General features: G+C 42.3%; 1 protein-coding gene across 3 annotated transcripts; it reads left to right on the forward strand.

Moving 5' to 3' along the window:
* Positions 1 to 9,421: 9,421 nt before the first annotated feature.
* Ezh2 (enhancer of zeste 2 polycomb repressive complex 2 subunit) lies at positions 9,422 to 60,610 on the forward strand. Of its 3 annotated transcripts, none has more exons than XM_021635095.2 (20): positions 9,422 to 9,560; positions 26,799 to 26,922; positions 27,794 to 27,922; positions 34,003 to 34,119; positions 37,998 to 38,118; positions 39,268 to 39,408; positions 41,004 to 41,106; positions 41,550 to 41,713; positions 46,367 to 46,458; positions 47,895 to 48,135; positions 49,214 to 49,383; positions 49,765 to 49,859; positions 50,857 to 50,897; positions 51,308 to 51,433; positions 52,383 to 52,561; positions 57,167 to 57,262; positions 57,991 to 58,072; positions 58,859 to 58,939; positions 59,107 to 59,191; positions 60,285 to 60,610. In XM_021635095.2, the coding sequence occupies exons 2-20, from the start codon at positions 26,806 to 26,808 to the stop codon at positions 60,343 to 60,345; spliced, it is 2,241 nt and encodes a 746-aa protein (XP_021490770.1). In that variant the 5' UTR covers positions 9,422 to 9,560; positions 26,799 to 26,805; the 3' UTR covers positions 60,346 to 60,610. The 3 variants fall into 3 exon arrangements, with proteins under 3 accessions (XP_021490770.1, XP_021490771.1, XP_060236073.1); XM_021635096.2 differs by having other exon boundaries at positions 27,794 to 27,895; XM_060380090.1 differs by lacking the exon at positions 9,422 to 9,560 and having other exon boundaries at positions 26,796 to 26,922; positions 27,794 to 27,895.
* The last annotated feature ends 338 nt before the right edge of the window (positions 60,611 to 60,948 follow it).

Consider the following 60,948-nt stretch of genomic DNA (forward strand, 5'->3'; position numbering starts at 1 on the left):
GAAGAAGGAAAGAATAAAGGAGCGTGCACCACGGGTTAGAGTAAATCAGAAGCATGTGGCTGGAAGAAGCTTTCTCTGAGGACTGGCCTGATGGAGAGGACTGGCCTGATGGAGAGGGCTGGCATGATAGAGAGAAGCAGCCCAAATGGAGAACATGTGCAAGTATTTATGGGGATTTTGACTGGGAAATAGACAAGATAGTTTAGGGAATTAAGATCTGCCCAGCCCCAATGTTTTAAGTTGTATCAAAAATTCTAACAAGTTTATCTTATTTTTATAATAGTGGATAAGAAATAACCACTGTATTAATAATCACAGGAATCACCATTAAACATTAATAATCATTCCACATATCCCAGTAGTGGGGCAACACGTATCTGTGCCACGATGCCCAGCTGCTCCTGCTGGTTCTGGGGATCCAAACTCAGGTTTGCATGCTTGTGCTGCAGGGATTTTACCTGTGGAACCATGTCCTCAGAATCGAGTCTTTCTTTCTTTCTTTCTTTCTTTCTTTCTTTCTTTCTTTCTTTCTTTCTTTCTTTCCTTGAGACAAGGTTTCTCTGTGTATCCTTGGCTGTCCTGGACTGGCTTTTAGACTGGACTTGAGGCTGGCCTTGAACTCCCAGCAATACTCCTGTGCAGCAGAATGCCACCTGTAGAGGTCTTTTAAAAAATCTCTCCTTTATTTGGACTGTTTAGACCTCTATATCCCTTGCATCAAACCCCCCTTCCCCCAACCTTAAGTAGGAGAGAGAAAAGGTTAGCAGGGAGAGGGGTCCCAGACCCCTTCATTTTTTTCCAGGTATTTAGCTGGTCAAGGGGTTCTTTTAGGGCTCTGTGCCAATCTCCATCAATCACAGACACAGCCCTCAGTCTCCTGCACGCTGCTGCGCCCAGAAGCATTTCTCTCTGCTGCTCCAAAGTACCACACCATCTCTGGTCTCTGCAAACTGCTACATGCCATACATCAATACCAACCACCTTCCCTTCTCTTCCTCTGTGCTCATGTTTATACTCTGAGTCCTACACCTACCCTCTCCCTGCTACCCAGGAAAGGGTGTTACCGGCTGGCAAAAGCCACACTCCATAGGAGACATTAACAAGTGTGGACAAACTATAGCCCAACTAAAATCCCACACTTGGGATTCAAACAAAAGCATATTTACATAACAAAGAAACCAAAACTTCTCTTACATTCCTGCGTCTGCCTACCAGAGCACAGGGATTAAAGGTGTCCTTCACCACGCCCAGCAAATCAATTATTTCTATGCAATGAAGATTGTCTGTGATTGTTCTCATCCTTCAGTGTGCAGAAACTGTATGCTTTAACAGTAGTGAAATGCTTTGGGGGGAGCATAATGGGAATGGAAATAGTCAAATACTGAAAGAGCGATGAAATTCTAAATTAAAGCAAAGACTACATAACATTTTTGTGTTCATGCGTGTCTTAGGTTCTAGTGCTGTGAGGAGACACCATGATTCTGACAGCTCTTATAAAAGAAAGCATTAAATTGGGGGCTTGCTTACAGTTTTAGAGGGTTAGTCCATGATCATCATTGCTAGTATTTATATAAAAACGCCATGCACATAACCAATCTTAAATCCAATGAGGTTTATTGGATAGAGAGGAGAGAGACATAGTGGGAGGAGGCGAACACCCCAACAGAGAAGGGAGATAGCAACAGAGAGGAAGAGAGCGCAAGAGAGCAAGAGGAAGGGGGAGTGGCCAACAGGTCACTATGTACCTGGCCCAGATGGCGCAGGTACTGACATGGGACATTGTCAGGACCCTGAAGGTCCCTAAGGGAAGGCCAGTTGAACTGCCTGCACAACATAGCAGTCATGATGAGAAGCATGTGGGCAATACATCCTGGACCTCAGGCAGCAGGCCAACAGAGAGAAGGGGGGAGGGGGCTGCCCTGGTTTGGATGTTTGAAGCTTCAAAGCCCGCCTCCAGTGACACACCTCCTCCGACAAGGCGCTCTAGCCAAACCATATCTACTCCAACAGCTCACACCTCCTAATCCTTCCCCAAAGTTCCTTCAACAGGAGGCCGAGAATTTAAACATGTAGCCCCACGGGGGCATTCTCATTGAAACCACAATGTGTATGAGTGTATGGGTTCATGCACATACCATGGCATGCATGTGGTCAGAGGACAACATGCACAAGTTGGTTTTTCCCCATCATGTGGTTTCCAAGGATCAAACTGCGGTGGTAAACTAGTTGCAGGTACTGCAGCCAGGCTGCAGGTCCAGCACCCATTTACTTATTTATATTTAAAATTCTACTGCTGAACTCTATCCCAGTCCCCTTTTCATGCTTTTTGAGACAGGGTTTCCCTAAGTCGCCCAGGTTGGCTTTGAACTCATATGGTCCAGGCCACCTTGAGCTTTCCATCCTCTTGCGTCAGCCTCCTGAGTATCTCAGATTTACAGGCCTGCACCACTAGACCTAGTTTCATTTTATTTTCATAACTCATAGGGGATCAACAGTGACCAGCTGGACTAGGTCCAATCTCTCAGAATGGAGAGTGGTCATAGGGGATCAACAGTGACCAGCTGGACTAGGTCCAATCTCTCAGAACAGAGAGTGGCCATAGTAACTTCCTAGGCTGCATTGCTGTCCCCTCAACCCTGAGTGAGCCTGTGGTTTTAGCTCCACCACCTGAGCTTTGGCTCCAACTTCTGTTAGGTGCTTTGCTAAAGAAAATCTACTGTCAAAGGCAATAGTCTGTCATTATGTAGGAGATTCAGTTGCTGAAAGCAATTTTAAAAGGCTTTCAAAGAGTTTCAGTGTTTAACAGTATGTTCGCCCCTTTAAGAACGCCCCTTGGTGTTGCTTGGCCTGTGGAGATTCTGGTCTGGTCTGTTATGACATACTTCCTGGTAGTTGGTGTGCTCAGTGCTAGCTCCCATGAGGTGACAATGTGTATGGGTGTATGGGCGCATGCACATACCACAGCATGCCGGCGGGCAGAGGACAGCCTGCTCAGTCACTTTAATGAAGTGGCAGGTCAGGTGATAAAGGGCTGACTTAGCTGTAGAGAGGAAAAGAAGTTACTGTTAGATTGGCGGCGCAGTAGTGGAGAAGTTTCACATTGTGACGGAAAAGAGACTAGGTTTAGAAAGAGCACTCAGATACCCCAGTTTGACAGCAGTGTGGAGGGAGAGCCAGTGCGGTTCAGATGGAGTCCCTAGAAAGAGCCAGTGGCCTATGCCATATTGTACGTGTCCCAACATGTCTCTGTGCTTCTTGAAATTTCCATATTATTTTTTCCATATCTGATTTGCAGATTAAAAGTTCTCTGAAAATGAAACCAAGTAACCTGGTGTGGTGGCAAACATCTGTAATCCCAGCACTCAAGAGACAGAGGCAGGTGGATCTCTGTGAGTTTGAGCCCAGCCTAGTCTACAGAGTGAGTCCAGGACAGCCAGGGCTAAACAGAGAAACCCTGTCTCAGGGGAAAACAAACAAACAAAAAAACACAAAAAACCAAGTAATGAGAACATGGAAAAGTGTTTTTTTCTGGGGTCTGTTGGGGGTATTTCCACCAGGATAAAGGGGGCTCTTTAAAGATTTTCTTCCCTAATTATACTTTCCTATATTATGTTTTAGAATAAATATGTAACAGTATTGTAAACCAGGCATGGTGACACAGTAATCCCAGCACTAGGGAGGTAGAGGTAGGAGGCTCAGGACTTTAGTATTATCCTCAGCTACATAGTGAATATGAGGTAAACTTTGGCTACAAGACCCATGTCCTATTTAGGATTTCTACTGCTGTGCTGAAAAACTGTGACCAAAAGTAACTTGGAAAGGAAAGGGTTTATTTTACTCACTCTCATATAACAGTTTATCATCAGATAGGAGCTGATGCAGAGACAATCAAGGTGCGCTGCTTAGGTCACTGGCTTGACCCTCCTGCTTGCTCAGTCTGCTTTCTTATAGCACCCCAAACCCTCAGCCCAGGACTCTAATTGAGTTGACATAAAACCCGAGCCAGTGCAACCCATCTCAGAGACTAACAACAAAAGATGGGTAAGTTGGAGAGATAACCCAGCAGCTAGAAATGCTTACATGCAAACCTGATAACCAGAGCTCAATCCCTGGGCCCCAAGTGAAAAGGAAGGAACCAGCTTTCATAGCTGTGGCATGAGCATGTGCGGGAGCACACAAGCACACACAGAGATGGGAAAATGGCATTAAAATATCACAGTAATAATTACATTACACAGTACAGAGCTACAGCTCCTCCATCCCACCTTTTTTCAAGACAGGGTTTCTCTATGTGGCCCTGGCTGTCCTGGGACGCACAGAGATCCACTTGCCTCTGCCTCCCAAGTGCTGGGACTAAGGGTGTGTGCCATGAGCACCCAGCAAATGTAGCTTCATTGTAAAGAAGTTAGGGTAAGCCAAAAGGCACAAGCTGAACCAGAGGCTCCTTCCTCATTGTCCCTTCTCCTTCCTTCCCCAGAGGGGATGTTGTTTTTCGTGCATACATTTTACTTCTCTTACATATAAGTTGGGGGAGTCCTGCCTCAGTAATGCAAGAAGACTAACCTTGGGATGTCGCACATGCTAGACAAATGCTTTAACAGTGTCATGCTCCCAGTCTCTTCACAGAGCTTTATAACCTATCTTTTCCATTTCACAGCACATCCTGTAGATCCTTTAATAGTACATATAAATTTACCTGAGGTTTAATTTAAAAGCCTAAAAAGCAGCTGAGTGTTGGTGGCACACACCTTTAATCCCAGCACTCAGGGAGGCGGAGGCAGTCAGATCTCTGTGAGTTTGCCACCAGCCTGGTCTTCAGAGTGAGTTCCAGGATAGCCAAGGCTATACAGAGAAACCCTGTCTCAAAAAAAAAAAAAAAAAAAAAAAAAAAAAAAAAAAAAACAGAAACAAGCAAAAACTTAAAAAAACCCTCATTTGGGGGCTGGAGAGATGGCTCAGAGGTTAAGAGCACTGGTTGCTCCTGAGTTCAATTCCCGGCAACCACATGGTGGCTCACAACCATCTACAATGAGATTTGGTACCCTCTTCTGGCTTGTACACATACATTCAGGCAGAATACTGTATACATAATAAATAAATAAATCTTTAAAAAAAAACCCTCATTTACTTAGTTATCACTTAGTATCTAATAATGACATAGTATAAAGTATATAAATATGTACTGTCATACTTCATATAACTACAGCCTGATGAAGCCATTTCCTACTTACTATAAAGCATCAGTTGCAAACTAATGACTATCCTTTTAATTATGTACAAGAACTTTTGTGAAAGGTTCCTAGAAATGGAGCCTCTCAGTCAGTGTAAACATGCTGGCAAATCCTGTCATGCTGTTTTCCTAAAACACCGTCATTTTAAAGTTTACAGATTGATTGAGTCCTGTTTCTTTAGAAAATAGACTGTAGTGTTTTTAAATAATTTGAAAAAAGAAAAAAAATAAGAATGCTAACTTATTGAAATTAAAACTTTCTGAAAAATTTCTGCCCACTCATGAACACCGCGTTTCTTTTGACTCTGAAAGCAGAGTCTCAGGTTACCAGGCTGTCCTTCAATTTATTAGGTATTAGAGGCTAACGTTACACTCCGGATTTTCTTGCCTCCATCTCCCAAGTGTGGAGATTATGGATGTGTGTCACTTCACCTGGCTTAATTTTTTACATTTATTTGGTACATATGTTCGCAGGCGCATTTATGTCACAGTGCACATGTAGCCAGAGGGCGATTTGCAGGAATTTTTTTTTCAGTCATTTATCATGGGAACTCATGACTTCAGGCTTGCCTGTAAGGACTTTTACCTGTGAGCTTTCTTGCTGGTCATACTTTATATCTTTTGAGGACAGGGTTCTCACTATATAGTCCTCCTGGTCTGCCTAGATTTCTGGAAGTCACTGTGTGGACAGGTTGGGTTCCATCTCATAGAAAGCCATTGCTTTTGCCTCCTGTGTGCTCGGATTAAAGACATACACCACCACTCCCAGTGAATTTATATTTCAATAAATAGTTTATTGACGTTGGGATAGGGTACATAAAGTTGGGAAGCAGAGACTGAAAAATTAGTTCAAGTACTGTTTAAGGCTAGCTTCCTCTACACAGCAAAATAGAGACATGGGCTGGGCTACCCAAAAGCTTCTAAAAAAATTGAATCATTTATCTCCCTCCCCCATACAGAGTTTCTCTGTATAACCATCATGGCTGTCCTCTCTTTGTAGACCAGGTTGGCATCAAACAGAAATCCACCTGTTTCTGCCAAATCTTTTTTTTTTTAAAGTATATTTATTTATTAGGTTTGCATGCTACCCCACAAGTATAGAGCTTGGGGAACAACTTCCAAGAGGCTGTTCTATCCTTTGACCATGGATGTCTGTTTGTTTTTGAGACAGGGTCTATTTAGTAGTGCTGGTTGTCCTGGAAATCCTAATGTGGACTAGGCTGGCCATGACCTGGAAGGCCTGCCTCTGGCTCCTAAGTGTTTCGATTAAAGGCACGAAGCACTACCCACCATGCTTGGGCCCATCATGTACATTCTGAGGCTTCAACTCGGGTTGTCAGGTCAGCCGCCAGCATCTTGCCAGCCTGGTAACTTAACATCATGCCAGGCTAATCCTTGTATGAGAACATTAAAAACGAAATTATGAGGTCAACTTACAGTGCAACATTCAAATTTCAGTAGCTGAAAGGGAGCCATGCTTGGATGACACAGCTAGCCCAGTAAAAGACTGAAAGACTTCAAAGCAGGAAATGGTGGTGCTAGAATGCTGGATGCTAAGGGGTAGAGGTGTTTTTGAAATCTATACATGAACATATCTTCTCTGTAGGTGATTTTCAAAGCAAATTTGTTATTGGTATCAAAAATTTCAATTCTCACTCTTGCCCTCTCCCTTTCTCTGTCAGGGTGCCCCCCTCCTTCTCTCATCATGTCTTGCTCTCTCCTCTTTCTCTCTTCATCTCTATCTAATAAAACTTCATATAAAAAAATTCAATTCTTAGCTGGTGAGACTTAACCAGATTCTGGGGTTGGGGCTCCTTTCCTGTCTCATGTCCTTTAATTTTTCCTGTCATTCTCTCTTGCATTATATCCACCTAGAACACAAAACATTTTCTAAGTTTTCTGTCACCTCCTTCCTGCTGACATTGCCTACAGTCTGTCATAAGCAAGCACTGGATCGGTTCATGAAGACTAGCCGGTATAACGTAGTAAACATCTCATCTTAAAAAAAAAAAGTTCAAGAGCCATCTTTCCAACGAGTCTTTCCCTGGTTTCTATGTATTATTATTTTTCCGTCTGAAGGCAAATCCCACTCATGGGTTGAAAGGGTGTTCTGTTCTACTAAAAGCTGTAACTTCACACCTTACTTTCTCCTGACTCCAGGAAACACAGAGGACTTTATAGGTGTCAGTGGAGCAGTAGCTTCAGAGCTCAATTCTTCTCTTTTTAATTTTAACCCTTAAACTTGATTGTAGATGTATATGCCTATTTCAAGCACTCTTGTGTCTCATGTATTCAAGGTCTTGTGTTTTTTCTGGAGTTGGCTAAAATGCCCTTTTCTAAAATAGTTTTAATATTTCCTGCTTCTAAATATGTAACAATTTTCACTACAAGTCTTGGATTTCTTTAGAAACTCCATCTATATACTGATGGCCCCTAACGGAATTTCCTTGATTCTTCTCTAAAAAAATGTTTATCAATACTTAATAGATTCTATGTATGCTTCTCAGCATTGTTTCAGTATACACGAGGAACTACATGCTGTGTTGGCTGTTGCTGGTTGTCAGCTTGACTATCTGGAATTAAAACTCAAGAGGCTGGGTACACCTTTGAGGGATTTTTTTAATTACATCATTTGACTTTTAATTTAGGTCTTTTTTGGGGGAGATATACCTGTTTTTCCTATTTGGCAAGCTCATTCCTTCACTGGCATTAAAGCCTACTTCTTCGGGTTTCTTCTATATGAGCTGAAGACATCCAGGCTTAGGGACTGAACAACTTCTGGATTCCTGGATTTTCTGCTGTTGGATAGCCATTGTTGGACTATGGATACACACATTGACTATATTAGAGTGGCTTATAGGCTATGTGCCAGCTGGTCCAACAATGGCTGTCTACCAGTGGAAAATCTGAGAACTCACTAGTTGTTCAGTTCACATATCTGAATGTCTTCAGCTGGAGAAAACCCACAGAAGTGGGCTCTAATGCCAGTGAAGGAATACACATATTCCATATATATATACATATATATGTATATATATAAAAATGTATACACTGAATATCTGTACATTTATTCAGTGAAGAAATGTATATATAACATATATATGTAACATATATATATGTTCATTCTATCTGTTCTAGAAAACCATGATTTATACAGATGCATAAGTCAATTTCCAGTGTGACAAATTCTCCGTCTGAACTCATTAATGAATCTGTTGTTTTCACCGGTCTGTAGGATTTTTGCCATATAGATGCATCTTATTAAAAGTAAATTTGAAATACCTTTGACTGCACTGCCAGATAACGAAACGGGGAGAGACCGGTATAAGCACATTTCCAATCCTCTGAGAGGAGACAGGTTGACTGCCAAGATGGTTTCTAACCACTGTCAAATGTTGCAATCATCCTTACACTTTGCTGAGACAACATGGAGTAAAGGATCTGAACTTAGTTGTTGTTAATAAACAACTTGAAGCCCTGAGGAGTGCCGAGGACCCTAAACACAGCTTGGAAGGCTTTTCGGAGAAACCTGACATCGCCGTCAGGTCGCTTTTTCTTCCGTTGCCAGGGCACTGGGCACCGGCCGGAGCCACCCGCACCCTCTGCCCGCCCGGCGCCGTGTCCCCCGCGGGGTCCGCCGCGCGCCTTCCTCTCCGCGGCACCGGCGGGAGCGCCGGACCCCAGGCCCAGGCTGTGCATGCCAGGAGAGGACGGCGGTTAAAACCGTTACCAAGACCAGTTTTGAACTACTTCAAACTCGGCTCCGGCGCCCGCCCGCCCCCTCCCCCTCCCGAGAACTCCCCGGCGTCCGTTCCCGCCAAGCGCCGGCCCGCCCTCCGGCCGCTTCCCGCCACCCCGGCCTCCCCGCCCCTGCCCACCGCGGGCTTCGGGTCCCGCCCCGCCCCGCCTGCCCGCCCGGCGGCTTTCCTGACAGGTACCCCCGGTTGGCAAAAGAACAAAGACCGCGACCGGGGCGCTTCCACCCGGCAAGCCGCGCTCCCCCGCGCGAGCCCTCGCCGCGCGCACGCGCCGCCGCCCGCGAGCCTCCCGCTCTCCGGCCGGGGGCTCGCGGGCGGGGCTCCCGGCCCGTCGCGCCCTCTGATTGGCCGGGCGCCCTCTCGCCTCCGCCAATCGGGGCGGCGCTTGATTGCGCTGGGGGGGCCAAATAAAAGCGATGGCGATTGGGCTGCTGCGTTTGGCGCTCGGTCCGGTCCCGTCCGACACCCAGGGGGACCTCGAAGGCAGTGGAGTCCCCGCGGCGGCGGCGGCGGCGGCGGCGGCGCGTGGGAGCGGCGCGCGGGAGAGGCGCGGGCTGGCGCGCGGGACGGAGGTAGCGCGCGGCCGGCGGCCGGCGGTCGGGGGATCCGGAACGCGCCCCGGGGCGGCGGCGGCGGCGGCGGCGGGACCTCCGCGCGGGCGCCCGGCCGGTCTCCGGCATTGCCCGAGCGGGGCTCAGCCGGGCGCCGCTCTGCGGGCGCGGAGGGCGGGCGGGGGGCGCCCCTTCCGAGGGCTGGCGGGTGCCGGCCGGTCCACGCGGCCGCGCCAGGGCGGGGGCCGGCGGCGGGGCCGGCGTCCGGGACCCCGACCCGCCGGGCCGCGCGGGGGGCGTTCCTGGGGCCGCTCGGGGCCGGCGGCCCGGAGCCTCCGAGTCTCCTTTGTGTGGCGGGGCGGCGCGAGCGCCCGGGTGGGACGGGACACGCGCCCAAGTTGGCGGGACCGAGCCGGCGGTCGGCGCTCAGACAAAGGACGGACGGAGTCTCGGGAGGGCGGGGAGGGCGGGGAGAGCGCGGCTCCCGGGGCTCCCGCCGCGCGGGCGGGGGCGTGGGGAGGCGCGACGCGAGCCGGGGGGGCGGGCCGGCCCCGCGCGCGGCGGGGACTCCCGGAGCCCGCAGCCTCCCACCGCCCCGGGCTGCCGCGGTCCTCGCCCGGCTTTGTGCCGAGTTCCCCGCGGGGCGAGCCCGGCTTCCTTCTCCCCCCGTCGTCCGCCCCCCGGCTCGCCCCCGACCACGCCGCAGGGCTACTTTGTGGAGAAGCCGGAATGGAGAGAGCACGGCTTTCCCGAAAACTTGGCGAACGTCCTTTGAGTTCCACTTTCCGAAGGATCGTAATCCTAAATTAAGAACACACGGGCTGTCCTGGCCAACTTGTGAGCCTCTGAGAATGGCGGCAGGTGCTAACGAAATCAACTGTCATCCTCTCGGCGATTACTCCCCACGTCTCTGGGGGTGGGTATGGGAGGGACGGTTGGAACCAGAGGATCGAAATGAAATGCCCTCGAGAAATGCGGGTTTAGTCGGTAGGGCTGACAGTTTCTTACTAGTGGGTCGCGTTTCCCGTGAACAATAGCTTTGGTGAGTCAGAAAAGACGTTTGTTGCCTAAGAAATTCGAATGTATTCTAGTCACAATTCAGAGAAACTTCCTTTGTTTGTTACATAGGATCTGTAGAATCTAAATTCATCTTAAGTGTAAAAAAAAAATCTGTCTTTGTTATTTAAAATGCTTGACAACAATGCTACAACGCTTTCTTAGTTTCAAGAAAGTCATTATAAGTTTAATTTTAGGGGCTTTAATGGCACATAAAACATTTGAAAAATGTTTTAAAATACCAGTGCTGTCACAGTTGAATGTTACATTTCTGGCGATTTTTAAAGTTTATTTCTATTACTTTTCACTAATGAACATTAGCAGTGAATTCACATTTCGAAATAAAATTTGAAACGGTATAATTCTAAATAATTTACTTGTAATTTTTTTTTTTTTTTTGCAAGAACGTGGAAGTATTCAGGTTATATTTAATTTCCTGTTCTCTCAAGTTGGAAAGGGACTGGATTCTGGTCTTAAACGACGAGAATCCGTTTTTTTTTTCTCGTTGGAGGTGTATTAGAGAATGAGATATTTTAATGTCTCAGAAACATTTAGGGAAATTGCATCCTAAATTCTTATTTTGATGAGTCTTGAATATATTAAAAAAATAAAAGGAAAGAACAGACTTCTAATTGCATTGTTTCATCTGATGAAGACCTAAAGTACATCTGCTAATTTAGAGCTTCATATGAGGAGACAAAGAAATGCAGTGTCAAATCTCTGTTGCTTCTGATTGGCAGAGTATAGTACCCAACATTCCAGGTGCAGCTCTAAATGTTGAGATTGTAAAGTAAGGTTTATGATATTAAAATAAGGTTATTATATTAAAATCCTGTTGATAATCTCTTTCTCTATGAGGTAAGCTAGTTGTGTAGAATTTTGGTAGAAGCTTGGGTGTTTAGAATTTAAAAATTCCAGTTTTGCCTGAACACGTGATTTGTTCTGTAGTTGACATTTGCTATTTTATACTTGCCACATATATTTCTTAATCGTTTTGAGAAATTGGTTGAAATTTTTGCCATAGGTTTTGGTAGAAGTAAGAATGTGTTTAGGCAGTCTAAATAGCAATAGAAAAGAAAGCCACTTGTTGACTTTGTGTAGTTAGGGGTGTTCTTTCTGGTAGTGATTTTCACTTGCATGGAATCGTATAAAGGATTATCTTTGGTTATTTAAAGGTTTTAGATTTCCCAAATCACACTGAAATTCTTTTGCTTTAGGATGTCCTTCATCCTTTGAGGTTGTATGCTCAAGAAGTTTAGATTTATTTCATTATTAACCTTTAAATAATAAAGAAGAAAGTTGATTTGCTTTTTTAAAATCAAGGAAAATTCTTCTCCTGATACAATGATTTGTGGGCTAATTAGAAATGCCTCATAGATTAGCTTTGAAGTCTTTATGTCACTATAGATGCTGAATTTTTCTGTAAGTTCGATAGAATTTATGGGTTGGTAAAATCTTTACAGTGGAGCATGGGAAAAAAAGATTCAACATTAAATTCAGAGAAAGGTTCATGAGATTGTGTGCTTTATGTTGGAGAGACTGTCCCAGAATTTCCAGGCACTCTGATGTTCCCACAGAATTTGCTTCGTGTTTTTATTATACTGTGTATCAAGTTGTTTGTGCTTCACACTGTATAAGTTTCTTGGGACAGTGGTTCTGTCTTATTTTTGATTGTATGCCTAACACCTAGGTTGGCAGTTTCCAGAGAATAGAGGTTTTAACGATCAAATGAATTAAGGAAATTAGGAAAGATACAGTGAAATAATTTGGCAGAAATTTGGAAAGCAGAGATAAAACTGAAGTAGAAATAAAACATAGATAAAACTATTTGCTATGTAACCCAAGTTTGATTCTAGAAACCCACAGTGGAAGGAAGAGAGGAGTGACTTCCCAAACACGCTGTCTTCTAATCTCTGTGTGTTCATGCATGGGCTCACATAGTCTCTCTCAATAATAAAGACATTTGCAAAGCAGACAGGATCGGACTTCCTCCCTAGGATCTTTCGATGTAGCTCAGATAGGTCTGGAATTTACTATGTAGCCCAGACTGCTTTTAAATTTGAGGCAGTCCTCCCTCATTTGACCTTTGAGTCACCATGCACGGGCTACCATGCACGGGCTACCATGCCTCTTCTTTTTTTGAGACCAGGTCTTGATTGATAGCTGTGATTGACCTGGAATTTGAGGCCCTCCTGTTTTAGCCTCTTGAGTGCTAGGTGTATAAATGTGTACTACCATGCTCAGCTTTTCCTTTCGTGAGATAAATCTTGCTGTGTTATTCCGGATAGCCTTAAACTATCGGTCTTTAATGATATTCCTACCTTAGCTTCTTGGGTAGCTAAGATTGTAGGAATGTGTCACTGTTTGGCTTGTAGGTGGCAGGTCTTTTACTTGAAAGATATCTTGTTGGAATTAATGATTTCCGTATTGTAATAATTTCAGGTAGGCTTTGAAGCTAAATCTGAAGCAGTGATAGTGTAATTATAATTATTAGTCACTTGTTGGGTTGTTCGTCATCATTCTTCTATGGTCCTATACGCTGCAGCTCTGTAACCTGCCCTTCATTCTTAATGGCAAAAGTAGAGATGAATCTAGAAGTATCTGAAAAGTTAAAGAAATCAGAGCTGATACATTCCTTTCCATTTAAAAAATTATTTATGGGAGGGAACCACAGGGGGGATCAAAGTGAATAAAGTGTAATTAATAAAGAATTAAAAAATGTTTAAACAAAAAAAAGTAAAAAAAATTTTTTTTTGGTTGGGCTGTCAGTATAGCTCGTGGTCAGAAGTGCTTGCTGCCTAGTCTGATGACCTGAGTTTGATTTGCCTTGGACCTTCATGGTGGAGAGAACTGTTTGACTCCCACAAGCTGTCCTGTGACCTCCGTACCACATATACACACACATAATAAAAATGTAAAAAATATACTTCTTTGCTTGTGTGTGAGTACATGTGCATGCATGTGTGTGCAGGAAGCCAGAATTGGATTCGCAATCCCTTTGGAGCTGGAGTTACAGGGATTTACAAGCTGTCTGGATGCTATCTGGTACTGATCAGAATGTAGGTCCTCCTGATTGTCTAGCAAGCACCCATAACTGATAAGCTGTCTGTTTAGCCCACAGAGCTGATAAATTTCCAAAATGGTCACATAGTTTCATACCTTGTGGATATGCCTCTGTGACACAAAAGCATGGCAGAAACAAAGTGAGGAAAGGAATTTCTGCACAGTGAACTCGAGCACCCTATAAAGAGGTGTTGGTCAGTGAAGCCATGACTATCACTATACACGGTAATATAAGGTTATTGCTGGAGAACACTGTAGCTATCTCAGTTTGCTAAGTGCTCTCCCGGTGTTACAAATGTATCCCTGTCACTGAGCAATTTATTGTTGTGATATTAAAGTATCTAATAGTTGCCGTATCTTTTTTCCATTGTGGTAACGTTACTTTATTTTTAATTCATTTCTGAGTAGATGAAGAAACAAAGCACAGTGAAAGCGTGTGTAAGATACTCTGACATAAAAGGAGTGAAATTCAGCTACACAACTTGTATGGACTTTGAGGACCTTGTGCTAAGTGAAATAAGCCAGAAACAACTTTTTATTTTTAAGGTGTATTTATTTTTATTTTGTATGTTTGCATGTATGTATGTGTACAGTGTTTCTGCCTGGAACCCACGGAGGCCAGAAGAGGGCCTTCCTTCAGATCCCTGGGAATTTGAGTTATAAATGGTTTTGTGAGCTGCCGTGTGGGAATGGAACTCATACTGTGTTCCACAGGGAATGGAACCCAGATCTCTGGAAAGAGCAGTAAGCTCTCTTAAAAGCTAAGCCATCTCTCTGGCTCATATTCATTCATTCATTTATTTAAAATATAATTACATCATTTTCTCCTTCCACTTTCCTCCCTCTAGCTCCTCCCATCAACCCTTCCTTGCTCATGGTCGCTTTTCTTTGTTATTGTTGTGTATTTATTTACCTAAATATATAAACAACCCACTTGGCCCACTTACTGTTACTTTTATGTACATGGTTTCAGGACTCCAGTTAGGGTGCTCATCCCTTGGGAAGACTATTTCTCCCACTCTCAACATTTTTTAACTGCCTGTAGTTTAGGAGTGGCCCAGTAAGATTATCCACTTCCATGTTAGTATGTTTATTGGTGTTCTTCAGGTCTTGTTTAGGCAGCTGCATTGTTGAGTTATCATGGGAGCAGCTTCCTTGTCACTTCTAGGCAACATAACCTCACAGCAGATTTCCTGGTCCTCTGGCTCCCTTTCTGCCCCTTTTCTGATACATTCCCTGAGCCTAGGTGCAGGAGTTGTGTTGTAGATGTATCAGTGGGGCTGGGCACAACATGATCACTGGTTCTCTGCATTTTTGGCCTAGTGTGGTTTTCTGTTAATGTTCTCCATCTATTGCAAAGAGAAATTTCTTTAATGGATGGTGAGAACTATCCTACTGGGCCCTGGTGTAATATGTGCAGGGCCTAGGTGGGCTGGGGGGGTTGAGTGTGTGCCTGGATGCAGCACAAGAAGGGTCTATTTATTGTTTGAGCCAGGACTTCACACTGTAGACCTTGCTGACCTGGAACTTGCTCTATCAACCAGGCTGGTTCCGAACTTTGGGTGATCTTAATTTTTCTGCCTATTGAATGCTAGGATTTACAAGCATGTACCACTACACCAGCCTTGAAACGACTTCCTATGTGTGGGTGTGTATCGTATTTGTGAATATGTGTAGAGGCCAGAGGATGACAGCAGACGTCTTTCTTGGTTATTTTTCCACCTTATTTTTGAGACAGCTTTTCACTTTCCCAAAAATTACATTATGTGGAGCTCTCTGATTGAGCTAGGTTAGCTGGCCAGCAAGTACCACGATCTTATCTTCCTTCCCTCTTCCTCTGGACTCTTTCCCAACAAGGTCCCCTCTTGCTTTTGTTCCCCCTCCCCTTTTAATAGCTTACTGAGCTTGACTAGGGTTGGTTGCCTGGACAAGTTAACCAGTATCTATCTACACAACTGAAGAAAAAGGACTCCCCTTCCCTATCAGCCGTTAATTGCCAATAGCGCCTCAGCTTAGGATGGAGTCTCATGAGCTCTCTTTATTTTTGAGACAGGGTCTCATTTAGCTCAGGCTAGCTAGCCTTGAACTCCTGATTCTTCTGCCTCTTCTCCCAAGTGCTGGGAGTAGAGGTTAGGTGCCAACTTGCCCGGTTACTTTATTTTATGTAGAAAAAAAATGACAGGTACTGGAGAGAGGAGCTAGCTAGTGGTAGAGAAAGGTGAATTTGGCATTTGGATATTGGGTTTTGGTTTTAACATTGATTGCCTTCCACTTCCTGTTTGCTTAGGGCAGCATAAGGAATCCAACTTAATACTACCAACTTAATACTGTGCCATTCCCCCAGCCTACACCCTACGAGTTGTTTTACAGAAGGTCTATAAAGTAAGAATATGAACTTTAAAACAAGTTGTAAACATGGCTACCTTCCCAAGAAAAAATTATGTAAGCGAGACTAAAAGACCTGAAAGACTTACCATGTAGCTCTTTTCAGGAAAAATTGTTGCCCTTATCATGTGCTGCCTTTGCAGAGTGGAATGGACAGTATTCCGGCTTATAAACGTGGCTCATTAGCCCTGCCCTCTGTTTCTTTTCTGATGGACTCCAGATGATGTGATCATCCTTGTTATAGATCTCTTGTCTTTATTATTATTTTTTAACTGTGTGCACTTGTGTTTGTGTCATGGTGTGTTTAGAGGTCAAAGAACAACTTCTAGTTAGTACTTTCCATCCACCTTAAGTGGTTTTGGTGACTGGACTCAGGCTGTCAGGCGTGTGCAGCAGGAGCTTTACTGGCTGAGCCACCTTGGCACTCTGCCTGCCTCCCAGGTGTCTTTTGAACATTTGTAGGATAACTTTTGTAAGGAGAGCTTCCTTTTCAAGGAGATGCACACCCCCAAGCTTTTAAGATCGTTGCATTGCTTTCCTAGGAAGGCATTCAGTTTTCCGTTAACAGTTCCACTTTGCTGAACTGTGGGTTATGTACAGTGCGTGGGTTTGAAAGGAATAGTTTGAGAAGTTTTGGCAAATGTATACCACCTGCACTACCACCTCATTCACAGTGTGGTATTACCAAATCGCCTATCTCATCATTATCCCTCAACTGCTGATCAGATTTCTCCTGCTCAGGAATTAACGTGGAAAGAATAGAATAGAATAGAATGGATTCTTTTGTGGCTGGCTTCTTTCATTCAGCATGTTTTTGATGTATGTTGATGGATAAATGGAACTGTTTTTAGTTTTTGGCTCTTAAGAAAGCTGTTACCATTTGTGTGGATCCTTTATACCTACATTTTAGTTTTTCTTGAATAACTTCCTCCAGCTGAATTGCTGTGTCTTGTAGTAAATATTGATTTCATAATGTGAAACTTTCTCAAAGTGGTTGTGCCATTTGTGTTGGCAGTTTTAGGTTCATCGGAGACTGCACAGGGGCTATAGTCTCCCCAGTCCACACTGACCTTGGTAGTGGTAGTCTTTAAATGATGGTTATCTTGGGGGGCTGGGTTAGAGAGATGGTTCTGCAGTTAAGAGCACTGGCTGTTCTTCCAGAAGACCTGTGTTCAATTCCCAGCACCCACATGGCAGCTAAGAGCTTACCTATCTTAAGTCCAGTCCCAATGCCCTCTGTGGTCTCTGAAGACATTTCACATGCATAGTACATGCAGGCAAAATGTGCCATATTTTTCTTTTTAAAGATGGCTATCTAATATGTTAATTATCTTCTGTGATATTTTTTTATTTTCTGAGGTAAGGTCTTATTCTGTGGCATAGGCTGGACTAGAACTTATTATGTAGCCCAGGTGACCTTCAACTTCACCCTTAAGTATTTGATTTTGATATACTATTTTCATTCTGTAAAATATAGTTTGTTCTTTTACAACACCTAATTTTGTCCCACAAAATTGTTAAGTTTTCTTTAAGAACTGTATTGCCCTTCCTTTTCCTTTTGTAATGGAGCTACATCTGTAGGTAATTATACCATTTCTGAGCTTAATTTTGCCATGACTACAGATTTCAAGTACAAAACTTATAAAACTCACATTCGATGTAATGTACAAAATAACCATTATTTATCTCCATCAGTCAATCAGTCATTCAGTCTATCAAGTCTTCTTACTTGTTTATAGGAAATATAGCTCCTATGAAGATACCTAAGGAATGAGAAGATTGTTATGAGATAATCAATTGCCCTTTTCCTGGAATATCTAACCATTTTTAACATGTCAAGGTGCTATTTAGCCCATGGTTCAAAACACCTCTTTCCCTATCCCTAGTTGAATTAGAAGGCTCTTCAGTGCAGAGGCATGTATTGATCAGTTTCTCTTAATTCTAGTCCCTTCACTTTACCCTCTTCTAAAAGAGTTCTTTATGGCAGAGCTTAGAGAGGGGGCTTTGTATACGGAGACTCTAATGAAAGATTTGACAGGTTTATATTGACCAGAGCCCTGAAAACCTGAGAGCTCTTTTCTAGGAGAAACTCAAATCATTATTTTATTTTCATTTTAAAAAATATTTAATCCACGGCCAATGTTTTTTAAAAATTGAGACACATGGTGCTTCACTGAAAAAAATATTTAGCCCCCTTGGCCCAGCACTACAGTGCATTGCAGCTAGAATAGTTCCTCTGTCTGGACCTGTACTCTCCTGTGGGCCACTGGGCATCTATGCTTAAAACCCAGAGCAGTGGGCTGGAGAGATGGCTCAGAGGTTAAGAACACTCATTGTTCTTCCAAAGGTCCTGAAAGCCATCTATAGTAAGATGTGGTGTGAATGCAGAATGTTGTATAAAAAAACAAAAACAACAACAAAAAACCCAGGGCAGTAGTCACTGGGGTAACACATCCATGAGTCGCAAAGGTCCCCGAATTCTCATTCTTCAGGAGCAACTATTTCCCATCGTCCTAATGGAGAGACTAGGGCCCATAGGGGTTAATATGCCTTTCTTGAAGGCCAGTCCATACTGGATTTGTTGGACTAGCCGTATCCACCTACCTTGGCTTCAGTCATCTCCAGCTGCCAGGCACACTAGATGACCTGCTAAGCCCACCCAGTGGAGGGGATGGTGGCATCCTGGCTTGTGCTGCTGACTGGCAAAGCTGCAGTAGTTGTTATGGCCCAGGACCCAACCTCACTTCTTTGCATTGTTTGTCATCTTTTTGGGTGTGTTGAAGAGGATCTGGGTAGCCTCAGCAAAAAGGATCAAATCATTATTTAAATAGTGTCCTTCTGAAGGGAGAGTCTGTAAGAGGGATCCAGCAAGTGAGTTTTATGTGCTAACTTATTACCTATTTCCTGTAAGTACTTACTAGACTGTTGATTAAAGCCAGAAAGTTTTAGAAATCCTAGTGATGCAAAAAAAGGAGGGGCCGTGGATAACTGTGGACAAGGAAACAAACTAACAATTTTATAAACTTACCTATACTTCTACAAGTTTACAAAGTAACCAAGTACATGCATAGAAAGCAAACATCTGCAAAGTGTTTCAAGTTAGCTTTAGTAAGTTAAACAAAAGTGTCAACCAAACATTTATCTGTTTTAGCTTTTTTTTTTTTTTTCCTATCACAAAGGCTGAGGAGGATTGGAAATAAAACAAAGGAAAAACCAAGTGAGACAGTGGATGTTCTTTAAGGAGTGGGAGAGTGGCCATCAACCATCATTGAAATCTTCTAGTTTTTGATGCCATAGTCTGAGGTGAAGTTGAAGGGTATTTTGTTCATAGACCTGAGTAGCGACCCTGTGCTTGTAAACAACAGAACTAATTCTTATTTGTTGAACCTCTACTGTGCCTAATGCACACAAAATCTCTTAGGTGAACCACTTTACTCACTATTGTGCTAAAAACAACACAGAATGCTGCTGGGGATACAGTTCAGTGATTAGTATACACAGTCTTGGGCTTAATGTACAGCGCCATAAACAAAAGCAAAACCATATTTATATTTTTGTTTTTTAGAAAAAAACATTTTAAAATATTTATATAATTTTATGTGCCTGTGTTGTTGTGTAAGAGCCCACAGAGGTCAGAAGAAGCATTGGGTCCTCTGGGACGGGAGTTACAGCTGATTGTGAGCTGTGATGTGGGTGCTGGGAACCGAACCCTGGACTTCTGCATAAATGAACCACCTCCAGCACACACACACCCTTTTTTTGGAGCAGGGTTTTACTGTGTAACCCTGGCTGGCTTGGAACTCACTGTGTAGGTTAGGTGGACTTAAACTGACTGATTTTCCTGCCTGTCTGTCTCCTGAGTGATGGGATTACAGACAGGTTTCCTGTGTAACAGCCAAGGCTGTCCTGGAAGTCACTTTGTAGAGCAAGCTGGCCTTGAACTCATAGAGATCCACCTGCCTCTTTTTCCAGGTGCTGGGACTAAAGGCATGTACCACCATGACCGGCTGTGTTTACTATTTTAAACTTATTTTAATTAGGTATTTGTGCATGTCCGTGTGGGGATATATAAATGCCTGGTGGTGTCTGCAGAGACATCATATCCCCCTGAAGTTTGTGTTCCAGTCAGTTGTGAGCCACCTGACATGTGTGCTGGAACTAAACTTAGGTCCTCTGCAAGAGGAGTAAGCACTCTTAGCAATTGAGCCATCTGTCTAGCCTACATTTTTACTATTTTAAAGTGTATGGTTCACAGTGATGTATAACAGCCTTTTACAACTTTTATCTACAACCTTTGGGAAGTATGTCTTTACTTTTGTTTCCATAGTTTTGACCCTTAAGTTGGCGTGAAAAGAATTGTGTTTTGGGCCGAATTTCAAATCATTACAACTAAACTCAAACACACTTATTAATAAGAATTAAGAACCATTATAATCAACACTTTTGCCTGCAAGATTTTTTTTGTTGAGACAAGTCCTAGCTATGTAAGACCAGGTGGCCTGAAACTCCGAGAGATCCCTTTGCCTCTGATTCCTGAGTGAGATTAAAGGTGTGCACCATGCCTGGAATAGAAATAAATTTTATTCTTTCTGTAGTGTGTTTAAAAAAAAAAATACAAAACTGTATTCCACAGCATGGTTTATAATGTATTAGTGATTGATCCTGAGTTGCCAATAATTCATTGATGTCTCATTAAGAAAAGAAATAAAAGCACTTCCTCTTGGAGTTGTTGAACCAAGAGAGTGGTTTTTCTACTTCATACTCCCTGTGTTTCCTTCTGTCCTCTGTCTATTGCTTGAGTATGAATCTACCTGCCTGAAGGGCTGTCCTGTGGATCTTTCCCTGTGTCTTTGTATGACTTTGTGTGTAACATTCTTTTGTGTGGTTGTGTGTCTGTTTTAGGAGCTGTATGTGTCTGTCCCTAACTGAGGCCTTGCTCCATGCTTACTGAAATGCACTGAAAACATCACATGGGGAAGGAATGGGATACTTTAAAGAAATCTTTAACAGAGTTTTACAAGGGATTAAGTCACTGGCTCCAACAAATCCCAACTGATCTAGATAACAAACATCCTCGTTTATCAAACAATAACCTCAAGTGGTTGCTTTCAACCTTTTGGAGATTTAGGAAGTTGTGTGACAGGTTTTGGTTTCTTTAAAAACTCAGGTATATTATGTAAATATGCTTTTGTTTTAATCCCAAATGTGGGCTATGGAACTGCCTTAGTTTGTCCACAGCTGTTAACTATAATTGTCTCATGGCGGGCATTGTCTCTGCCAGCTGATAACAGCCTCTTCCAGCTTGGAGAGGGTCATGATCTTTGTTAGCTGATAAATACTAGATCCCAGAGAGAGCCCAGGGTTAGAGGAGATGATGATGACAGAGAGATGGGCAGAGGAGGAAGAAGGGTGCCGTTTGCCATTGCTGGACTGACATATCCTGAGGACTGAAATTAGTATTGCCCCAAAAGAACCCTAACTGACTGCAATTAAGTTTATGTCCTCTTTCCCTTCTAGCTTCCTTTCTCTCATACCTAGGGTTGGGAGGTTGGAAAGGAGGTAGAAGCATAAGGAACCCCAAATAGAGTAGAGTTTAAAAACAGTGCCAACGAAGTTGCTTTCAACTTCTCTATTTGCTGTTCTTATGAAATTCTGAACATGCTTTACTCTAGGTCAGGGGCATGGAAGAAATCAACTTAAGATTTCAGCTATACATTAGCTTAGGTTGTAAAAGTTGATTACATAGATCTATGACAAGTAAGGTTGGTTGTTACATTGTTCTCTTAAAGGCAGGTAAACAGTTGGGTACACAGTAGGCTAGCAGTGACTTCAAGATGTATTATTACTCTGGGTGTGAGCAAAAGTTCCAGTTTCTTAGCTTGGAAGAGATTTTGAGAATGTTGCATTGCTCCACTCCATGATCTGACAAACTTTTGGAGAGTACCCTGCTGGCTGTGGAAGTGAGTTTGCTTCAAGAAGCTGCTGGCGTGCTTGCAGAGGTGGTAGCTGCTGAGTGAGAGGCGCACATGGTGGATGAGGCAAAAGTTCGTAGCCCAATTTATTCAGCTTTTCAAGTATTAGTCAGGTGTTGCTGTGGAGAAAAACTGGGCTCTTTGTGTTGGCCAGTTCTGGTTTGCAAGTGTTGCACTTTTCGGTATTTGTCAGTCATTGATTTGCTGAGCACACATCTCGGCTGTAAGGAATTTTTCCGGGATTCAGAAAGCTGTAGTGGATTGCACTGTGACCATAACCTTCTGGTGCAAGTTTGGCTTTGGGCATTACTTTGGAGCATCCAACCTTCGAGCTGGCCATTATGGTTGTTGTGTAGAATCCCCTTTCTTTGCGTGTCACAGTCAGGTGGAGAAATGGATCAGTGTTGCATAGAGTAAGAGAGCAGTTCAAAATGATAGTCTTGACTTTTCATCACCTTCCAGGTTGTCTCAAGTAGAGAATGGTGGCTGGATGGTTCACGTTGAGTTCTGTGGCAGTTTCTCATGTAGTTGTAAGAAGCGCTTCAGTAACTGTTCTCATTTGGCTTTGGCAGCCTCATGACCAGTCCCTCCATTCCATTCTTCAAGGCTTCATCTCCCTTACTTCCTACTACACTCTCCACAGTTACCAGCTTAAATGTGTGTTGCTTTTTCAAGCTGTCTTTGTTGCTTTATGACTCATTTTGAACTTGAATAAGAAAATCTCTTAAATTTACTTCTTGTCTAACATCATTTCAAGTAGCACAAAAACAAATCCAAAACAGCAAGGAGCAAGTCATAGGAAAAGACTTAAAGCGAGAAATACACATTAAAATGATGTAAAACAGAACCACATTTATTTAACAATGAGTTCCAAAAACAAAGGACATATTTCAACAATGTAAAAATCAACCTAATACTTTAGATACTTTGTCTGAGCGGAGCTAGAACTGTATCTGTCCCCCTGTGCTTGGCTTATTTTGCTTAGTATAATGGCCTTGAGGTTCATCTGTGTTGTACAGTTGTCACAATTTCATGTTTTTTGAAAACATGGTTTCATGTAGCTCAGGCTGGCCCGGAACTCCTTGTCCTGCTGCTTGCCTTGCAAGTGCTGGAGATCACAGGCATTGGCTGTTACTTCCCATCTGCTGTTAAATAACAATACTAGTCTCAAGGACAGTAGTTCTTAACATTTCTCAAGGGTCGTATAGCAGATAACCTGAATATCAGATATTTACTTTATGTTCATAACAGGATCAAAATTACAGTTATGAAGTAGCAATGAAATAATTTTATGTTTGGGGTCACCACAACTTAAAGAATCGTATAAAGGGTCACAGCACTAGAAAAGTTGAGAAGCAGTTCTTTAGGTGGTTCTGCTGAGAAACTGTTATTTTGTTGGTGTCTTTGTTTTTTCGTGCCATGTTTAAACATTCTGATTGATCAAAAGCAACAGGAGGAAGAAAGGGCTTACTTGACCTAAATTTCTTATCATAGTCTGTCACTTAGGGAAATCAGGCGGAAACTCGAGACAGGAACCTGGAGGCAGGAATTAAGTGGAGACCGTGGAGGAAGGCTGCTTGCCGCTCATAGCTTGCTCAGCCTGCTTTTATACCTCCACCCATCCCTCCACCGGATAGTGGGCTGAGCCCTCTCACATCAAGCAGTAATCAAGGAAATACCCCACAGACTTCCCTACAGGCAATCTGATGGAGGCAGTAGTTTAATTAAGGTTCCTTCATTGTCAGATCATCGGTAAACAGTGCTCCTCCCTGAGTATCTTGCTGGTACTTGAATTAGTGTTTTAAACATCAAAACCAGTGTTACGGTTGAATAGTAATGTACTTGCTTAGTGTACATGAGGCCTTGCTTTAATCTCTAGCACCATTAAAAAAATAAAACTAGGTATTATGGTTCATATCTGTAATCCAGCATTTTTGAGGACTGCAGTCAGTTGAGGTTAACCTGGGCTACGCGGCACAGTGAGATCTTATCTCAACATGCAAAACCTTAAATGAGTGAACAAATTTTAAAAATGTAAATTGGCTAGTTTGAGCTTACTGGTACTCCATTCTTAGGCAATTTATCATTGTAGTTAAAGAAATAGGGCTGGAGAGATGTTCAGAGGTTAAGAGCACTGGCTGTTCTTCCAAAGGTGCTCGGTTCAATTTCCAGCAAGCACATGGTGGCTCCCAACTATCTATAATGGTGCCCTCTTCTGGCGTGCAGGTGTACATGCATGCAGAGTACTGTATAAATAATAAATAAAATCTTTAAAAATTTAAGAGGGAAAAGTTAAAGAAATAAAAGTTGCATCAGGCATACTCTAGAAAAGAAAATTTCTTCAAATATTGGGTGCCCCACCCAGTCTTTATCCATTAGGACAGTTTGAAGGATGAAATACTTCTAGAAAGACATTCGATATGGGTAAGCACATTAACTTTTAAATTTAGAGAACTTAAAAAAAGTGTCTAGCCTTTTCTAACATCTGTGATTCTTAGAAAACCTAATCTAGTTTATGGTATGTGGTGTGTGTGTATGTTTGCATTTGTATGTTTTTTGTTTGTTTTTGTTTTTGCTCATATAACTGAGCAGTTACTGAAATTGATTTTGCTGTTTGCTTGATGGTAGAGCCAAAGTGTTCTGAGACAGCACAATCAGGATCCACAGTTTTCACTGTACTCCACACTCCTTGTAAATACTACCCAAAACAGGTTTTCCTCATTTGTAAGATCTCAGAGCCTGCCTCTGTCTGGTAAACAATGGACTTAAAAACAACACAGGTTTATTAGTAATTGAAGCTGAGAGTGAGTAACCTGAAGTATCAACACATCATTTGTAAGGTTTAGCTCTGTTAAAAGGAAGAAAAGGAAGGGTGGCCGTCCTGGACTATTTGCAGAAGCCAGAAAGAAAGGAAAAGGGAAAGAAGGAGAAAAAAAAAAAAAAAAGAAAGAAAGGAAAAAGGAAAAGGGAAGAGAAGGGAAGAAACGAAGAAGTATGTCCAATTCCCAAGAAACCAAGAGGAGAGGAGTATGAATCTCAGGGCACCCTGGATCCAGGCTGAGCTGTCTTAGAAACGTGGGCTCTACCAACAAGCAAATAGCAAAATTAATTTCAGTAATTGCTCAGTTATAGAGCAAAGAGACGGTATGATTCTAATACTTGTATAAGAAAATATTCTAGAAAAGAACACTGGTTTAGACTTCAGGTGAGGCTCTAGTGTGTGTTATGTCTGTAAACTATAGCCATTTCTCACCTTTATATGTAATTGGCTCATAGAGTCTGCAACTAAAGATAAGGTAGACATATTTACTTTGAATTTGCTGCATTTCTCTTTCCTCATGTTCACAAAACCTCACATGAATAATAGTGGCATATGAAGCAGAGACACCATCCCAGTATTTGAAGTGAGAATTGTGATCAGGTGTGTATATGTAGAGTGATTTATCCTTTATTATTTGTATGTTTATTTTATTTCTCTGTGTAGTCCTGGCTATCTTGGACCAGTCTGGCCTCAAACTCAGGGATCAGGGTGTCTCTGCCTCCGAAGCTGGGACTAACGGTGTGCCCCACTACCACCTGGTCCTGCTTTATCCTTATCCTACTATATGTTTTCTACTCTTAGTGCTGTGTAAATCGCACCTTTTCACTTGTACTGTTTGCAACTACAGTGGTCCCTTGATTTGAGGGGGTTGGCTGAAGCAGCCCCTTGGATTCAAACTCTGTGTAGCCCTTCTATAAAATGGCAGGTAGTTGACACACAACCTGTGCACATCTTCTGTGCACTTCAGACTCTGTGTTATAATAACTAATGCGACCTAGGTGCTATGTGAATAGCCACTGTGCTGTTTGCTGTATCGCCCTGTTTAAGGAAAATGACCAGAAGTCTGTACAGAATCACTAGAGAGGTGACTGTCTTAGGCTAAGAGTGAGAGTGAGATGTTGTGTAGAAAATGCTCCAAGGGTCGGGAATTGGCTGGGGAAATGTGGCGTGACTGGAGCTCTGGCAGTGTGTGCTAACCCTTCATTTATTGTGTTGAGCAAGCACAGTACTCGGTGGGTAACAATCTCAAGTTTTTCTTTTCTATTTTCCGGAAAATTTTTTCTCTGAATATTTTTGATCAGAGACTTGTTGAGCCATATGTGAAGCCTCCAGAAAGGGTAAAGTCAGCTGTATGTTGCTTCTATAACAGTTTTTTAAAAAATGTGTTTATTTTATTTTGTATATGTGGGTGTTTTGCATACGTGTTATGGCTGTGTACCACTTGAGTGCCTGATGCCTGCAGAGGGCAGAAGATGGTGTCAGATCCCCTAGAAATGGAGTTAAAGGGGAGTGTGAGCTGCTATGTGGGTGCTGGGAATTGGGTTGGGGCTCTGGGAGAGCAGCTATTACTCTTAGTTACGGAGCCATCTCTCTAGCCCCTAGAATAGCTTTTGAATAATTAAAAACATAAAGAGTATTTTACATTTTTTTTTCCTCTAAAAATGTGAGCCTTGTGGTGTAAAAACTAGCTTGTGGTATAGTATACGTAATTCCTGTAATGAGATCACCTGCTACTATTTGGGATTGTAGACTGTTTACAAATAAAAATATGCTTTAAAAGATGTCATTAAATAAAAACCAGTCAGTGACATGTTTCCAGGATTTAACTGTACAGAGCACATGGGCTTTTCTCTACAAATATCAACAGCCAAAATGTTTTGTTGTTATCAGTTTACTTGGGATTAAAAGATCATATTCAAGTTGGTTAGATAAGTGATTTTAATATGAAATCATTGCTTTTAGAATAATCATGGGCCAGACTGGGAAGAAATCTGAGAAGGGACCGGTTTGCTGGCGGAAGCGTGTAAAATCAGAGTACATGAGACTGAGACAGCTCAAGAGGTTCAGAAGAGCTGATGAAGTAAAGGTAATTTTATCTTTTATAAACATGCATATATAATTGAAGCTGGTTTCCTCCAACCCCCAACTTAAATAGTTTTACTTTGAAATGGTACAATTTTAGTCACGCTCATCTTTACAGTAAAATTGATGAAGACTTGAAAGCTATGGTCCTTATCTCTCTTAGTCAGAATTATATCATGGCTGCTCTGTGTTGTGTGTGCCTCTAATCCCGGTGCTTGGGAAGTAGAAGTTCAAGACTGGGCTGGTGAGATGGCTCATCAGGTTTTAAAAGCACTTGCAACTAAGCCTGATGACCTGATTTTGATCCTTGGGACCTTCATGGTTGAAGGAGAGAACCAATTCCCACAAGTCCTCTGACCGCCATAGAAGTGCTGTGACATGTAACACACAGGCACATGAATCAACAATGTAATAAAAATTAAAAAGTTCAAGATCTTGGGATACAATTGAATTTGAGGTCAGCATGGGATAGATGGACCCTTCCTCAAAAATGGAAAAAATTTATATCTTGTACATTAATGATAACAGAAATATTGTAATCTAAGGATTATTAAGCATGTTTGGAAATCAGTCTTTTCAGTATACTTTTGCACTGCTTGTATAGACTCAGGGCCCAAACACAAAAACATCTGTTTTATGGCTTTGTGTTTCTAAAGTCATTGTGATTTCTGAAATCGGAAGTTAAACAGAGAGGGTGGAAATAATTTCCTGTTCTCCCTCATTTGCAAGGAAATAGTGTGGGAAACTGCAGCGTGGCGTGTGAAATGTGCGCATTTGAGGCACGGTTGCGCTACTTTTGATGATTCACTAGATTTTTACCTGCTTCACACATGCTACGCATTGTAACAAGGAACAATTTCTCATTTGTTTTTAAGAGTATGTTTAGTTCCAATCGCCAGAAAATTTTGGAAAGAACTGAAACCCTAAACCAGGAATGGAAGCAGCGGCGGATCCAGCCCGTGCACATCCTGACTTCTGTGAGCTCATTGCGCGGGACCAGGGAGGTCGGTCAACAGAGTGTTGGAACAGCGATCAACACATTTGGCTTTCATTTATTCGAATGTTTATTGCTTATTGCAAAGAAGTCCCGAACTTGAGGATGTCTGCTTTGTTGCTGTTTGTTTCAGCGTCAGCAGTGGCAGCCTTAGCACACTGCTGGCGATTGCTCTAACAGCTCAGTGCTCAGGGCCTGTCTCGGCTGTTTAGGAATGCTAGGCTTAAAAAGGACGTTGACATCAAAGCTCTAAAATGCTCATCAGATTAGCATTTAGAGCAAGGCTTTCTAGCTCACACTTGCTTTCCTCCTTGTCTCCTTACTATAAATTAGCCATGTTATAAGAGATACTTCTTTTCATATTTATGAGCTAAGAAAGCATTATTATGCATTTTGTTTAAAGGCTGAGGCTTCTATGAGAATTTTTAAAAATTCAGTGTTGAGATTAGGTGTTTTTTACAGGTACATTTTCTGAGTGAGGTAGATCTTAATCACCATCATACAGTTTCCTATTTTCAAAGAAAGGCCAAAAAAATTCCTATGTTAAAGAAAGGAGAGATGTTGTCATTGTTGAACAAAAGTCCTACAGTAGAGTCTGTAATTCAGTATCTCACCAAAACAAACTTCCAGCAAAACAATGGGAATGGCAGAAGTCTAAAAAGAAGAGAGCTACTTATTAGGTTCCTGGTTTGAGCGTTTCTGTTTATATTTGTGTTTCATATAGAAAGACCTGCCGTAGGGTGTTAAATGGTAACTGAAGGAAACACAAGTGGTTTGGAATTAAGATTTTACTATTGTAGATTATGAGTGCATAAACATGGAGATCATCTGTTCTAAGTGATTATTTCAGTGAGCATGTTAAAATAACAATATTATAATCAAGCCATAATTTGCAGTTGTATGAGGCTTGTAGAGGTCCCGTGACACACAGGCTTCAAAGACTTCCGTGATAATCCAGTGGCTGGTGTACATGCTGCTAACAGTGACTTTGGTGATGTCAGTGGTGGTCTTGGTGAGAATACATGATTTGGAAAGGTTCATAGTTCTTTTCAGTTTTTTGGGTGACAAATCTTTAAAGTCTGACTTACAATTCTATAAATTTATGTGTTTTATTCTGGTGCCTTCTCTATTAACACATGCAAATGAAATAGTAGATATTGGAGGTAATAGCTTTTATTATCATAGGGGTGAAAGGGGTACTTTTCTAATGCCTGTGGACATTCTAAGATAGAGATTTCAGGTAGTTCTTTTGCAAGGTTTATTTATTTAGGATTTCTTTTTGAATGGGATGTGGTAGCCCACATCTGAAGGGTTCAAAGTTCAGTCAGGGCTACATAGTGAGACCTCCCCTCCATCTTGAAAAAAAATATTTTATGTGTGTGTCTGCATGTATGAAAATGGACTGTGTGCAGGCCTCGTGTCTATGGAGATCAGAAGAAGGTATTGAATCCCATGGAACTGGAGTTATGGATGATGATAAGCTACCTTGCAGGTACTAGGAACTGAACTCAGGTCCTCTCTGGTCCCCACCTGAGACCCCCTCACTGGGATCGGGAGTCCTGTCTTATCTTCTCCTGCCCAGCTATTGGCTATTCAGCTCTTTTTTGTTTTGTTTTGTTATTTTTGCTTTTGTTTTTCAAGACAAGGTTTCTCTGCATAGCCTGGGCTGTCCTGGACTCGCTTTGCAGACTGGGTTGGCCTCGAACTCACAAAGATCCTACTGCTTCTGCCTCTCTGAGTGCTGGGATCATAGGCGCGTGCCATCTGGCTGCTGAGCTGTCTGTTTATTCCATTCTTTTGCAAGTTTTATCTGGTAGGCCTTTTTTAAAATTTGAGTATTTCATTTAGGAGTACTGTGTGTCGTTACATGATGGTTTCCGTCCCTCCTCAACTCCTCCCCACTCCCTCTTACCTTCATGAGTTTTTAATTTTCCTCTCTCCCTGTCATACACACATACACGCATATCCTGGTGAGTTCATTGAAGTTGTTTGTAGTCACTAATTTTGAGTATTTTATCTCAATAATTTTCATAAAGAATGTCTAAAAAGAAGTCACATTTTTTTCTAATGGAATGAGCTCTAGATACTGACTTGAGATCCAAGAGCTCTGTAGCACGCAGAAACTGTGACGTATTTTAAATGTATGTATATATACCCCATTGTTACTGAGATTCAGAAAGAATCTAAGCAATGTCGGCCATAGAATTTATTTCAGAATATACTTAGAATTGCAAAAAAAATCCTAGTGTAGCCAAAGTGTTAAGATTCTTTACTCCCCAAACCCTGCCATTTAGCAACATCTCAGAGGCACTCAAGTTCAGTACAGTAGCATAGTTCTCGTGAAATTTGAGATTATACTCAAAGCTGGTGTGGTGGTACCTCTCTTTAATTCTTTTCTTCATTAAAAAAATATTTCTGACTTGAAGACAATGACAATACGCTTTGCATTCCTTTTCTTTGGTTTTCTGCTAATCTTTTAAAGAATTATCCAACATAAAGATTGTCATTAAGCAATACCAAAGGATACGTAGTTTACTGCTATCATGTGGCTGTTTACCAAAATACAGTTTCCAGGTGACTCGCTTTGTCTTAACAACTAGAAAAACTTGTGATGCGCTTCGTTTCTACTTGAGTTGTTTTTTCTAGGTTTAGTCAAGAAATTGGTATTACTCCTGATGTTTGTAGTGCATTTCTTATAAATTTGTCACAAATTTTCCCCCCACTGAAAATGATCAAGTCTTTTTCCCTTCAGTGATTTGCTGTTGTTTTTTGGGATAGGGTCTCACCATGTAGCTCTGGCTGGCCTGGAGCTCACTATTGATCAGACTGGCTTCAGACACAGATACCCTCCGTTGCCCCCGACTTTTGAGTGCTGGCATTAAAAGCGCATGTCACCATGCTTACCCTCGATTACTTTTTAGTGTGGATTGTGTTTTTCTACTATGAATGCCTGGCTTAGCTAATGCCTATCTGCTGAGTAAATGCCATGATAAGTAATTTAATAAAATAACCTACTATGTATATTTCTAGGAGAATGCAGTGTGTTTGTAAGCATCTGTGTTTTATTGATGTAAAGAACGAGAAATTTGGTATGCATTTAAATGTGACATCAGCAATAGAAATAACATTAGATTGATATAATGGTTCTTATATTCATGAAGAGTTTTAAAACTTTTGGACTCTTAAATATGTGTAGGTTTGCTCTTCCTAGTAATATTTGAGATAACTAAATTATTGTGATTTTTTTAGAGTTCTATTAAAATAATAGAATATGTCAGTGCTATTTCAATTTACCATTTTTATTAAAGAAAAACTGGGTCTGGTTTACATAAAGATAAGTACTTGATTGCATGGCTTATTGCCTTGTAATGCACTTTACTCAGGTGATTGTAAAGGTAAAGTTTTGGTTACAGTTTGCAAAGAAAAAAAAAAGTCCTAGTCTAGCCAAGAATTCACCAAATGCTGCCATTTAGCAACATTTTAGCTCTCAAATACCTTTTTTTTTTTTTAAACAGGCTTTCTTTGTGTAGCCATGGTTCCCTGGAACTCGCTATGGACTAGGCTGGCCTCAAACTCAGAGAGACCTGCCTGCCTCTTCCCCCCTGCCCCCTCCGGGATTAAAGGCGGACGTCACCACTGCCCGGCTAGATGCATTCTTAAGTTCAGTGCAGTAGCATGAGATTGTCAGAACTCAAGGGTTTGAAGCTGGTGTGGTAGAACAAGCCCCTAGTCCCAGCAGGAGCAAGCCGCCTTGTGCTCACGCCCAGCTTCAGAAGCTGTCACAGTCAGTCCCTGCCCCTTCATTGCTCTGCTCTTTGCTGCTGCTTTTTCCCAAGTGTTCAGCACAGTTTGCACCGCTAGGCAAGGAAATACTATTTGAGAAACCTTTATTGTGCTTAAAGTTGCAGCATCAGGGAAGAAGGCGCAGGAGAGTGGCTCCTAGCCAGCGCACAGAGCCTGAATATAGCCTGCTTATGTAGTTGAAGAAAGGGTGCCTGGATCAGTTGCAGGCATTTGTTTTGGACCAGTCAGCCTTGCCTGTTAGCGTTGGTTGCAGTCATGGGGATTTATAATATGTAGCCTTGGAGCCACAGTTGGAGTAGTCCCATCTTCTCTTTGCTTTGTAATTGGTTAATTTGGCATCTGGCTTAAGTTAGATCGGGGTTTTCTTATAATTTGGATTGGAAATAGGTTTTTTATTCTTTACATCTTTTCACATTGTTTCCATTTTGATGTTGTTTCTGGCATATTTGGTTATACTTTAAAACTTTTATTTTTGTGTTCCTCGAGGGCTTAGAAAGTCTTCAGAATTATAAATTACACATCTTTGGGTTTTCTGGGTTTTTTTTTGGGGGGGGGAGTGGGGACAGGTTTTCTTTGTGTAGCCTTGGCTGTCTTGAACTCGCTTGGTAGACCAGGCTAGCCTTAACTCACGGGGATGCATCTGCCTCTGCCTCTGCCTCTGCCTCTGCCTCTGCCTCTGCCTCTGCCTCTGCTTCCCTGAGTGCTGGAGTTAGAGGCGTGCACCATGGAGCCTGCTTGGTTTATATTTTAATACACATTTAACCCATTAGGAGTTTTCATGGCATAACACTGAGTGGAGGTAGGGTGAACTTTTTTGTTTAGCTGTCTAGTTGCTTCAGCACTGTCTGTTGCAGAAGCCGCTGGCCCTGCAGGATCTCCTGTGCCAGAGCTCAGCGCGGCTCGGCTCGCTCCATGGCTGTGACGGCCTTGTCTGCGTTTAGAGGAACTGCTCTCTGTTGCTTAGTTTTTGAAACAGGTTTGCTGCCGTGGCTTGTGTATAGTGTGAATTCACATGATGAGCCTCTGATGAGTCTTAGTTTCTTTCCTTTCAGTGGTAGTGGTGGGCTAGCTTTCTGCCCACAGCACCATTACTGAAGCCGATGCTATGACTGCATGTATACATGAACACGTGCTTTGGATTCTTATTGTCTGCCCCCACCCGCTCCCTCCTGCCTTCCTCTCTCGAGTGTTTTGATTTCATTTTCCTCCCTGTGGTTTTGAGTTTTGTTTTGAGATGGGGTTTCATAGCCCAGACTGACCCTTGAACTCCTTATTTCCTGTCTCCGTCCTATAGGCATGTACCATCACACCTGGCCTTTTGAGTATTTTGTAGTTTATGTCTTAGGACCATGCTGTTTGTGATCTCCAGTGTTTTAGGAAAACTGGCTTTTAGCAGAGCAGTGTATAATGAATGACATGTTTTACCCAGAAGCAGACTTATGTTTATATTACAGCTCTTTGTATGGATGGTCTTGAGCCAATTGCTTGTCCTTTCTTCACCGAAGTTTTCTCACTGCAAAGTGGGTCTAAAAATAGTGTTTTGGAGTATTGTAATGACTATCATGAGACATTTCCTGTGCTTAATGTAGTGCCTTACATATGAACAGAGATTATAGAATTGATTAGACTATATATTTTTGCAATTGAAACCCAAATCTGTTACTAATTTATTATTTGATAATATTATATAAAATATGGCATTTTACAAAAAGGAAGATAAAAGGTGAGAAAGGTTAGACACACACACAGAAATCTGCCTGTAATCGTAGCATTCTCAGCACCTTGTAGGCTGAGGCAGGAGGATTATGAATTAGAGGACAGCCTGCTCTACAGATTGAGTTCAATAACAAGACCTTGTCTAGAAGAACAAAGAAAAAGGTCAGTGTAGCATGGTTAATCCTGCGACTTAAGGACACAGTTGGTATATACGCTACTTTCTGTTCTGCGTGCTTGGGTGGTCAGAACTGAATATAAACTCAAGGTTTTAGGGAAAGTGTGTTGCAGCTCAGATTTCTGAGGTTAATATGAATATAGTTTTTTATTTTAACGTTAATGGTAAGTATGAAAAAGGCTGGAAGGCTTAAAAACTTACAAAATCGGGAGAATGTTTTCACCTTAAAGAAAAGAGGATTCTTCCTCGATTTTATGAAACTTTCCATACCATATTAAGAATTCTACTCAGAGTTACTTAAGAATGCAGCATCTGTTCACAGTGTGATGACCATAGCTTAAGGCTGATCTTTTTATTTTTAAGAGGAAGTTTTATTTATTTCTGTTTTGTTTTAGTGCTCAGTGACCAGTGACTTGGATTTCCCAGCACAAGTCATCCCGCTGAAGACCCTGAACGCGGTCGCTTCGGTGCCTATAATGTACTCGTGGTCCCCCCTACAGCAGAACTTTATGGTAGGGAGTAATGCAGCTTTTACTCGCTTGATTATTTGTATGTATGTATGGATGGATAGTGTGTATGCATGTGCATTGTGTGGATTGGGGTTTTGACTGCATGTATGTCTGTGTCAGGGAGTCGGAAGGCTGTGAGCTGCCATGTGTGCTGGGAATTGAACCCCGGTCCTCTGGGTTCAGTGCTCTTAAATGCTGAGCCATCTTCAGCCCGATAACATATTTAAATAATAAACATAGTGATTTTTTTTTGTCAGTAAGATAAAAAGAAAAGCTTTTAAAATCCACCAAAATGATGATAGCACTTATAGTGATTTTTAAAAATTAATAGCTAAAAACTGTTTAATGTTCTTTTTCTACATTTTCTACAAGAAAAGTGGAAATAAATACATCTAAGGATGAACTTTATAATTATTATTCTTTATTCTTTAAAAGCACAGTCAGTGCCCTCTGACTTTCCTTTTTTTTGGGGGGGGGGCGGTGGTTTGAGTCAGGATTTCTCTGTGCAGCCTTGGCTCTTCTTGACTTACTTTGTAGATGAGGCTGAACTTGAACTCAGAGATCCGCCTGCCTCTGCCTCCTAAGTGCTGGGATTAAAGTGCATCAGCACTGCCCAGCCTGACTTTCCATTTTGTTAACAGAGAGCTTGTCATCAAGCAATTTTCAGGAAAAGGTTAAGACATAGTCTTTATATTAGTTCAAGGCCAATCTGGTCTGCATACCAAGTTCCACAAGAGCCAGAGCTACACAATAAAGAGACCCTGTCTCAAAACAAAACAAAACACAAAAAAAACTGATAAATGTACACTTGGAACTACTCTTGGGATTTATACTTAGGTCATTGTCTCTGCAAAGAACAATGGTTTGGTAACAAAACGCTAATATTTAATTCTTTATGGAACTAGAATGAAGGAAGGTAGAATGAATGAAGTCAAAGAGTCAATTCTTGGCTTGTTTAAAATAAAAACACAGTTTGGGTCTAGGGAGCCATAGTCTTGGGCAGAAATGCAACAGTGGGGAGGTGGAGACAGGTTCCTTGGCTAGCCTAGCCTAATCATATTCTTGAGACTAAAAGAAGGTCGACAGCTCCTGAGGAACAACACCCAAAGTTGACCCCTGGCCTCTATACATGCACCCTCAGATGCCCCACGTGAAGACACACGTACACTCTTAAGAGCAAAAACAAAACGAAACTACCATAGGTTTACTCATTTTATGTATATAATTGTTGAGAGAATTTCTTGAAGTTAGAGAATTACTGTACAGAATTGCTTGCTAGAAATTTTCTTTTTTTAAAAATAGACATTTATAATTAGTGACTTTTCTTATACTTTTGACAGTGGCAGTTAAAGATAAATGTCAGTTACTCTTGTGAAGTTGAAAATATGTGTGTATGTACGCCTTAACTAAAAATACTGCAGTTTATAATCATTTCAATATTTTTTTTAAAATTTTTTAAGTTATTTATTTTATACAGGTACTCTATCTGCATGTATAGCTGCATGCCAGAAGAGGGCAATCAGATCCCAGTATATAGATGGTTGTGAGCCACCATGTGGTTGCTGGGAACTGAACTCAGGTCCTCTGGAAGTGCACACAGTGCTTTTAACCACTGAACCATCTCTCCAGCTCCTCATTTTGATATTTTTAAATGAGGTATTTCAGATTGGGCTTGTGAAATAATTTATAAAGTTGCCAGTAGGTAGTTTAGATCATTTCTAGGCTTTTATGGTCACTGAGCAAATCAATTTTGATGACTATTAAGGCTAGCATATATTTTGGGGAGCATAGGTTAGATGGCTACCATTGAGAAGACGTAATAGCCCAATTTTAAATTTTGACTTACATTCAAAGACATGACTCAGCTTAGATGGGAGTTGTGTACACAAAATGCAGTGAACCGACATGTGTGTGCCGATATGCTGAGCTGAACAGATCATTCAGCTCTCCATTTCTCTTTTATACCGCAAGCCTTGCTGCTATCTCAGTTTTCCTTTATCTATACTTCTGATAACAAAAGTTGTTATCTGTTGATCATTTGAAAAAAAAAAAATCTGTCTTCCTCTTTCTTAGTTGCCTGATGGTCACCTATGTATTTCATGGCCTTTTCCAGTGTTCAACAGTTTTTCCTGTTGATTGTATCATAGTCTGGTCCTAGGCTTATAATATTCCCTTTGTTCTCCAGTCTTAGCCTGTCTGTCCTGTTTTTCAGAGTTACTGTCTAGAACTCAGCATTTAACCAGTACCTTGTTCAAGGCTTCTTATTCTCAGTACAGGCCTGCTCTAGCCTCGTTACTGTACACATGCTTCAGAAGTGTCCAGCCTTGTAGAGTTGCTGTCATTGTTATTCTTTTCAAACTTCTCTTCCTTCTATGGTTGTTGTTTTTGTCCTCTGTGTTCTCAAGTATTCCAGTCTCCCTACATTCCTCTTTGATTGGCTCTTCCCAGCTGTTTGTTGTGCTTTGATGTATACTTACTTATTTATTAGCATAATCAACTTGGATGTATGACTTGTTCATCAAAAAGTACTGAAATACTTTCTGTTGCTGTAGAATATTCTGATTTTACAAGTATTAATCCTTTTGGTATAAAATGACAGGACCATTAATTCTCCTATCTGTGTATAAAATAACAGGACCATTGATACTCTCTCCTCTCTGTGTCAGTTATTTTTGTTGTTGTGATAAATCGCCAAGACCAACTTACAGAAGGGAAAGTTTATTTGGCTTATGATTCCAGAGGGATGAGAATCCACCATGGCAGCCAGAGGTGTAGTGGCTGAGAGCTCATGTCCTCAACTCAATCACAAAGCAGAGGCAGGGATGTTGTGGGTGACTAGAAGTGGAGTGAGCTATGCAATCTTAAAAGCCTGTACCCAGTGACATACTTCTTCAAGCCAGGCTGTACTCCTAAACCTTCTAAACAGCACTACCAGCTGGGGACCAAGCGTTCAAACACATGAGCCTACGAAGGAGATTTCTCACTCAGATCACCATAGCATCCCTCAATTTTAATTGTAGTAAATATCTCAATTCCTAGATCACCAAATGAGGTTAATGACTCTTTACTTTGTTGATGAGAATTTATAGTTAATTTATAAGCCACATTTATCAGTTCTATTACAGATATCTTCCATTTTTAGCATCTGCAAGAGGAATGTCTTAAACTTGGGGTCTGGTGTAACCTGAACCAGTTTCCTTTCCTAGAGCTTCCTAAAGGAAGGATTGCATGTTACATCAAGTATAGTTAAAAGTTTTCTCTGGGCTGGACATGGTGGCATGTGCCTGTAATCCCAGCACTCTGGGAGGCAGAGGCATGTAGAACTCTGAGTTCTAGGCCAGCCTGGTGTACAAAGCAAGTACAGGGCAGCCAAGGCCACACAGGGAAACCCTGTCTTGGAAAACAAAAACCAAAAAAACCAAAAAACAAAAACAACAGAAAAGTTTGCTCTGGAGAAAGACAGTACTCACAAAAATACTATTTTTAGTATCTCATTGAGTTTTTTTTTTTTTTTTTGTGGTACTGGGAATTGAGCTAGTCTTCAGCATATGCTAAACAAGTGTATCCTGTTTAATGAGCTATATTTGCACTACTTCACACATCAAGGGCTTACAGTTTGTGTGTATGTAGATGTGTGTGTGCATGCATGTATGTATACACGTGCATGTATGTACACATGTATGCATGTGTAGCATGACAGGTGTGTGGAGGTCATGGGGAGTTTGTTCTCTACCACATAGATTCCAGGGATTGAACTCTGGTTGTCAAGCTTAGCAGCAAGTGTCTTTACCTGCTGAGCCATCTCGCTAGGCCTTTCAAAGAGTTTTTAAAAAATATTTCAACAGTTAGAATACTTTTTTTTTTTTTTTTTAAACTTTTAGGTGGAAGATGAAACTGTTTTACATAACATTCCTTATATGGGGGATGAAGTTCTGGATCAGGATGGCACTTTCATTGAAGAACTAATCAAAAATTATGATGGAAAAGTGCACGGAGACAGAGGTGAGCCACACATACAGTCTTTTGGGGCGCGGTAGGTGTCTTGTGGTTTTATTGCTGTGAATAGATGCCATGACCATGGCAACTCTTATAAAAGAAAAGCATTTAATTGGGGCTTGCTCACCATTTATAGGTTTGGTCCATTATCACCATGAAGGGAAGCAGGGCAGCATGCAGGCAGGTATGATGCTGGAGGAGGAACCTAGAGTTCTAAACTGGATGGGCAGGCAGTAGGAAGAGAGAATGAAACACTGGGCCTGGCTTGTGAAACACTGGCATCTAAGAATTCAAAGCCCACCCGCAGTGACACACTTTCTCAAACAAGGCTACACATACTCCAACAAGGCCACTCTTCTAATAGTGCCATTCCTTATGGGTCTGTCAGGGCCATTTTCATTCAAACCACAAGAGGCTTTCCTAAAGACTCAGGATAGTTGGTGTCTTAAGCATAGGGTTTATACAAACAAAACAAAATACAAAAAGCCCTTTTCTAATAATAACATTAATTCTTGCACTTGAGTATAAAGAGCTACTCTGGGCTTATAGCATACGTTTTTTAGTGTTTCTTTAGTTTTTCTATTGGAGGATCTTATTTGCCACTTGATAATCATCAGTGACAGTTATGACTGTAGCAGCAACAATATGTCGATTTTTATAGGAATAAAGTGTGTACTTGGTAAGCTTTAAATAGTAATAGGTTTAAAGTTCTGTGCTTCAGAAAGCCTCCCTGCTCAAAAATGCCTCAGGGCAGCCATAGCTCCTGAAATAGAGTCATCAGAATTCTGGATTCAGGTTTCTGCATAGTGGAGGCTCTCTTGATATCTGAGAGAAAACGGAGATATGCTCATATTATAGTGGAAAGCAAGGTTTGAAGTAGTCAGTTGGTGACATAGATTGGCAGGAGGCTAAAGCCAGAGGTCCTAGAGGATTAGGGGAGTATCAGGCCCTAAACCAGCCGGGGAAGGCTGATTCCTAAGAAAGCAACAGATACTGAAGATAAATGCTGTTTTCTTTGCTGGCTATGAAGTTGATCTTGACTGTCCTTATCTGTTACAGTGCTTGTTAGCGCTTAGTTATTGTTTCAGATTAGAAAATACATACATAAACTTTTGTTATTACCCTTTTCCTCTGTTTCTGATATTTGGCTCTTAGAATGTGGATTTATAAATGATGAAATTTTTGTGGAGTTGGTAAATGCTCTTGGTCAGTATGATGATGACGACGATGATGATGACGGAGATGATCCTGATGAAAGAGAAGAAAAACCAAAAGATCTAGAGGATAGTGGAGATGGTATGTTTCATACTGGTTGTTTATTATGGGCCTTACATCATTTAAAACAAACCAGAAAGTGTCAGGCTGGCAAGGTAATGCAGTGGTTAAAGGTATTTACTACCAAGCCTGATAGATTGAGTTTGATCCCTGGAACCCAAACTGGAAGAAAAGAACTGACTCTCCTGGATTGCCCTCTGATCTTCACATGAATGCACACTGTGGCATACATATACCCATACAATACATGTACAAAAACCCTCAGGTATGGATAGAATGTCATTTCTCCCCCCACTTTTGTTGTTGTTGTTAAATGTTGTATTTTAGTAGTATAATCAAATATATTCACTGAAGTCCATATTCTCCACCAGAGCTTCCTTGTTTACTTCGCCTAGCAAAAGGACAATCCTTTTTTGTACTTTGCTGATCAATTATCATAATCATTTTTATAATAACATCACAAGTTGTATGCTAACTTCTATGCACCAGCTCACTTATCCTTCCACAGCTCTTCAATGTACATAATATTATCAGGTCCAAAGGCTAGCAGTGTACCTAAGATTGCAATATTGGGGAGAGGCTGAACCTGAGCCCCAAGATGATGACCCAGGTCTTACTCCAGGGTATGCTATTGCCTCTGCACCTGTTAAGGATTATGAGGAAACAATCCGTCCCAAGGCAGAGCCCATAATGCTGTCCTCTCCTCAGCAAGCCTACTATTAAGGCAGCGTAGTAGAATTTAGGGAAGAATTGCAATTTCAAAAAGCAGGTATTTTATACAACAGAGACACACCTTAGGGGGTCAGCTAGGTGACTGCTAATCTTCCATGTTACAGGAAGATGTAAAAGTGGATTAGTGATCAGCTCTGACACACAGCTATTAACTTGGAAATAATCAATCTGGGGGATCTGTCTCCAGTGCTCTTAAAACATCTCATATTTGAGTTTTATATTTGTCTTTCTAGTATCCCACAGGGTTTTCCATTAGAAGTAAGTGATATAAGGTTTGGTGTCATGTCTGTTACCTTAGCGCTTGAGAGTGAAGGCTAGAGAGTCAGAAGTTCAAGGTCATCCTCAGCTACATAGTGAGTTTTATGCTATCTTGGGCTATCTCCCCCACCAAACAAAACTAAAAACCCCAAGCCAGTCATAGTGGGTCATGCTTGTAGTGCTGGCCCTTTGGAGTCAGAGACAATAGAATAGGCGATGGATCATTGGGTCAGGGTGCTCGCCGAGCAAGCCTTGGTGACTTGAGCTGATTTCTGAATCCCAGTGTGGAAGGAGAACATTGACTCACCAAAGGTGTTCCTGACCTTCATACGTGTAGCATGGTGTGCACACCCATGTGTCTGTGCTCAGATGCACATGAGCACACATAAACGCACACACTAAGAATTATAAAATAATCATGAAAGGTTTGAAGTCAACCCGGTTACTTAGTTGCAGGCCAACTAAGGCCCCACAGTGAGAGGCCTTGCCTCACACCAGCACCTCCCCACGTGAACCACAGCGGACGGTTTCTTAGAAGATGCGCTTTAGTGAGATGCTGTGATACAGAGAAAATGAAATTGAAACTTGTTTCTTCTATCTCTTCTCTATCGCAACTCACTGTTTAGATAAAGAAAGTTGCCCACCTCGGAAGTTTCCTGCTGATAAAATTTTTGAAGCTATTTCCTCAATGTTTCCAGATAAGGGCACAGCAGAAGAACTAAAAGAAAAGTAAGATTTTTTTTGTCTGAGGTAGTCTTGCATGTAATTCATCATCTTGGTTTATTATTTCAAACATGATCTCTCTCATATACATACACACTTTTACTATGTATTAGAAAGTATTTAGTGCATATATGTATACAATTTATACTAGTATATTTTAAGAACTCTCTTGCACACTGGTAGACATTTTTATTTTTCATTCAAACTTATGTCACCTCCTCAGTGATCTTCCTGAATTGTGTTAATGAGCTTGATTCTTGCTTTGCTTTGCACAATGCATGATTGGTTCTTTGTCCAAGTAACGACTGCTATAGGTTAGATGTTTGTTGTTGTGTTTTAGATAAGGCAGACATTTTAAAAAACCCATGGAAACCTTTTAAAAACGTGATTTTCAAAAGGAGTGATTTTTCTTTCTGTTGTACTTATAATTTTTGTTTGTTTGATGTCAGATATAAAGAACTCACAGAGCAGCAGCTCCCAGGTGCCCTGCCTCCGGAATGCACCCCAAACATAGATGGACCAAACGCTAAGTCCGTGCAGAGGGAGCAGAGCTTACACTCATTTCACACGCTCTTCTGCCGGCGCTGCTTTAAGTATGACTGCTTCCTACACCGTAAGTGCAGCTACCGCACGTTGCCGTTTCTGTCGCTGCTGGAGGGTGCGTTAGCGCAGCTCGGAAAGCGCTGTCATCGATCCCAGCTAGAGTGTACCGGCCAGTCTTGTAGTAAAGCTTGAGAAATATGTCACACCCTGTACTGTTACTTTTACGTTCTTTGAGGATTCCTCTGACACCTTTTGTACACATTTAACTCTAGCTAACTTGGAGTACAGTCAGTGACTCTTTTCAGGGCTATTTTATAATGCAGTTATTGTGAAGGAGCTCAGAGCTCAGCAGTATTGCCGACATTTATGAGCAAATTGGCTGAAAAGGCATTTATATAAACAAGCTCTTGCCTAGTGTTAAGTATTTATTTTCTTTTTGATCCTCTGGGTATTTGCTTCGTAAGTACTCACATTTCAATACAAGCAAAGCATAAGATAGTCTTAGTGTCAGTATAAAAACTTACTTTCAATTTCTAGGAAAGGGAGGTTTCTTAGTAAAATTTTCAGCTAACTGGAGCTTGTTTTGTGTTTTTTGAGACAGGCTCTCACACTCAGAGGCTAGCTGAGGCTAGCCTTGAACTGCTGATTCTTGTGGTACCTCCGATCCTTTTGCCTCAGCTCTGGAGTACTAGAATTATAGGAGCATACCACCATGTCCCACTAAAACTGGCTTCTTTCCAGCCAGTGTGGCTTTGTTTGTTTTCTGTAGTACTAGCGATTGAACCCAGGACCTTGTCCCTGCTGGGCACACATTCTACAGAGAGCCACATCCCCATCCCTGCGCGCGCTCTCACTTAAGACACATCCCATTCCTGAAACTTGCAGTGTATAAAAAACATCAATTATTCTCTCTCTCTCTCTCTCTCTCTCTTTCTCTATCAGTCTCTGTCTGTCTCTCTCAACAAGGTTTCTTTGTGTAGCCCTGACTGTCCTGGAACTAGCTGTAAACTAGCTGGCCTCAAATTCAAAGAGCTCTTCTTGCCTCTGCCTCCAGAGTGCTAGGGTTAAAGGCATGTGCCACCAACACTCAGCACTATTAACTACTTTGAAGCACACACTTTGAGAATGTTTGTACTTCTCTAGTTAATATAAATAGCTTTTCCTGTTGTAGTTCGTTGTGTTTACTTTGCATGGTCCCAGCTTTAGGAGCCATTGATTCTGTGTAAACGGTCCTGTGTTACTCTGCCTGTCCATATCTATTTTTGAGACTAGCTTTCGCTCTGTAGAGCAGAGGCACCTGTCTGTCTCCTGAGTGCTAAGTTTAAAGCATGTGCTAGCATACCTGGCCAGCGGGACTTCCTAGACTTACATCTTTCTCACCTGTATTAAAATTTTTGGTTAATCTTTTTATATTTTTTCCTCTTTGCTACTTATAATTTGTTTGGTTACATATATATATTTTGGTCAGAAACGTTAAAGTGTGTGAATGTGTGTGTTAGAGAGAGACAGAGAGAGTCAGACATTGTGGCTTATTGGCCTTAAATTAGAAAGAAGTGCTTGAAGTCGGTTTCTAGCCTCCAGCTCCGAGGGCCCGTGTTGACTGCCTTCCTCATCGGGAGCGACGCTTTGGTGGTTTCAGTGCCTTGTAAGTTATCTTACATTCTCCCTATCCACTGGACAGTGAGTGAGTGCCTCAATTGGACTTGTCAGTGTTATTTTTAGTAGAATTGAAATAAACTTACATTTCTAAAAATAACTTTCGAGTCATCCATTCCCCCGGCTCTTAATTCAGTCTGCACTTTTCCCCCAGCTATCCTTGAGCCTTGGAGGAGGCTGTGAGATACAGATTTTCCACTTATGTTTTAACGGTCTCAGTCTCTTCTGCACACTGAGCAGCTGTGGGTCTTTATGTTAATCACCACATACTGCAAATAGAAGCTTCTCTGGTGACCATTACGAAATGCATTAATTTATGGGAATAATGGTGTTATTAGGAATTGATTTAATACTATCTCCATTTGGCAGAATAATAATAATAGTATTAGGCTCCCTCCTTCCCTAGGGTCCATGACCTGTCTAGCCATAGATTCTTGGGCAACGATGGTGCCAGATATGTGGGTATCCTCTTGTGAAGGGAGACTGAGTTCCATCAGAAGTGGTTGGCTCTTCTTGTGATGTGCATGGCCCTTCTGCAGCAGCGACATGTCCTGCCAGCCGGTCCTCACTGCGTCTTGCAGCGTTCACGGTTGGGAAGACTGGTGGTTACGCTTCCTCGTTAGCGTGCACTGTGGATGCAGCCGCAGGGAAGAAGCATCCTGGTCATGCCGCTTGCTATCTTCATGTGTTATGACTTAAGGAGGAGACACCTTCAGCAATAAGGTCTTCACAATAGCATTGGCAACAGCCTGTACTGCTCGGAGGCCTATGCTACCTCCCTGCTCAACAGCTCTAAAAGCGGTAACCTAGTCCTAGCACTGGGCTTTTGATTTGTTAGCCTGTGGTGTCCACTGGAGACACTTGCCACATTACAGAGTAACCATTAACTCTCTGTGGGTTTTTTTTTTTAGGGGTGGAGGGGACTTTTATGGTGATAGGTAGGTTTCCATATGACTTTTGAAAGGTCTTGTTATTTATCCCTCCCTTATTTTTTGAAGCATGATGGTACAGTAAACCTGGAGCTCACCTTTTTGTGTAGGTTGATGGGGCAGCCAGCCCCTGGGGAGCTCGCTTCATCCTGCCACACTCAGCGTTTACAGAGGCGCTGAGGCCTCAAGGCCTTGTGCCTATGTGAGCATGTTACCTACTGAAGCAGTTCCCCTAGTCCTGAGATTAGTTCTCTCAAAATGAGTAGTTTAAGGTTTGTTGATAAAAAGTCCATAAGTTTTAAAAAAGGAATTAAATTCATCATATGGTTTTCTCTACTCTTAAGATTATAAAGCTCCCCCTCCCCCATTTTAGGCTTTTCTTTAACTTTTTTTTAAGTGTTTTTTTTTTTTTTTTTTTTTTTTTTATTTGGGGGCTGGGGATGTGCATGCTGTGGTGCTCCTGTGGAGGTCGGGACAAGTTTACAGAGTCAGTTCTCTTCTCCCACGTGGGTTCTGAGGATTGACTCAGGCTGTCAAGCTTGAGGCAAGCACCTTTCCTGGCACTGAGCCGTCTCACTTGCCAACTTCTCCTTTAAAAAATATGCACTTGTGTATGTTCCTATGCAGAACTTAGTCTAGTATGAATATGGGTCGAAATTTTTTTTCTCATTTACAGAGTTATCTAAATGTCTTAGTAATACTTATGGAGAAGTTCAAATCCTTCCCTGTTTTTAGATACAGAACTTCTTTTATTGCTTATTGTCAATGTGTATTTATTTATTCACCGAGCCAGCTTCCCAGCCCCTGGTCTGTTTCTCAGCTGTATCTTTCTGGTTGTCTGTCCGTGAACCTTTCTTTACAGCAGTGGTTGAGTGCTTGACTTTGCCTGTGGGCGTCCTTGTTGGCACATGTGTACCGTGGTGTGAGCGTGGAAGTCAACCTGTTGGAGCTGGTTCTCCTTCCACCACGTAGATTTTAGGAGTTGATTCAGGTCATCAGACTTGATGATAAGTGCCCTTACCTGGGAGCCATCTTGCTGGCCTCTTTAAGTGTATTTTAAGAATAAGCTATTTTGAGCTAAAACAAATTCAAAACACACTGGAACATGTGGTGTCAATACCTATAATCTTGGCATCAGTTAGGCAGAGGCAAGACGGTTGCCAGCCTAGCCTACATAGCACAACTTTTGTCAAAACTAAACCAAAACATCAAACAAACCCCAACACCATTAAAAAGCAGTGTTTGGCGGGGGGGTGGGGGGATGTCTGGGGAATTTAGCTCAGTGGTTGAGCCTTTGCCTAGCTAGGCTTTGGACTGGATCTCTAGTACTCCAGAGAAGTTAGAGTGGAGCCTTTATGATAAAAGGTCTTTCTAAAGAAGACCACCACTGAAAAACCCACGCACAGTTCTGTGAATATCACCTATTTTTAGCCAGACTAAGGTCGTTTTCATCTTCTGCGATTTTGAATAGTTAGTTGTAAGCATTAGCCTTTTCCAGTACACGAGCAAACTGATGACACTGTAGAACTGAATTCCAGCTATTGGGAGTTTCTTTTCCCTAGAGTGTTTAAAAGTGAACCATTTTCTATTCCATGCTTAATACACTGACCTTCCTCTAGAAATTAAGTCATATGTCAGAGCTGGGTATGGTGATACACATCTGTAATTGTAGTGCTCAGGGAGCAAGGCAGGAGGCATTACCATGAGTTCAAAGCCAGCCTGGGAAAGACCATCCTCCTGTCTCACTCCTCCCACCCCCCCAAAAAAAAAACTCCCCCCACACAGAAATTGTAGATGCCACAATATTTTTCATAAAATTAGGAAGTCTGTTTTCTTTTCCCATCATTTTTTACCTGTTGGAGATCCTAAAGACTCAAGTAAATGTGTGTAGTCATACTTTATGACTATCAAGCATACTAACAAAGGGAAAATAAGAATTATGAATCATTCCAGAACTTACCATGTTTTCAGCTTTCTTGGAGGTTGGAGGAAGAGTGGAGGGTTCCCCATGATAGACGGAGGGAGGTTGCATAAAATAAACTACAGATGTGAAAAATCTTAGTGGATTTTCCAGCAGATCTGGGGAAATGACAAAGCAAACTTTTTATCATATTCAGATATTTATGTTTATTTTACAGCCTTTCATGCAACACCCAACACATATAAGCGGAAGAACACAGAGACCGCTCTGGACAACAAGCCTTGTGGACCCCAGTGTTACCAGCATCTGGTGAGGTTTAGTGCTTTGTTTCTCCAGAGGGCTCTTAAGAACTTTGGTGGAGGTGGTAAAGCAGCGCTAGCGCTGTCTGGATCCATACTTACATTGGCCGTATGACAGGCAGTGTTCTCACCCTCGCTTCTTTCATAGCTGTGTGCTGCACAGTGTAGTCTATTAACTTGTATGACTCTTTGTTTATCTGTGTTATTTCTTCAGCAACGTTTCAGGGTCCTTAGGATCAAGGACTCTCCACAAAGTCTATGAAGGGTATGAGGCACAGATAGCCCACTTAGACACCAGAAACTCAGTAAGCGCGTGCAGACGTTCCTAAGCCTTTCGCATGCCCGTATCTCTTCTGTGAATGTTTTAGGCCACTTATCGTATAAGCTATACCGTAAACCCCACAGATTTCCTTTTTTTAAGTGATAGAGACGAGGTGTAAGGGATGAGGAAAAGTGAGGCAGGAAAGTTGTTTTTTACGGGTACTATCTTATTTTTTACCATTTCCCCTCTTTGAACCAAGCCACTCCTACCTAGGAACTAAGTGGGTATATATTGCCTGTTGGATTTTGGACAGAAGATTCAGTGAATGGCACCTACAGAAGGTATCCTATTTTTAAGCAATTTGGTTTTTGTAGAGTGAAGTATAAAACTGTTGGCTCCTTTCAAACTTTTCCCTTCTATTTCCACTAAAAAAAATAAATAAATAAAAATAAAAAAGGAATTCTTGAGCACTGTTTTATATTCTTTATAAGGCAGAACTTTATTGGCTCACCTAAAATGTTTCTGTGGTCTCTTTTATAAACCATGCTCTTACCATTGTTTTATACTTTCTGAGATTGGATTGTGATACTTCTAGAATGCAAAATGTAACCCTTATATTGTTCCTAAAAGTTCTTTCTTGTCTTCCTGTGGCTTTGCATCCTTCACAGGAAAAAAATATTGGATGTTTTAATAGTAAGACTGGGAGTGACTAAGTCATGCATGTGTATGTTTTGTGTCCTTGTATTCTTTAAGTAGTACTTTTAAAGAGGTAGTATTTTAAGCTTTGAAATAGGAAGTCTGATTTAACACACTTCAGTATGTGAGTCTTTTGATAGAAATTCTCTTTTAAATACATGTATCTGTTGAGAAAAATACCTTTACTATTCAAAATAATTTTAACTTATGTTTTAATTTAACATATTTTGCAAATTCACCATGTAGAACTGTCTTGCCTGATTTTGCATCATTAGAACAAAATATTGAAGTTATTTTTATATTTCTGAAATTTTGAAACTATCAAAAGTAGACAAAAAATATTTGGTGTGTTGATATACAAATGACTGTGATAATGGATACTTGTGATAGATTCTTGACCAACTAGTGTTATGCAATATCGTCTTATTCTACTCCAACAAAATAAGGTTTAGAACTTTACCCTGATGCCTCCATTTTTCATTTTGCAGGAGGGAGCTAAGGAGTTTGCTGCCGCCCTCACTGCCGAGCGGATAAAGACACCACCTAAACGCCCAGGGGGTCGCAGAAGAGGAAGACTTCCAAATAACAGTAGCAGGCCCAGCACCCCCACCATCAGTGTGCTGGAGTCAAAGGATACAGACAGTGACAGAGAAGCAGGGACTGAAACTGGGGGAGAGAACAATGATAAAGAAGAAGAGGAGAAAAAGGATGAAACTTCTAGCTCCTCTGGTAAGACACACCTGATAACTGGGTTACTGTTGCTTTATAACTTTTACCTTCTGAGAGTTAAGATTATCCAATGCATGTATGTTCGGAAGGCTGGTGTTACAGGCAGTTATGAGCCGTCAGTCTTGACGTGGGTACTGGGAACTGAGCTCAGGTCCTCTGCAGGAGCAGTGTGCTCTCCTAACCACAGAGCCTCCTCTCGGGGCCCTTAGCTCTCTTCCCTTCTGTGGCCAGGATCGGAGAGTTCTCTCAGTAACACATAGTTGAGTTGTGCTGGCTCTCTATTACATCACCCATCATTCTCTCTCTCTGGGTTGTTGGACGTCTGATCCAATTTGTTCTTGCTGTTTGAACCGTTTTCCTCTACTCCATCTCTGATGGAGCATAACATTGAGATAGTTTGGTTTTTATCTCGAAGACCAATGAGTAGCTTCAGTTAGAAGGAAAACAGGTACTACTGCTGATTTATGTTTTATTGATTGAATTTTAGTTTCTTTTTTTTTTTTTTTTTTTTAGCTCTGAACATCACCATAAATGATAATAAGCCCCATTTGTGTGTGTTTGATAAGTCTGTGTTAAAGGGAGAGGAACTTCTGGGTTCTGCAGATGGGGGAGTGTGATAGGGTCTTTCTGACATTGTTTTTAACCTAATTCTAAAATGCAGTTAAATGCCTTCTGCTTTTCTTTAGCATACCCTGGACTTGACTTGTTCATGTTGTTTAGTCATCTTTGTGTGTGTGTCTGTATCCTGCTGTGCCATGATGTCCATGTGATGTCGGAGAACAGTTTCTCCAGTGTGGCTCTTCACTGACCTTCTTGTTTGAGACAAGAGCTTTGGTTGCTTTTCCACTGTGTACACTAGGCTAGTTGGCCGTGAACTTTTGGAGAGTCTTTCGTCTCTGTCTCATTTCCTTGGAGGAGCACTGGGACAACATTCTTGTGCTGCATATCTGACTTTTACCTGATTGAGAGGATTGACCTCTGGTCTCATGCTTGCATGCTGTGAGCTTTTACCCACTGAGCCATCTCCCCAGCCCTGTAGGCGTCATTTCTTGACTAGTGTTAACATTTGGTTTTCTAGAAGCAAATTCTCGGTGTCAAACACCAATAAAGATGAAGCCAAATATCGACCCTCCTGAGAATGTGGAGTGGAGCGGTGCTGAAGCCTCAATGTTTAGAGTGCTCATTGGCACTTACTACGATAACTTCTGTGCCATTGCTAGGCTAATTGGGACCAAAACATGTAGACAGGTAAGCGTCTGTACTCAAAGAGAGTTAAACAAGGGGGTCCGCACAGAGTCTTATTTCATTCTCTTCATCTTCTGAATAGGATTCCCCCTCGCCCTTAAAATTAAATCAGTAGTATTCGTTAGCTGTGGTTCAGAACTTCCCCAGTTTAGAATTCAATTTGGATGTGGTAGATTTAAGTAGATACAATTGAAATTTGGCCAGACTCTAAATTTAGCTACATTCCCAATGTAATGGGAAAACACTGATTTTTACTGTGTACTTATCCCCTACTTCATGTCCCTGGCAGTGTCATGGGAGAGACAAAATCATTTCTCTAGTATGGAAACACATGGAGTGTTCCCCTTAAAGCCCGCTGTCTCTGTCCCTCTGCCTCTCATCTAGGTGTATGAGTTTAGAGTCAAAGAGTCCAGCATTATAGCGCCTGTCCCCACTGAGGATGTGGACACTCCTCCGAGAAAGAAGAAAAGAAAACACCGGTAAGTCTGCCAAGAGCCTTCAGAGATGCGGGAGACGGGAGAACAGGAGTCGGTTTTCACTTGGTTATAGAAAGGTTCTAAACTGCTGCCATAGACTTACAGAAATCTCATTTCTTCCTCATGGTTGCTGTTAACTTTTTAGAGATAGTCACTTCAGTGTATTTGGCATATTAAGTCATAAAGATTTTGGTTTACCACGTTGGGTTTTGGTTGAGAAAGCATACTGCAGCAGTACAGGCTGCATAACTGCTTCCTTTAGCCGCTCTGTGGGAATGCTCCAGCGTCCTGCTGTGCTGTCCGGGCTGGTGCTGACGAGCGTTCTTTAGTGTGGGAGCCTGGATTTGCATTCTGATCTATAAAGTGAGTCTCCTCCAAGTCTGGCTACAAAGGCCTACAGTCAATAAGCATGCAGAATGCTTATGTGGAGCCAGGGAGACCGTGATGGACCCCTCTGCCTCAGCCCACTATGTTCTAGAATGAGGAATGTAGCTGAGTGTCTGAGGAGGCAGTGAGACTGCGCTCTAAAATATTTGTATAGCTCATATTGTATGCCTTGCATTGTTATTTAAATAATGAAAACGGAAAAGAAATGTTGATCTAGGCTTTACTATATGTTTCTGAGTTTTTGGTTGAACAGTTTCTAACCACGCAGTTCACCTGGGTGGTTACTGATGCCAGAAATTATAGAAAGTATCAGTATCCATATCATTCAGAGAAGGTTAAATCGGTAGGTGAGTACAAGGCTTTCAGAGTCTTAACCAGGCAATGTGGACAAGTACTTTCCTGCCAGGCTTCTGGGCATGGCACAACTACCTGAGTGACAGGTTCCAGAGTTACTCTGAGCTGACAAGCAACACAGGCTAGGTAATATAAACTAGTCGTGGGTGCTCAGCACGCCTACAGTAATTGCACAGCCAGGTCCACTTACACGGGACTCAGTTGGGTTTGTAGCCATTTGTCATTGCACCTTCACACAGAAGTTTTTCTAATTTTGCAGGTTGTGGGCTGCACACTGCAGGAAGATTCAGCTGAAAAAGGGTCAGCAGCTTCCTATCTCACCTCTATCAACCTAAAACTTCTTCTGACTTCATTTGTCTTAGATTAGAAACTGGATTGAAGTTTGGCTGTTCTGATTGAACTGACTTCTACTTAGCAAATCAATTTAAATGAAGTGTGTCGGTTGACCTCCAGTTATTGCTGTTTATAAAGGGAACTGAATTGGATGGCCTGAGTCAGTGAGAAGCGGTACTTTGGAAGTGGGGCTGAAATGTGAAACCACGTGTTTAAGCACTGGGCGGGGGGGGTTTTCCACAGGGGTGTGCATTGTTGCAGTACAGGCAGCCAGTAAAGGATGTTCCAGAGGTGGTGGGGAGGAATGTCTTGTTAATTGTGATGATCATTTCCCATCTCCCTGGATTCATTGGCTGCGTGCTGTTATCTTTGCTCAGACGGCTCTTCTAACCATGTTTACAACTATCAACCCTGTGACCATCCACGGCAGCCTTGTGACAGTTCGTGCCCTTGTGTGATAGCACAAAATTTTTGTGAAAAGTTTTGTCAATGTAGTTCAGAGTGTAAGTATTTGTTGCTTTGGTGCAATTGCATGAAAACTGAATAGGCTTTTGGTCAGCAGCTGAAAATGGTGATTTAAATCAAGACATAAGGATGGGGATAAGCTCTCTTACTGCTTGCTTAAGGAAAGCTGCTCATTCTACAAGTGTTTACTGAGCCCTTACCTGCACTGTGCTAATGTCCAGTCAGCCTCCTGGGCAGTACAATTGTGCTCTTGCACAAGTTAGGCAAAGTTGGAGTACTGGATTGGATTCTTCTTTCTTCCTTTGGTTATTTAAATTATAGTAAAGTAGTATAGACTATAAGGAGAATCTAGAAGTAGCCACCCAAGTCTTCTGTGGGCATTAGAAGTAGTGAGAGTTGCGAGGGTTTGAGTTTTCAGAGTGAAGTAACATAGCATGAGGGCTGTTGGGATACCAGGGAATGGGTTAGAAATGTGGTTTATCACAGTGGTTCTCAACCCTTCAAACCCCGCAAACCTTTAATACAGTTCCTCATATTGTGGTGACCCTCTGCCATAAAATTATTTTTGTTGCTATTTTATAACTAATTTGCTATTGTTATGAATATGCTGTTATGTGTATACTTTTTGGAGGTTTGTGAAAGGGGTTGCGACCCACAGGTTGAGAACCACAGACTTAGAGGGCTGGTCAAGGGCTATGGATACCATTCAGCCCAAGACCTGCCTTCATCTATTTATTAACCATAGGAATTTACATCTATATGCCATTTAACAAATGTGAAAGGAAAACAAAACCCAGCAGTAATCTTTCTCAGTCGCAGCAGCTTGTTGTTTCCTTATCCTTAAGACAGCTAGTAAAGGAAAGGTTATGAGGGGTTAAGTGAGTCATTGGTGTGCTCAGCAAGACATTGGCTACATTCCTATAAAGGGGTGTGTATGAGGGTGATTGCTGGATATGGTGGTGGTGATGTTTAAATGTATCCCTGAAGGCCAAAACCGCTTCCCTGGATGCCGGTGCAAAGCACAGTGCAACACCAAGCAGTGTCCCTGCTACCTAGCTGTCCGAGAGTGTGACCCTGACCTCTGTCTCACGTGTGGAGCTGCCGACCACTGGGACAGTAAAAACGTGTCCTGCAAGAACTGCAGTATTCAGCGGGGCTCTAAGAAGGTAATTAACAGTCATGTTTGGGAATACTGTCGTTTTCTGACAGTGGCTTGTGGAACTTATGCTGTCCTCACACTCACTGTGTAGCTGAGAATGAACTTGAATTTCTGATCCTCCTGCCTGTACCTCCTGAGTGCTGGGTTATAGGTATGTGCCTGATTTGTATGGTTCTGGGGATGGAACCTAGGGTTCTGTGCATGCTAGGTAAGCACTCCACCAGCCCCTGAGCTCCAGCCTCATCCTTTGGAAGACTGATTGCTGGGAACAGGAAATAAAAGTGACCCTTAAAGATGCAGCTGATGAAAAAGTGCTCAGGTATTGTCTGGATATTGCAGGTGTCCCCCAGATTTAAGGTCTGATCATTTACTTGTTACTCTTAGTCTATCGCTGGATTCAGACTCAGTGAAGATAGCCTTTGTCTCTTGGCATTCTGTGCCTGGTGTTGTTGTTGTTGTTTGGCTTCCTTCATTCTTTTTGCTATAAGTTTAACTTTCTCCGCAGCCTCCTCGTTTCTCCTAGTGGGCTGTTTCTTCAGAGTGGTACGTCACCTGACTTTGTGTTGTAGGACAGATGGAGTAGCAGAACACTGAATCTTGGGTACTTTGGTCCTGAGCTGCTTAGTTAGCTTCTTTGACAACATATTGGCAGACATCTCTAGAGATCCTCTCCCTCTGTCAAGAGATTGAAAAGTTTTCAGATCTCAGTAGCTGTTGGGCTCCAACCACTGAGAAACAGTATCTGTCAATCCAGGAATATCCTTCCTCTTTTGAACAAAATAACAATGTTGAGAACACTCAGGTTGGCATCCACGAACAGACTTACACTTCTCTCCAGTTTTCCTTTGTCTATAACAAGAATGCCCCACTCACCAGCAGCTGCACACTTGCCTGTGAGTCAAGATACCTTGCTTGATGGGAAAACCGTTTTTGTTGTCCCCACCACTGATCTAGACACGCAGCCCTTCCACTCTTCACTCAGGGTATCAGCAGCTACTTGTGTGGCCGTGGCCTTCTCCTAGAATGTGCGGAGTTTACATTCATCATCTCTTCAGTGAGTCTCTGACAGCTGATGGCTGGAGAACAGAGAGTCAGCTTCATCTTGACCCAGCTGACCGTCACCTAGGAGGCCCCTCAGAAAGAGTTAATGCTTTTCCCTAAAGTTCCCATAAAATAATTATGTTTTATTGGGTTCTGACAAGTAGCCATTAAGGCTATCAGATTTAAACTAGGAATTATTTATTATTTTGATAGCTGATTAAACATCTTTTTGTTTTGTTAACACAAAGAAGTTGTATCTTCTCAATGGCAACAGATGGTGATTTCTATCAGAATGTGCAGGTCTGTTCTCTTTGCAGTTTTTTGGGGAGTTTTCTGTACATAGTAAAAGATGGGATTTCCTCCAGCAGTTCTGTAGGCCTTGTTCTTGCTCTTTAGTGACCTTGCAAACAGGCCAGGGGGATGGTGCGGACATGCAGGGCCTGCACGCTAGAGGCCGAGTGCGGCAGGGGCGCAGATGTGAAGTGGGCACAGGACCGTCCAATACGCACACTCCCTTAGAGCCTTCAGAATGGCCACCGGCTGTTAGGTGTTAGAAGCCCGAGAGTTGCACAGAGGTGATTTTAAGTGGAGCAGCTAGGGAGTAATCCTGAGCAGAAGAAACCTGAATGACCTGTTACACGGGGAAGATTCAGTATCTTTCTTTAACGAATCCTTTCAGTGAGCGTAGCTGAGATTACTAGCTGTTTAATACATAAGCACTATTTGAATGCTTACTGACTCTTACAGGTAAGGAAACCCAGATTCTCAAGACTCACTGTCTGATGAGATAGATGGCTGAGTGGGTAAAGCCTGGTACTCTCATGGTGGAAGGAGAGAACTGACTACTTACGGTGCCCTGGTCCTCCTCACACTACCGCTCCTGCCTCACTTCTGCGTGGTGTAGCACATCTCATGAGCCCTCACATCTGTGTGGTGGAGCACATCTCGTGAGCCCTCACATCTGTGTGGTGGAGCACATCTCGTGAGCCCTCACATCTGTGTGGTGGAGCACATCTCGTGAGCCCTCACATCTGTGTGGTGGAGCACATCTCGTGAGCCCTCACATCTGTGTGGTGGAGCACATCTCGTGAGCCCTCACATGGTTGGTAGCACCCTATTATTTTTAAAGATATATTTATATGTGTATGAGTGTATTTGCCTACATGTATGTATATGCAACACATGCATGTCTGGTACGCAGACAGTTTAGAAGGGAATGTTGAGTCCTCTGAGGCCTCTGCAGGAATAGCTGGCACTGTGAAGTGCTGAGCTCCAAGTCCCCAGCTCTCTGCAGCCTCAAATCGCACCACTCTAAGGGACCCTCTTTGAAATCCTATCTTAGGCAGAAAATTCACTTCTCTTTGCTTTCTTTTTATTTCCTTGGGTCTTTGAACCAACACTGTTCATGGAAGATCTATTTTGGATTAGCTGTGCACATGTTTTTTGTCTGTAGGTTTTGGATCATTTTGTTTTAGATGGCTGCATATCCATTTAGGCCATCAGGTCATAATGCAGTTGTATCAGTTTCCTTTGGCACATCTGTTCAGACCTAGCAATCTCTCGTGTGTCCTGGCCCATATTTGCCACTGAAGGAGAGATAGATCCTTCCTGCAGCTTATTCATAGAGTGGGCAGTAATGTTCATGCTGGCATGTCTCCTCTGTGACATCTTTTAACTCTCAGGTTAGAACATGGTGTCCATAGCTTTACCATGTGGGTTCACTTGGTTGCTTCCACTTTTTAGCTAATTTTGTTTCATGATTGGGAAATTCACCTGACAAGGGTAGATCAGAATGGGAATAGAAAAGCTTGGATCATCCGGGAACCCCTTTAAAGGCCACAAAAAAGTTCTGAGTGAAGCATGGTAAAGAGCCATGATGAAAAGTCACCATGTTGCTGGGCAGTGGCACACCTTTAATCCCAGCACTCAGGAGGCAAAGGCAGGCAGATCTGTGAGTTCGAGGACAGCTTGGTCTACACAGTGAGTTCCAGGACAGCCAGGGCTCCACAGAGAAACCCTGCCTTGAAAGACAAATGAAAGAAAATGAAAGACAAAATGAAAGAAAGAAAGAAAGAAAGAAAGAAAGAAAGAAAGAAAGAAAGAAAGAAAAGAAAGAAAGAAAGAAGTTATCATGTTTAGCAGTGGTCATCTTGTCCTGTGGAATTGATGCGCCTTGATATGGTAATTTTCTGTGTCCTCATGAGGAATGAGGAATTGCTGGAAAAAATCTGTGAAGGAAATCTAGGATCTTCAAAGGGTTAAATACCAGAGAAGAACTGGATTGTCCTGAGGGCTTGAGCAGGCAGCAGAGTGTACTTTGGGAAATAGAGGGAAAGGTCAAGAGGAGCGTGGTTGGTGTGCTTACATTAAATGTGTTTCGTTAACCAGGATCGGTGGGATGCCCATATCAAAGGGCAGCCGGGGCTGCACAGTGACACTATGTCTCCAAAACCAAAAATCAAGGTCTAGAGAGATAGTGCCATGGGTAAAAAGCTTGCTGTGCAAACATGATGTTCATATGGCCAGCACTCACACTAAAAACCAGGTGTAGCCAGGCACCGATGACCCTGGTGCTGGAGGCATGACTGGGGCAGAGAGAGACTGGTGGGCATGCACTGCCAGCCATCGCTGCCAGCCCATCTAACTGAAATGAAGTAGCACTAGGTTCAGTGAGAAAGACCTTGTCTCCAAAGGTATAAGGTGGAGAGCAATAGATCTAGTACCTGAAGGTGCTAACTGACCTGCACATGTGCACACATATGCAAGCATTTATGGACACATACATGTGTACACTGTACATACACATTCCAAATAGATAAATAATAAAAGTAAAATTTTGTGTTTCTTGGTTTTGCCACAGTGACAAAATACCTGAGAAGAACTTAAAGGAGATAATTTGGGCTGTTGGTTTCAGCACCGTCACCTGCCCGTCGCTCCTGGCCTTTGCACAGTGAGGCAGAGTGTCATAGCAGGGGAGCATGCGGTGGGCAACAGCAGCTCAGTCCACAGCACACAGGAGGCGGAGGGAACCCCGGAAGGGTCAGGGACAAGATACACACACCTGAAAGACACACCGCCAGGCACTTCCTCTGCCAGAAGGCACCTCATCTGCATCACCTCCCCCAGTGCTAGCAAACTGAGTCCATCAAGAGATTGATCTTCACTTAGTTCAGAGCCCTCACAATTCAGTCACTTCTTGGTCTTCAGTCCACAAGCTGGTGCCCAAGTCTAACACATGAGCCTTTTGGAGGATGCTCGTTGAAAGTGAGTTAGAGGACTGCACAAGTGAAAGCGAAGTGGGCCGCACATGCCTCTCCTGCTGCGGCGCCCATGGCACCAGTGGCTCGCTTTTGTTATGTGTTTCCTGTAAGAGGGTACGTATCCTGAACTCAGTTTAGAAACATTACTCTAGCACTTTTCCAGACACACCTGGCAACTTCCATCCTTATCAAGTACACCTGGGAGTTGAGTGAGGTTTGGGGTTTGACCATGGCAACTGTTGTTCTGCAGACTGCTGCCTCCATCTGCCCTTGCTCCTGTTCTTATTATGTGACTGTGTTTTTTTTCCTAGCACTTATTGCTGGCACCGTCTGATGTGGCAGGCTGGGGGATTTTTATCAAAGATCCTGTACAGAAAAATGAATTCATCTCAGAATACTGTGGAGAGGTAAGGCTCACTCGTGTAATCCAGCGGTCTTGTAGTAGTTTGCATGGTTTTGGATAGATTTTATCGGACAATCCAAGTTAGAAATGAATTAATACTAAATGCCCTTCATCCTGAACTTACTTGTATTTGAAGATTTGGTTTACATAGTTACTAAGCCAGTTTGCTTTAGCTCTAGTCGTGTTTGGATTTTACTACCTGAGACAAGGGTTTTAGGAACAGGAGTTTTGCTCTGTAGAGTTTTACTTGGTTGAGAGATAAGCTGATGGGGATCTGGAAACAACAGCATGATTAGCTTGCCCTCTTTAGTTAGAGGGCTAGGGAGAAAAGCCGAAACGCAGCTTCAAAGAGTCACAGTTTGCAGAAAAACAATATTGTTGTCACTTTCTCTAGGTGCATAGCTTAGGACATAGAAATCCCTCTGATCTGGAGTTCTTAAAAATGTCGTTCTTGGGACTGGTGTGATAGTTTGGCAGGTAAAGGCGCCTCTGCTAAGTTGATGACCTGACCAAAAAGGTGGGGGAGAGCAGTGACTCCCAGTGCACAAGCGCCTCCCCATGGTGAATAGAGAAGACATTGTCACTGGGGGACATGCTAAATAGAGAAGAGCATTTGACTGTTGTAGCGCCTTGATATTCCCAGGGAGCAAAATTCTTTTAATTGGCTCTTTGATATTCTAACAAGCTTGCTCACTCACTTCAATACAATTTCCTCCTGTGTCTTCCATGTAGATTATTTCTCAGGATGAAGCAGACAGAAGAGGCAAAGTGTATGACAAATACATGTGCAGCTTCCTGTTCAACTTGAACAATGGTATGTTCTGAGCTGGGAGGCAAGGTTTTCAAGTTAGAGGTCAGCAAACGGGGGGAGGGCGAGGACATCTGTCTACAGGAGTAGCTTTGGGTGTATTCTTATCACAGGCCTAGGTTCAGGGAAGTGTCACTGGAGAGGAGACGGGAAGTCCCCCACCCAGCAGAAGTGCTGTGTGCAGGAAACAGTCTGGAGTCCCCTTGCAGGTGGGCTTGTCGCGGCCTTGCTGTGAGGTCACATCGTGTTTCCCACTGCTGGGGCTTCCCTCATGTTTGCCGGAACTCGAGGCTCTCCAGGCAGTCTCTGAGCTGGGAGGATGGCCAGCATTGTGAAAGCACCTTGTAGCCCCACACCTGTGAGAAGGAAAGCGGCAGCTGCTGTAGCCTGTGTCTGTGAAGGACCAGTGAAAATGTGTGTGTGCAACATGGATTCAGACACTTAGCTGGACCAAGTGAAACCTCCAACGGAAATATTCCAGAGAAATATTGTAATGTTAAATGTCAGTATGTCCACTTCTTGATGCGCAGAGAAATTTGGCTGGATGACATTTTTAGCCATGTTTTGCTCAGCAATATATAATTGAGAAGTCATGGCATTTGAGAGCCATATTTAACGACCAAGGATTCATTTTAATCTAGAAGAGCATCTTCCAAATATCATTTGATATTAAATGAAGTTTAATGTTTTATTTGCTTTTGAAGTCAAATCCTGAAGAATTGTATTTCCAAAATCATAATAACCTTGGTCTATGATCTATGGTCACTGGATTGTGTTTTTTTTTCTCTTTAGATTTTGTGGTGGATGCAACCAGAAAGGGCAACAAAATTCGTTTTGCTAATCATTCAGTAAATCCAAACTGCTATGCAAAAGGTAGGTTCTTAAGCTGGAATTGCCATTTTGCTGTAGGAATTCCCTTTTTTTCAGCCAAGTGCTAGCAGACTTCAGTACCTCCAGAGCACTTGTTAGGTAAACAGCCAGTTCGCCTCCCATGGCCGCTTCTTACTCATTGCTTACTGGCTCAATGTTTCTCTTTCCAGTTATGATGGTTAATGGTGACCACAGGATAGGTATCTTTGCGAAGAGAGCCATCCAGACTGGTGAAGAGCTGTTTTTTGATTACAGGTTGGTATAAAGTACACTTTCAGTATAACCTAAGGGTTTCCCCTTCCTGTGCTGTGGGCTGGAGTCGAAGTCTGTTTTTAAGTTCTTTACCAGCTCTGCCATCATTGGAGGGCGCATTCTTTTAACTGCCAGTTACTATCTGCTGTGAGCGCTGGTAGAGTTACATGTTCTCACAAATTAATTATTTGGGAAAAAAAGCAAAACCCATACAGAAAACTGCATTTAGTAGCCTGCTGTTGATAACTGACTGACCCCTGGGACCTCACGTCACATTATTCTTCAGCGCCCTCTCTGTTGGTACAGTATACTATATACTGTTGGTACAGTATATAGATTTTTATTGGCAAGACATTGTTTTGTTGGCATCACCCTGTAGTCACCGTGAATTCTTTCTAAGGAAGCTAGTCATGACCACTGACAATGTAGGGCTCCATTGGCAGGAGTCAGGCTGGCAGTGTACACCACCTGGCTCTGTGATAAGTTACTTCTCTGTGATCCCGCAAAGATTACTAGTTAAAGAATTCTTGTGGCTGCATACCCATCCACACAGAGACTTAAGCTGTTGAAGTGCGGGCCCTGTAGACGTAGCTCTAGTACATTATGGTGCACAGCTGGAGACAACAGATGAAACCTGTGGGACCGGAAAAGGGTCGTCCTCCATGGGGGGTCACCACCAGTGGCTTATTTCATGCTTGCTCTAAGTGGGCCAGAGGCAAAGCTGCCCAGCTTCCCTAGTGGGGGGACCCTCAGAGCCTGGCCTGGCAGCTGCCACTGGGGGTTGCTCTTCGGCAGCAGCCGGTCTTTCCAAGTCATGATTTGGCTTTCTATTAGCTGCAGACATCACCATGTGGACTTCTCTCAGAGCAGACTGCTCCAAAGGCACAGGGAGGGCTGGGTAGAGCTGTGGGAACATACAGCTCCAAATAGGTGACCAGTGACAGATGCGTGCCTCCCCTTCATGCATGCGGCTGTGTAATGGGGGTGGGGTTGTCTGTGCTTTAATGACCTAATGCTCTACATCTGCAGGCTTTGTTTTCCTGATGTTGGACAGGTAGTCAATTTTTTTTTTTTTTTTTTGTTCATGTTGTTGCAGATACAGCCAGGCTGATGCTCTGAAGTATGTGGGCATTGAAAGAGAAATGGAAATCCCTTGACATCTGCTACCTCTTCCCCTCCTCTCTGAAACAGCTGCCTTAGCTTCAGGAACCTTGAGTACTGTGGGCAATTTAGGACAAGAAAATGCAGTTTGAAATTCTGAATTTACAAAGTACTGTGACCGTAATTTATAGTAATGAGTTTTAAAATCAACTTTTTATTGCCTTCTCACCAGCTGCAAAGTGTTTTGTACCAGTGAATTTTTGCAATAATGCAGTATGGTACATTTTTCAACTTTAAATAAAGAATACTTGAACTTGTTGAGTCATTTGTCATAGAGCATCATCAACTGATTCTAGAAAGACTATATCCACTGGGAAAACACAGGTTAGCTTTGCTTTTCCAGCTGTATGAATCTTTAACTAATGTAACTAATGAATATACTGGCATAGTGTTTGCCTGGACACAGTGTTAGTATGAACAACACTGGCACGGGTTCTGGGCACTCGGCAAGGAAAGTGAGTCAACAGGCCCCGGGTGAGGCACATTCCAGCCAGCTTGTACCCTGGGGAACGCTGTTGAACCTCCAAGTCTGCTGTCCATATGTAAAATGACTGCAGGTTTGATTAGGTTATTTTTAAGAACCTACATAGCTTAAATTC

Source organism: Meriones unguiculatus, chromosome 3, assembly GCF_030254825.1.
Source record: "Meriones unguiculatus strain TT.TT164.6M chromosome 3, Bangor_MerUng_6.1, whole genome shotgun sequence".
Taxonomy (NCBI): domain Eukaryota; kingdom Metazoa; phylum Chordata; class Mammalia; order Rodentia; family Muridae; genus Meriones; species Meriones unguiculatus.

What these genes read in the sequence shown, in the direction of transcription:
- Ezh2 (XM_021635095.2), top strand. Translation starts at nt 26,806, where the DNA reads ATGGGCCAGACTGGGAAGAAATCTGAGAAGGGACCGGTTTGCTGGCGG. An exon ending in CCCTACAGCAGAACTTTATG is followed by an intron (nt 34,120 to 37,997) that starts GTAGGGAGTAAT and finishes TTAAACTTTTAG; the next exon opens with GTGGAAGATGAAACTGTTTT. An exon ending in CCTGTTCAACTTGAACAATG is followed by an intron (nt 58,073 to 58,858) that starts GTATGTTCTGAG and finishes TTTTCTCTTTAG; the next exon opens with ATTTTGTGGTGGATGCAACC.